Source organism: Emys orbicularis, chromosome 3 (assembly GCF_028017835.1).
Source record: "Emys orbicularis isolate rEmyOrb1 chromosome 3, rEmyOrb1.hap1, whole genome shotgun sequence".
Lineage (NCBI taxonomy): Eukaryota > Metazoa > Chordata > Testudines > Emydidae > Emys > Emys orbicularis.
Window position 1 is genome coordinate 84,393,252 of NC_088685.1, and position 60,948 is coordinate 84,454,199.

At 45.2% G+C, this 60,948-nt stretch overlaps 2 protein-coding genes across 7 annotated transcripts; one reads left to right on the top strand and one right to left on the bottom strand.

Moving 5' to 3' along the window:
• Positions 1-33,906: 33,906 nt before the first annotated feature.
• MTRES1 (mitochondrial transcription rescue factor 1) lies at positions 33,907-42,463 on the top strand. Of its 6 annotated transcripts, none has more exons than XM_065400836.1 (5): positions 33,919-33,978; positions 35,706-35,743; positions 36,451-36,892; positions 37,784-37,856; positions 42,193-42,463. In XM_065400836.1, the coding sequence occupies exons 3-5, from the start codon at positions 36,459-36,461 to the stop codon at positions 42,367-42,369; spliced, it is 684 nt and encodes a 227-aa protein (XP_065256908.1). In that variant the 5' UTR covers positions 33,919-33,978; positions 35,706-35,743; positions 36,451-36,458; the 3' UTR covers positions 42,370-42,463. The 6 variants fall into 6 exon arrangements, with proteins under 6 accessions (XP_065256913.1, XP_065256908.1, XP_065256911.1 ...); XM_065400837.1 differs by lacking the exon at positions 33,919-33,978 and adding an exon at positions 35,305-35,569; XM_065400841.1 differs by lacking the exon at positions 35,706-35,743 and having other exon boundaries at positions 33,907-33,978.
• Positions 42,464-52,140: 9,677 nt separating this feature from the next.
• BEND3 (BEN domain containing 3) lies at positions 52,141-59,580 on the bottom strand. The gene is made up of 3 exons (XM_065402275.1): positions 59,547-59,580; positions 58,850-59,073; positions 52,141-54,393 (listed from the first exon to the last, which is right to left on the bottom strand). The coding sequence occupies exons 1-3, from the start codon at positions 59,578-59,580 to the stop codon at positions 52,141-52,143; spliced, it is 2,511 nt and encodes an 836-aa protein (XP_065258347.1).
• Positions 59,581-60,948: the final 1,368 nt, after the last annotated feature.

A 60,948-nucleotide genomic window follows, 5' to 3' on the forward strand; every position in this document is an offset into this window, starting at 1 on the left:
GCTTTATAGGGGAGCTGCAGCCACCGTGACGCGCCTCCGCCTTCGCCCTCCTCTCTGCGAGGCCAGACCCCGCCTCCTTTCCCTAGGCCTCCCCATCCGCCCCTTCCATTCCCCCTCCTGCCGTCCCCTGTCACCTCCCTCCGCCCTGTCTCTGGCCCCCATTCCTGCCTTCCGCACTGGCCCTGCCTCCCAGTTCTCTGGCTTCAAGTCTCTGGCTTGCCCTAGGTCAGAGATACTCAGAGCTCAGTTGTTCAGGAGCCAAATTAGTGATCACCCAAATGAGCCACAGTAGTAAGAATTAATTGTGTCATTTACTCTAGCACTATCTAGTCATCTTTAAACTGTATGACGGGAATATATATACACACACACAGCAAAATGACTGACCAAGTATTATTCTAGTTACTAACATAGTAAAAGCATCCTGATTGATTAATAATTAAATCACACAAAAATGTTTTAATATCATGTGCTGCAAAGAGCCACAGGAAACACATTAAAGAGCCCCGTGTAGCGTCGGACCCTGAAGTATCACTGGGCTAGAGCTTCACTACTGTACATCTCTCTCTTCCCTCCCTCCCTCCCCCCTTCTGCCTTTGGCTGCCCCCTTCTATCTGCGGTCTCTCCCTGGACCTTCAGCTGGCATGTGGATTTACACTGCTAAAGCAAGGGCAGATGCTACTGGAGGCACAAAGAGGAACAAGCTGAGTGTGTCTGGAGAGGGGGCTGCAGAGTGTGCAGCTGGGGGACTAGGAAACCTTCTGATACTGCAGTGTTCTGCTCTAGCCAGAGGTACTGGGGTGTGTTAGTTAATTTGCATTCTCTGGGATGAGTCCAATCATTATGCCTTGCAAAACAGAAAAGCGATGGTAGGGCAGGAATGCCATTTTCTCTTAGGTAGCTGTTTATGTAGAGTTAAAGAGAAACCGGCATGTTGATATTTGTGTTTTAAAACAAAGGCCCTTGGCCGTGTTATTTAAACCACCTTAGATTCCTTGTTTTTGATTGAATTACTTTTGAGAGCTTGTTTTAATTTTCACCTTTTATGCTGTTTAACTCTCAGGAAGAAAATGAAATCAAGCTAATACATTTTACTTTTTGTCTGTTGTCAATTTCACTGGTTCTAATAAACTACACAATGCTATAAAGGATGGGTTGCAAACACTTTAGAGCAATGTTTAAGTCTATAAAAACAGGGTTTTAAATGAAAATATTTCTATTAATATTACATCTTGTGAACAAGATTTCCTCTCTCCTTCCCCATTATTTTTTTAAAACCTAAATCTGGGCTTATATTACTTGGGGCCGGCTCTTTAAGGAAGGCATTTCTGGACAGGCAATAGGTACTGTTTGAAGACTGGCACTTGCAGTACTAAGCCAACAACCACAAGAAGGGCCTATTGGGTGAGACCAATGATCCATCTCACCCAGTATCCTGTCTTCTGGCAGTGGTTGATGTCAGGTGCTTCAGAGAGAATGAACAGAACAGGGCAATTTGTCCAGTGATTCATCCCCGGTCATCCACGCCCAGCTTCTTGCAGATGAAAACTAGACAAGTCTTCCAGAGTCCTCTGCAAGAATCTCTACAGCTCCTGGCTGTTGTTTCAATGTAGACAAGATATCCAATCAGGCAAAGTTTGGTAAAGTGCTTTAAAATAATGACTGCCTCCAATTTTAGGGAGCGGGAAAGGAAGAGCAAGAAAAGCAGTTAATATTTCAAAGCATTGTCCATTTTGATGAGAACAGCAGCAGCCAAAACCTAGGTTGTTAGACCCCCATATTCTCCTTTTGTCAATTTCATGTGTGGCTGCTGCTGAGAGGTGTAGGTGCTGGCTTTCAACTAGTCTTCAGACTCCATAAGTTTGGAACTCTGAATAACTATACTGTAACCAGAGTATTTGAACTTAACATAATTTTGTATCAAATAGTTACACATGCTTAATTTTTTTCTACTAAGTGTTCTTACATTAGAACTTAAGACATATACAGTATGTTTATAAATACACTAAACACCCATTTAAAACACTGCAGACAGTCTGGGTATAGTGAATACCTTCACTTCTTAGGTGAATGAAGGCAGCTCTTGGCCTAATGCCTCACAATACCCTCAAGTATATAAGATGTCTTTCCAGGTCTTTGATGTGTGCTTATAAAGGAATAAAATGTGGCCAACAAGTCCATAAGGGAGCGACTGCACTGATATATATTATCTAAATGTAAGATTGAAGTTACATTGTACTATACAATATATGTTGTAGACTCTGTAGAGAGTCTTCCAGGAAAATCTTGAATGCCTTGCAGGGATAGTTACTAAGTTTGTTTACAATAATACGCTGTTAACACATTACACTGTATGAAGTACAGAATGATGTACTAAATGATTATTTTGTGACAAACTGACCGGACACTTTCATTTAAAAAGAGACAGAACCTGACATTCTGTATTTTACAGCTCTTGAACAACAATAAATGCAGATCAGTGTGTTCAAGACCAAATATCTGCTATAACCATGGGCGATGGGTGAAACTTCCCCTGGGGGAGGCGAGCTCCTTGTCCTGCTTCTTCCGCCCACAGCCCCACCCACACTCCACCCCTGCTCTGCCCCAGACCCCACCCCCCAGTGACTCACCACTCACCTCTTCCCCGCCCTGAGTTCCCCCTCCACTCACCTCCTCTCCCACCTGCCTGCCGCTTGCCCACCTGCTGCTCGCCTCCTCACCCCCCTCCCCCGCCAGACCCTTTCCCCGTGCAGCTGGCTCACCACTTGCCGCCTCACCCTGCTGCTGCCCCCCCCCACACCCTCTCACCTTAAAGCACTAATAACATTCCCCAAGGGAATTGAACAAGCAACAGGTATAGCTCAATTGCCAGATAGATTCTCTTCTGCCTGGCAGGGATTCAGTGTATGCTGTATAGAGAGAGACGAAAAGCCAGGCTACCTGGCCAACCTGAAGCCTAATCTCTCCTTTTGAAAAAGTGCTTGTCATTGACAGCCTGCATTAAGGCAGTAGTTTAATCACCTTTCTTACACAGAATTCCCTGCCAGACTCGTTTACTTAAACTGGGTTTGAATAAAACGACTCGATCAAGAAATAAACTCACTGGCTATGTCAGGGCCTCCTTGAGCCAGTTACTTCTTCTGAGTACAAAGAATAACCGAAGGATCATCATTTGGAAACTGTTTTTAACCCCAATAACACATTTTCCTACAATATAAAAGCCAGCTGAATGTGGCCAAAGGCTTCCTGGGCATTGGCAAATGCCTGTTAAATGGCTTCATTACCACTTAATGGCTCTTTAACAGTTTCAGTGATCTCTGCTACTCGGTCTCTGGAAGGCTTTTTCAATGTGTAAAGTTACCCAGGGATCCCCTCTACTCGCCTCCTCACTCCCCCCGCCCGCATCTGCTGCTCACATCCTCTCGCTCGCTCGCTCTCTCACACACACACACACCATGCCGGGGGCGGGGGAGTGAGGAGAGACAAGGCCGCAGCTGCGGCGACCTCCAAGGGGGGAAGGGCGTGGGGTGGAGGAGAGGAGGAAGACTCCAGGCAGCAGCAGCAGCAAGCCATGGGAGCCTCGGGGAAGGGTCAGAGCAGGGAGGGGAAGAGGCGGGGGGGCACCATGGCCCAGGTGTCCTGTGGCAGGGACAGCTGTGCTAGGGGATGCAATGTCTTCCCTTGCCTATTATACCCACCGCCCATGGCTATAACACTGGATTTATTAATATTAATATTTCTCCCAGAATGCACTGCAACATGGAGGAGTTCACGTTTGGTGCTAGGCACTATAAGCAGCATTTGCCATCCACACCCGTGGTACTATAGTACAGCTCCTCAGAAGATTTGGAATGCATTGCTACAAACAGAGCTCTGAACCACAGCAGGTGTGGATGCAGTTAGAATAGAATTCTGTAGACACAGTGTGTTAGGTAAAATCATGTTGTTTTAACCCAGTCACATCTAGCATGGTTCAATATGCCAGCACAGACAACTTTAACCTCTGGAGAAAGAGTTAAGACTGTCTTTTTGGAGCTGCACCTAGTCAGATTTCATCCCTGTCCCCATACCAGAATGAAAAAGAGACCTCTTCCGTGAGCCACATCAAGCATGAAGATTAGGTTAACTCAAAATCCCTAAGCAGTGGTGGATTAGTCACTGGGCCAACAGGGCCCTGGCCAATTGGGGCACCCTTATGCTCCAATCTGCTCCACTCGGTGCTCCTGCCAGAGAGCGGGGTTGGGGTATGGGGGCTTGCCCCACTCCATCTGCTGGGTGTTCCTGCCAGGGAGGGCAGAGCGGGGCTATTGCAGGTGGAAGTGGTGGGGAAGGGCCCCCGCTTACTCTGGCCCAGGGCCCCACAAACCCCTAATCCGCCTCTGTCCCTAAATATCATTTATTTCCTGTTTTTCACCCTCTGTTCAGTTGCTTCTCACTCAAAATCCAGCTTCCAGCTATTAGCTGTATAACATTTACATAGAGTATCTATAATACTGGTTCCCAACCTGTGGTCCACAGAGCAGTTGCTAGCAGTCTCTGAAGAGCTGTCTGGTCACATGTTGCTGGCTCTTTTTGTTTCCAGAGACCAAGGGGAGAGCAAAAGGAGACAGTATGATCAACTTTAAGAGGAACAACACACTTACTGCAGCTAAAATATGTAAGTACTATCTCTAATGTTATTTTCCACACATAAACGAAGGTCATAAACAAAGGTTTGCTTTAGTTACCACTGGGACATTATGCAATCACAAAAGAGAGGGAAAATACTTTTAAGATGTGACTCACACTAGGTAAAGATTTGAGAACCCTTGATCTCTAGGTCTATGTTTAGCGAAGCAGAATACTTTACAGGAGTTAAGTTAGGGTTGAGAGTATTAAAGTTCTGAGATCTGATTCCAGCTCCACTACTGATTTGCTGTTTGATCTTTAGCAAGTTACATCAGCTCTCTGTCATAGATTGCAAAGGCATTCTCAACACCAGTTCTGACCCTTTTGAGTCAGTCAAACAATTTAAAGGGGATGCAATCCGGCTGCAGCTGGCCAGCTGCCTCTGTGTAAACTGGGTGGAAAGCCAGCAGAGCTGGCCTGTATGCCAACCTGCCAGCTCCTGTACATGGGAACACAGAGTGTAGGGGGCAGAGGAAGCATGACAGGGAAGGAGCAGAGTTCTATGACAACTCTTAGCTGTCACATGCTCCCATAGGAATCATAGACAAGTGTCCTAAGTTATTTATTTATGTCAGAGCTGAAGCAACTTGAGAATCCAAGAGTCTAATCAGCTGCCGGATGGCCCCCTCTCCCTGTGCCAAAAGTATCTTGCTACAGGAGAGAATCTGGTACCACAGCCATGAAAAATGAGGATGATACAGATGTGTTCACTGGGGTGTCATGAAGTGCTGAAAACGTTGAGAGTTATGGTTGTCACATTCCCAGATGCAATCCAGACCAATGAGGGGTTTTGTTACCACCTGCTCTGCAACCTTGGGTGCCTCACAGTGCTTTGCTGTGGTAGCTTCCAAACTGGACCACTCACAAACAGCCTACCTTCATGCAAGTCAAACCCTGAGTGTCTGTGTACAGCTATAGACGTGGTCCAGCAACTCTGTCCCAGCAACCTGTCAGCAAAACACCAGCCACACCCTGGCTTCCTGCAGCCTTGGTTACTACCTGCCGGGTGATCCCAACACACTCCTAGTCTTGGATTTTCCCCAAAATGTGTGTTCTGCACTCTCCAGGACAGTTCAGCTATTATAGGTCTGTTGCCATTGTAAGGGGGTCAGTATTCAACAGTCTACTACTTTAATCAGAGTTACTAAACAGTTCAGTTTACACAGAGCACTGGATTAGCTTTGATTAAAAATAAGGCAAGTTTATTTAACTACAAAGAGATATACTTGTATTCACTTAAAATCTAAGACATTAAAGTCAGAAATGGTTACATGAGAAATGACGATAAAACACTTTCTAGTAGTTTAATTTAACAAGCTAGACTTGGCTTATAGTAAAATCCTTACCACATGATCCCAGCAACAGGACTGACCAAATTCTCAGGTCAAAACCCCTCCCACATTCTGGTTCCTTTATTTTCTTAGGTGAAAGAAAGAAAGAGAGACACTCTGAGGTGTTCTTGTACCTCATTTTTATAGTCCAGTCACTCTTTGTAATGCATTTTCCTACCTCTAGATAAAGTTCCTTCCCACTGTGAGGAAGGAGGCATGGAGCCCCATGGTGAAAGAGGTTCCATGTTGTTGTTTGCTAAAATGCAGATTGATTTGTTCCTGCCTCCCTTTATTGCCAAAGAATGGCCACTTGACTGGTTGTGGCCCATCAACTTTGAGGACATCTGGCTAGAGGCATCAGTTTGTCCTTTGTCTTTGAGAAACAGGTTGTCTGTTAAACTTGTCCGGTAAACACAGTATAGTCATAATTTCAGCTTATGTTCATAACTTTACATATAATGTTGCTACACATATTTCACCATGTTGTTATTGACCAGTGAGTTGTTGGTTTTCAAATTATACCTCAGAAGGCATATTTTGTACAAAGATTATTACAATAGTTTGTAGGGTGTGAATGCAGGGGTGCATTTGGTCACAATGGGACAAGAGCTAAGCATTATTATATTTTCATAATGTGCTACAGTATTTATTTTAGCTGGCTACAGTTAAAAGAACAGGAGAAAGTTATACATTGGGCAAATCACTTAGCCCCTCTGTGCTTCAATTTCTCATGTATAAAATGAGGATGACAGCTCTTCCCTATCTCACTGGGATGTTGTGATATATTAAACATTGTGAAGTGCTTTGCGATCTACTGATGAAAAGTGCTATCTAAGAACTAGGTATTATCATTCACTCATAACTGTGATCGATTTATATACAGTTTTAACAACACAACAACAACATGCAATAGTTCTGAAATACATTATGGAAGAACAAGTGATTGAAAGTTAGTTAGTTTTATATTTTGTGGGCAAGAGGGAATAATAATAAATGTTAATACAGGAATCTGTTGGCAGCAGGTAAGAGTGCTACAGATAGCATACCAGAAAGATTCAGATCAAGTTTTCCCTTGAAACGTCTGGTCTAGTGCCTAATTTCTCCTATCTATTTCTATGATCAAATCTCCCAATTCAGGAGAGTTGCAATGTTCTGGACCAGGGATCGGCAACCTTTGGCACGCGGCCCGCCAGGGTAAGCACTCTGGCGGGTCGGGCTGGTTTGTTTACCTACCGCGTCTGCAGGTTCGGCCGATCGCGGCTCCCACTGGCTGCGGTTCGCCGCTCCAGGCCAATGGGGGCTGCGGGAAGTGGCATGGGTTGAGGAATGTGCTGGCCGCCGCTTCCTGCCGCCCCCATTGGCCTGGAGCAGCGAACTGCGGCCAGTGGGAGCCACGATCGGCTGAACCTGCGGATGCGGTAGGTAAACAAACCAGCCTGACCCGCCAAAGTGCTTACCCTGGTGGGCCGCGGGCCAAAGGTTGCCTATCCCTGTTCTTGACTGACCCTGAAGAAGAAAACAATCAACTATGCACCTGATTCTAATGTCTTCACTTAGCCCCTATTGAGATAAGACTTACGCTGAAGTCAATAGGAGTTACAGATCCAATCTTCACTGTTCTGTTACTCATCGAGTATATGTGGATTTAGTACACAGACAGATCTTTCAAAAGCAGTATAATTGAGACTGGACCACGCATGGTGAGGTGCTGCCATCAGGTGGTCAAAATGTGTTCCTGTTTTCTCCGTCAAAAGTGTAACACACTCCTTCGAAAGAAGCAAACATTCTTTGTTTTTACAGGAGAAAAGACGTGTATTCACAACATAGATCGGTATGGGGAGTGAAACAGAGCTGCAATTCCCTTAGCCTTTTCATTTTTGTGCCAGAATATTTCCCCCTGTTAAAGATACTAAATTAAAAAGGAGGGGAACTAAAAACATTTCAAAGGCTTTTAAATATATTTAATTGTATGCTTTGTTTCCCTCTTTTAAATAGAGACAACATTGCAGACATAACCCCGATTCTTGAGAGCTGAAGCAAAATTTAGACTGTCTTTACAATGCAGTCACAAAGAGGATTAAGTAGAACATCTAGTAGAAAACTAGCCTTTGATAAATAAAGTGGCTCTCTCTCGGTCATATAGAACAGTGGTTCTCAACCAGGGCTATGCATACCCTTGGGGATACGCAGAGGTCTTCCAGAGGTTATATCAACTCATCTACATATTTGCCTAGTTTTACAATAGGTTACACAAAAAACACTAACAAAGTCAGTACAAACTAAAATTTCATACGACTGCTCTATATACTATACACTAAAATGTAAGTAAATATTTATATTCTAATTGATTTATTTATATGGTAAAAATGAGAAAGTGAGCAATTATTCAGCACTAGTGTGCTGGGACACTTTTGTGTTTTTATGTCTGATTTTGTAATCAAGTAGTTTTTGAGTGAGGTGAAACTTGGAGGTACACAAGACAAATCAGACTCCTGAAAGGGGCACAGTAGTCTGGAAAGGTTGAGAGTCATTGATGTAGAGACAGAGGGGACCATTTGATCATTTATTCTGACCTCCTGTATATCACAGGCCATGTAAGTTCATTCATTTACTCCGGTACTGAGCCCAGTAACTTGTTTGGCTAAAGCATATCTTCCAGAAGGGCATCCTAGTTTTGATTTGAAGACTTCAAGAGACGGAGACTCACCACTTCCCTTGGTAGTTTGTTCTAAAGGTTAATCAGCCTCACTGGTACAAGTGTGAAGTGCCTTATTTCTAGTTTGAATTTGTCTTGCTTTAATTTCCACCCTTTGGTTCTTTGGTTCCACCCTTTAACCTTTCTCTGCTAGGTTAAAGAGCCCATTAGCACCTGGTATTTTCTCTCCATAAAGGTACTCATACACTGTAATCAAGTCACCTCTCAATATTTGTTTTGATAAAGAGCTTAATCAGGGGAGGCCAACCTGCGTCTGAGAAGGAGCCAGAATTTGCCAATGTACATTGCCAAAGAGCCACAGTATTATGTCAGCAGCCCCCCATCAGCTCCCCCATCCCGCCTGCCAGCCGCCCTGATGATCAGCACCTCCCCTCCATCCCTGTGCCTCATGCAACATGCAGGAGGCTCTGGGGGGCAAGGAGAAGAGCGAGGGTGCGGCAGGCTCAGGGAAGGGGGCCGGAAGGGAGAGGGCCTTGGGGGAAGGGATGAAGTGGGGGCAGGGCCTGTGGCAGAGGCAGGGGTTGAACAGTGAGCACTGGAAAGTCAGCAACTGTAGCTCCAGCCCTGGAGTCAGTGCCTATGCAAAGAGCCACATGTTGACTTCTGAAGAGCCGCATGTGGCTCCGGAGCCACAGGTTGGCCACCCCGGCTTAATCTGTTTAGTTTAAGTCTCTCACTGCAAGACATTTTTTCCAGCCGTTGAATCATTTTTGTATTTGTTTTCTGCATCCTTTCCAATTTTTCCAACATTCTTTTTAAACTATATGAAGTATATCTGTCTCCCCAATGTTATATATAGAGGCAAAAACCCTCTCTAGACTCACAACTCTCCTGTTTATACAGTAACTCCTCACTTAAAGTCATCCCAATTAACTTTGTTTTGTTGTTACCTTGCTGATCAATTAGGGAACATGCTCGTTTAAAGTTGTGCAATGCTCCCTTCTAATGTCGTTTGGCAGCCACCTGCTTTGTTCACTGCTTGCAGGAAGAGCAGCCCGTTGCAGCTAGCTGGTGGGGGGCTTGGAACCAGGGTGGACCGGCAGCCCCCCATCAGCTCCCTGCTCCCCTAAGTTCCCTGTGCTGCAGCAGCCCAGCAGGCTATCAATTGCTGGGCAGTTCAGCTGTCCCTCCCCCCACTGCCGTGTGCTGCTCCTGCCCTCTGCCTTGGAGCTGCTCCCAGAGACTCCTGCTTGCTGTGCGGGGGGAGGGGAGGAAGAGGGGGGCTAATGTCAGGATTTCCCCCTCCCCCCTGCTCCTGCACCCTGCTTACCCCATCTTTCATAGAGCGGGGGGGGAGGGGGTGGACACACGACAGGGCTCAGTACGCAGGGAGCTTGCTGGCTAGGGTTACCATATTCAAACATTTAAAAAAGAGGACACTCCACGGGCCCCGGTCCCGCCCCCGGCCTTGCCCCAACTCCGCCCCTTCCCTGCCCCCGCCCCAACCCCACCCCTTCTCCGCCCCCATTCCAACCCCTTCCCCAAAGTCCCTGCCCCAACTCTGCCCCCTCCTCTGAGCACCCCAAATTCCCCCTCCTCCCTCCCGCTCTGATCTTGGTTGGGGGTTGCTAAGTGCTTCCCTGCTCCCCACTCGCCCCCCCGCCCCTGCAGCCTCTGCACCCCCTGCTCCCCACTCGCCCTGCAGCCTCTGCACCCCCTGCCTGCCCTGCTCCCCACTCGCCCTGCAGCCTCTACACCCCCTGCCTGCCCTGCCCCTGCAGCCTCTGTGCCCCCTGCTCCCCACTCGCCCTGCAGCCTCTGCGCCCCCTGCCTGCCCTGCCCCTGCAGCCTCTGCGCCCCCCGCCCCTGCAGCCTCTGTGCCCCCTGCTCCCCACTCGCCCTGCAGCCTCTGCACCCCCTGTCTGCCCTGCCCCTGCAGCCTCTGCACCCCCCCGCCCCTGCAGCCTCTGTGCCCCCTGCTCCCCACTCGCCCTGCAGCCTCTGCACCCCCTGCCTGCCCTGCCCCTGCAGCCTCTGTGCCCCCTGCTCCCCACTCGCCCTGCAGCCTCTGCACCCCCTGCCTGCCCTGCCCCTGCAGCCTCTGCGCCCCCTGCTCCCCACTCGCCCTGCAGCCTCTGCGCCCCCTGCCTGCCCTGCCCCTGCAGCCTCTGCGCCCCCCGCCTGCTCTGTTCCTCCTCGCCCTGCAGCCTCTGTGCCCCCTGCCTGCCCTGCCCCTGCAGCCTCTATGCTCCCCGCCTGCCCTGCCCCTGCAGCCTCTACACACACACACCCCTGCAGCCTCTGCTCACCCGGCCGAGGGAGAGCTGCAGGCTCCACGTGGACTCTAACACTGCCGGCTGCTCTGTGGGGGGGGGGGGGGGGAGGGGGAGGGGGAGGGACTCTGGCTGCTAGAGGCCCTAGTGGCTGGGAGCGGCTTTCAATCAGGCCAGGCGTCCAATCAGCCGTGCTGCACTCCGCAGGAGGGGAAATCCCAGACATTTCTTCTTGATTAGAAATCCCCCCCAGACGGCCATTTAACACTGAAAAACCCGGACATGTCCGGGAAATCCGGACGGATGGTAACCCTATTGCTGGCAGCAGCTGTGGTCTCAGCAAGCTGATCTAATTAACAAGGCAGTGTACTTAAGAATAGGGTCAGCATACTTAAAGGGGAAATGCGCATCTCTCTCTCTCTCTCACACACACACACACACCGGTGTGTGTCTCTGTCTCTGTCTGCAATGCTGTCTCCCCTCCCTCCATTCCTGCTTCCTTGTAGAGTGTGAGAGTTAACCCTTGAGGGCTCAGCCAATTGCTAGTTCATCATTTAGCAGTAAGGCATTCCCTGGGAAATATCCCACCCTCTGACTACTCCACCTCAACCAAGCTACACAATCATCATCACTGTGTACCAGTATCAAATTGTTTGTTTAAAACTTATACTGGGTGTGTGTGTATATATATCTATCGATATAGATATAGTCTTTTGTCTGGTGAAAAAAAATTTCCTGAAACCTAACCCCCTCATTTACATTAATTCTTATGGGAAATTCGATTCTCTTAACATCATTTTGCTTAAAGTCGCATTTTTCAGGAACATAACTACAACTTTAAGTGAGGAGTTACTGTATATCAAAAGATCACTTTAGCCCTTTTTGCCACAGCATCAGACTGGGAGTTCATGTTTAGTTGCTAATCCATGGTGATGCCTAAATCCTTTTCAGAGTCACTGCTCTCCAGGATACAGCCTCCCATTCTGTAGTTATGGCCTGCATTCTTTGTTCCTAGACATGTAACTTTGCATTTGGCTGTTATGGCAGGGCATCTCCTCCATCTTGCTGGGCTTAGCACTTCACTAGAAGCTGATGCTGCATCACTGACCACCAAGTTCAATGAATGAGAACTGCATGGGACAAAAAAAGCTTGAGGGTTTAACTCTCGGACCTGTGTCTACACTCCTCTGTTCTTTCCTCTCATGTTGGCACCATTATCGTAGCCCTGACCTCTCATGTCAGCTATTGCAATTCCCGTATCTTCCAGGTTTTTAAGAAGCACGTTTGTCATGCCAGCTCCTGTAGTATCATCAATGTCAATAAATTCTAGAAAATGCTCTCTGACAGTCACCATTGCCGGGACATTTTCACTAGGTTCTGTTGTTACAAATTGCATGATTAAAGTCATTTGTTCCGTATGGCTGATGTCAGGTGTGCAGTCCAGAATAACAGAGTAATATCTTGCTGACTTCAGATCTGGCACAATCTTCTGTTTGACTTTTGTTGCCAGTAACTGTATGATCTCATTTTGAATTGTTTTTCCAAGGTAGTGGTGTGTGTACATTTCTTGGGTGGTGACTCTTCTTAGATGCTCTTGGAGTACAGCATCAAACTCAGCCATCAGCTCCACAATTGTAAGGAAGTTTCCATTGTTTGGCACATATAGCTGATCTGAAGTGCCATGCAGTGCTAGGTTTTGGGTAGCAAGCATTCTCACAATGGCAATGAGCCTTTTCAGAACATTTTGCCAGTAAAGAGACTCTGATGCAATTTTCTCTTGATGCTGATCATCTATGGTGGCCTTTAACCTTAGTCTCATCTCAAGCTCTTTCCACCTATGGAATGCTCTCTGGTGATTTGCTGCCTTCTCATGGCATGCCAGATTTCTAGCCAGATTTTTCCAGTCCTTTGTTCCTGTAGAACCCAATGTGGCTGGAACATTAGACTGGAAGAGTTTGCAACAAAAACAGTATGCAGCATTCTGGGTTTTTGAGTACATAAGCCATGGCCTCTCCACTTTGTCACCATTGGGGATTTCACGCCAGTAATGTGTTGGATGGAAACTTCTATTTTCATTGTCTTTGGGGAACATGAAGTTTTTCACTTGCTGTGGCCCATGTAGTACAAGGAAGTCCCTCAGGCTACTGCTCAAGTGGGTCCACAGTCTTGGATCATCTAGACTTAAGGAACTAAACTCAGCAGCAGCTGTTTCTTGCGCCTCCACCACACTCTTCTCTGATCTACACTTTTCTTCAGGAATGTGCATGTTTACGTCCATTTGAGATGGAGATATGGATGCTGCAGTAGCTGACAGGCAGGGCCGGCTCTAGCTTTTTTGCCGCCCCAAGCAAAAAAAAAAAAAAAAAAGGGTGGCTGGACTGCCGAAGCAACAACAACAACAAAAAGGCAGCTGCAGGGAGCGCGTGGAGGGCGGTCAAGGCGGCTCGCAGGGGCGTGAAGGGCAGCGCCCGCCTGCTCCCTCCGCCCATGGGCAGCCAGGCGCTGCAGCCCGCTTGCAGCTGGGCGAGAGGGGCTCCCCCCTCCGGCCTTGGGGTGCCTCTCCCGGCTGGGCAGGCAGAGTCCCCGGGGGCTGCAGGAGGTGCTGGCTCAGCTGCTCCTTTAAAGGCGGCTTGGCCGGGCCAGGCTCAGAGTGGCGCGGGAGGCGGAGGCTGGTGCAGGTGGCAGGGAGTGGCGTGTCCCGGGGAGCCCGGTGGCACAGTGAGTGGCAGTGATCGCTAGTTCCTGCCCCCCTGGGACAGGGTCCATGCCCCTGCAGGGCTGGGCTGGGACTGGCGGAGGGGCTCCGGAGCTGTGGACCGGGCTGCCAAAGCAAAAAAAAAAAAAAAAGAACCACGGCAGGGCAGACGGAATGTGCCGCCCCAAGATTGGATGGAATGCCGCCCCTTACAGTGTGCCGCCCCAGGCACGTGCTTTCTCGTCTGGTGCCTGGAGCCGGCCCTGCTGCCAGGTCACCTGCACTCTGACTAACTGGAAGATCAGGCATCTCCTCACCACTCACATCCTCACTGGGACCGGAAGGCTCACCGTGAACATTTGTGTCTATGTATTTCAGGAGAGCTCCGTCCTGATTAGGTAGAAAAGCTTCCTTTGCTTTCTTTCTTTTTCTGAATGCTGCCCCAGAGGGGCATTTTCTTCTTTCACTCATGACTGCTGTTCTGTGCCAGCTATAGTGGCTCTCAACACTCAATGGAAGGGGACAAATAAGCAGGCTGGTAGCAGCGCCTGAGTGAGGGAAGATAGCATCTTAAGGGCCTAACTGGCTCCTACTACTTCAGTTGACTGCCTATTCTCCTCAAGTGGGTTCAGGGAAGCAGCAGAAAACAGGAAGCTCCCTGAGAAGCTGGTGTTAATCAGTCCAGGCTCCTGGGGGTGCTAGAGAGGTACATATGAGGCTCCTCCTCCTCTCTGTCCCTGCAGTTCCTGCTGCTTTCTGTTATTCCCGCTCACCTTTTCTCCTGCCTGCCTGTTGTCTCTTGTGCCCTCCTTCCTCCAGCACAGCACTCCACCATCTCTGTGCATCTAGAGCAGAGAGAATACATATGCACCAGCAGCAGACACAATTTTCTACACTCTGGGTCCTAGTGGCGCCCCCCCACAGTCTGGCACCTGAGGCGACCGCCTCAGTTTGCCTCATGGTAAGGCCAGCCCTGCTCTGGAGAAGCCTTTTTCCCTGCTCTTACTAGCCCTGCAGCAGATTGTTTCTCCTCTTTCACTCCCCCAGGAGATAAGATTTTAAAGGTCCCAGGCAGCACTTAATTGGACACAGGTGTCCCTAGTTGACCCGAGGTAACCTCTTTTCAGTTTCTAGGGAAAAGGGCCTTTATCACTCTAGGGCTAATTTAAGGGGACTGTTGGTCCCTTACTAAAACTTAGTGGGGTTCTTTGATTAGCTAGTTCCCAGTACCAAAAGGAAGGGGAAGGACTGATGGGAAATCAGGACCATGAGGCTGACATGAGGCAGGACCAGATTAACTTTTTGTGGGCCCAGCGCCAAACATATTTGTGGCCCCCCCCGGGGAATGAAGGGGCCAGGGGCAAGAGCACAGTGGGCAGGGTGGATTTGATTTTAATCATGATTTAAATCACTAGTCAGGAAGACTCGATTTAATCAGGGTTTTCTACATAAAAGTGCATTCTTGTTGGTTGTTATAACCTTAATACATATTCTTCACAACTCAGATGTAGGTTTCATTTTTAGAAGGTACACATTATACATTTTTAAACAGTGATTTATTTTGAAAACTTTTCAGATGAGTTTTACAGCTATATCAGAAAATGAATGACTGGTTATTTCATTTACCAAAGATAATTGAAGCAGATATTTATGAAGTCATTGGGAGGTGAACTTCTCCAGTTCAACAGGTTAATCATTAATATTTGGAGGATTTTCTTGCCATGTTGTATTAGGAGGAGAACATCACCAGACAGACATTTAAATTGTTTTATTTAACTAAAACAACAACGTTAAGTATTCTGGATTTTTTTCTTCAGCAGCAAACATAATATTTTAACAAAAAAGCATATGTCCCTCGCTTCTCACAATTATCTCCAGACTTCTTCTCCTTGTCCAGATTTGTTCCGTCCCCAACAATCTTCTATTCATTGAACTTTTTGAAACTTTTCACTTTTAGAGAGAGGTAAGGGATTGACTCTGTGTACACAAATTTGCAGAGGGACAATAGAGTTGAGGTCTGTTATTTCTCACCTTTATATATTATTTATTTATTTGTTTAAAAACATTTTTGCTGTTAACAAGCATGTTACCTCTGGAGACACAAATTCACAGTTTGAGAACTGCAAAATTAAGCATCTCTGATGGTTTCTTCTAGACTGAGCACTGAGTCCCATTGGGTAGATAGAAAGATTAATCTAAATCTATACAGAAGCCTGTGGAAGCCCATAAGATTGGGTCCCTAATCCATGAACTATTAGAACTCATTTACAAAACTTTTCTTAACCATTACATTAATATATTGTCTCATACTATAGAAATAGAATTTATAATCCCTATTCCATGATGAGATATAATGTATCTATCTTTAGATAGTTTTTTTCCTCAAAAAATCCAATTTAAATTTTAAAAAATCCGATTTTTAATTTTTTTAAAAAAAGTAATTGATTTTTATCCACCCTGATAGCGGGGCATGGGGCGGGGGGGAAGGATTGGTCCTCAGCTGGAGCGAGGCAGGGGTCAGGGGCAAGATGAGCACAGTGGGGCATGGAGGATTAGTCCCTGCTGACTGGAGCAAGGGAGGGGCTGGGGGCAAAAGTACAGCGGGGCGGGAGCTAGGGTTGGTCCCCGGAGCAAGGGAGGGGCCGGGGGTAAACTGAAAGCACAGCAGGGCTGGGGAGAGGGTAAACAGGATCACCCCCCCTGCCCACATAGAGCGGGTACCTACCTTCTCCCTGGTTCTAGCCCATTCTTTTTGTCTCTCTCTGCACTGAGCTGATGGTGGGGGTGCACTGAGCACAGGGCTGGGGGTGCAGGGTCTGGGAGGGAGTTAGGGTGCAGGAGCAGGCTGGGGTTTGGGGTGCAGGGTCTGGCCAGGAGCTAGGGTGAGGGAGGGGGCTCAGGGTTGGGGCAGGAGGTTGGGGTGTGGAGCGCTTACCTGGGGCAGCTCCCATTTGGTGCTCAGGGATATGGGGGGATGCAGGAGTCAGGGCATGGGGTGCAGGAGGCCTGGGTATGTGTGGGGGGTGCAGGAGTCAGGGCTGGGGTCGTGGGGGGGTGCAGGAGTCAGGGCAGGGGGCTGGGGATGTGGGCTGGGGTCGTGGGGGTGCTCCCAGCCCCCTGCCCTGAGTGGCTCACAGCAGGGGCTGGAGGGGGTATGCCCTGATTCCACCCCCTTTCCCCAAGGCCCCACCCCTGCCTCTTCTCCGCCTCCTCTCCCAAGTGGCAAGCGTGCTGCAGCTCCGCTGCTCCTCCTCCTCCTCCCCCTCCCTCGCGCAGGCGAACAACTATTCGGCAGCGGGGAAGCGCTGGAAGGGGGAGGGGCAGGAATGCGGCACGCTCAGGGGAAGAGGGGGCAGAGGGGGAGCTTGGCTGCTGGCAGAGCCTGCCCTGCTGCAGCAGGAGCCAGCAGAACCAAGCTTCTGCCTGCTGCCATGGCAGGAGAGAGTGGTGGGTGGTGGGCGGAGAAGAGCGGGCCAGGACGGGGCCCCTTTGGAGTGTGGGTCCAGCACCATAGTAAATCCAGTACTGTCCCCAGGGGAATGGGGAGAGGCCAATGCTCCAGGTCAGCCTGATTGACAGGGCAGGCAGGCTAATGAGGGAGTCAGGAGGCCAGGGGGATCCCATCCTCCCTGTGAGCTGCCTGGGCCACAGTGGGACCGAGTTAAGGAGAGAGCAGGAGCCTGAGCTGAGCTGGGGAGCAGAGCTGCGCCAGCCAGAGCCAGAGCGAACTAGAGAAGAGCCCAGGGAGCAGGTCAGTGCTGGGAGCAGAGCAGCAGCAGCAAGAGCCAGAGAAGCAGCCCAGGGAGCTGGAGGCAGAACAACAGCAGCAGTGCTGGGGCTGAAGCAGTCGGGAGCTGGGTGCGGTGAGCAGCTGGGGAGAGCAAGGGGGACCCTGGCCAGAGGGCGCACCGCAGGGAGATGCCCCCAGCCAAGAGGCTTTGCCTGCCAGACTTGGAGGGGGAATCATGACCCCGACGGGGGGGCTGATGCTGGGAAGAAGGGTCCTGCCACCTAGAGCCTCAGGATGTGTGGCAACCGCAGAGCAAATATCTGACCTGCAGCATTCCTGCAGTAAAGCCAGGGCCTGGGCAGGAGGCCTGGCACATGTGAGGAACAGACTGAACTGTCCTTACATTCCACAGATGGCTGTTTGTGGTTTCCCTGTGCCACAGAGTGGGGTTAAGTGTTTTCCTTTAACCTTTTCCATAAAAATTAGTTGCTGTTTAATAAATTGTATTTATTTTGAATTGTATGCAATGATCAGTGGGTCAGGGAAGTGTCCAGTGGAGAGAGAGCACCCCGGAGTGGGGACACCATAGCCTCTGTCCTAAGTGACAATGACAAGATTGGGGTCAAGCCCCCCAGGAATCCTGGGTCCAGCCTTGTCAGGATTACAAGTTCTCTGCCACCCAGGAGAGTGGAAGAGGAGTCCTCGTGGTCAGGCAGGCCTCTGGGAAGTGGGAGCGAGGACTCAGATTCTTTTCCTAGCCCATTTCACCAGGGTAGTTATAAGCCTGGAAAGTTCCCCACAATAGCGGTACCATCCCCCGCTTACACTACTATACCTGCCTTCCACCACTCTCTTACAAATATCCAGCCTGACTTTGTCACACTGTATTAAAAACACATTAAATTTGAATGGGCCCATCTTACCAAGTGATCCAGATCAATCTGTATGACGGTCTTATCTTCATCATTATTTATCCATCTTTATATTATCCACAAATTTTATCAACTGTGATTTTATATTTACTTCCAGATCACCAGTGAAAATGTTGAACATTGGGCCTAGTACTGATCCCTACAGAACCCCTCTAGAAAAACCCCATTCAATGCTGATTCCCCATTGACAACTACTTTTTGAGATCTGCCAGTTCTTAATCCATTTAATGTGTGCTCTATGATATAGTATAGTGCTAATTTTTTAAATCGGAATGTTGCATGTACCAAGTCAAGTGCTTTACAAAAATCTAAATATATTACATGTATCCAGTTACTTTTAGCAACCAAATTAAATGTCATTAAAAATGAGGTATGTTTGACAAGACCTATTTTACATAAATCCATGTTGAATGGCATTAATTATATTCCCATCATTTAATTCTTTATTGATGGAATCCTGTACCTGATGTTCCATTATTTTGCTTGGACTGACATCAGGCTAACCGGTCCATAGTTACCTGGGTCATTCTGCTTTGAATATTTGCACAACATTAACACACTCCCAGTCTTCTGGAATTTCCCTGCTATTCCAAGATTAAAAATTAAACACCAGCAGGCCAGAGATCTCCTCAGTCAACTCCTTTTAGTAATCTTGGGTGTCAACTATGTAGGCCTACCAATTTAAAAATGTTTATTCCTAGCAGCAAATGCATTCTGTCATCATCCTCAGATGCTAATGGACTGGAAAGTACTTTATCATCTTCATATTACACATGTACATCATTCTCGTTCTTTCCAATTATAGAACATAAATAACTATTGAATACTTCTGCCTTTTCTGCATCGTTAACAATTTTACCATCTCCATTTAGTACTGAGCCTACAGCATTGTTAGGATTTCTTTTATTCCTGCTATACTTACTGATGTTCTTATTGTCCTTAACCCCTGCCAACCATTGATTTTTCTCTTTACATCTTTAGCTTCCCTAATCAGTTTTCTACACTTCAGAACTTCTAATTTATATTTTTTGCTATCCATTTCTCATTTTCCCATTTGTTATATATTATTTCTAATTGCTGCCTTTACTTCACCACTGAACCAGAATGAGCTTGTAGCCAGAGTTAACAGGAAAGATGCTCAAGCAACCTGTGTATAAGACGGAGATACTCTTTGTGAGAGGCCCTCAATTTTGGATTTCATTCCCATCCTTGGGTTGAAATAGCCTGAATTCACCCTGCAAGGCCTCGCTCTTCACCAAGGCTTTTGGGAGTGACATGATAAGGGCTAGTTTTTTGGGGTATTGTCAAAATCCTGACAATGGCAATCAGGACCAAGGGTCACAGAAGGGTCAAACCTGAGGCAGAGAGTAATGGAGGTGTTCATAGTCAAACTACAGGATGGGGTTGATATCAAGGATCAGAGTCTGAGTCAGGTTTCCGTCCGGGTAAGGAGGTGAGGTCCAAATAAAGCTAAGGTCAAAGGGATTAAAGAGCAGGAATGACCATGGTAGCTACAGGAGATCCACTGTTGCCAATCAGGGGCCATGAGGCTGCTTCCTGTCAAGAGCCTTTGATGTGGGACTTTCTGTGGCCTATGTCCGCAATGGGCTGTGGATAGAGGAGTACAAGCTGGTTGCGTTGCAGCATGAAAGTATTTGCTGCCTGGTAGCTCGGCAAGCCTGGTTTCGAGACTCACTAGGTCTTACAGGTACTATTTGGGTTTGAATTAATCTCTGGTTGGTTATTTTCTGGTTTTGAGGTGTGGGAAGCTGTGGGTGACAAGAATGATTAAGGGCATGGAGAGATTGAAAATATTGGGATTGTTTACCTTAGAGAGGAGACAAATAAGAGAGGACATGATAAAATAATGAATAAAACTGAGAAAGTATATTGGGAACGTCTGCTCTTCCTATCTCATAACAAAAAACAAAACAAAACAAAAAGAAAAAGGACAGTCAATGAAATGGAAAGGTGAACTTATAAGAGGAAATACTTTCCTACACAACACATAATTTACTATGGAACTCATTGCCACTAGATATCAAGGCAAAGATCTTAGCAACATTCAAAGAGGGATTGGATACTTTATAGGAGGAGGGATAGCTCAGTGGTTTGAGCATTGGCCTGCTAAACCCAGGGTTGTGAGTTCAATCCTTGAGGAGGCTATTTAGGGAACTGGAGTAAAAATCTGTCTGGGGATTAGTCCTGCTTTGAGCAGGGGGTTGGACTAGATGACCTCCTGAGGTTTCTTCCAACCCTGATATTCTATAAAGCATCTGGGATTGGCCACTGTCAGACAGAATAGTGGACTAGATGGACTCTGGGTCTGATCCAGTATGGCTGTTCTCTTGTTCCAACATTCCTGTTGTACCATTAGTTATGTCAAAAGTGCCTACAACCCAAATTCCAAAGATAGGCATTTCCTCCTCAGTCCTAAATAAAGAGAACTTTGCCATTCAGTCATTAGAGACACTGAAGGTACTCCAAGTAATTTTTTAACCCCCCCCCTACAAAAATTAAAACAGGAAAAGTGAATTTTTTCATTGCACACAGATGGGGGAACAATTTCCCTCATTCCCTAATTGTGTTAGTCTAGCACAGGGGTCAGCAACCTTTCAGAAGTGGTATGCCGAATCTTCATTTATTCACTCTAATTTAAGGGTTCGCGTGCCAGTAATAAATTTTAACATTTTTAGAAGGTCTCTTTCTATAAGTCTATAATATATAATTAAACTATTGTTGTATGTAAAGTAAATAAGGTTTTTAAAATGTTTAAGAAGCTTCATTTAAAATTAAATTAAAATGCAGAGCCCCCCAGACCGGTGGCCAGGACCTGGGCAGTGTGAGTGCCACTGAAAATCAGCTCACGTGCCACCTTTGGCACGCGTGCCATAGGTTGCCTACCCCTGGTCTAGCATATATTTTAAATTAGTTACCATTAATTAGTGAAAAGAACATATTCTAAGTAGTAAAGCAATTAATCTGAAATCAACACAGAACACAAATGTAAACAAATAATTCAAACTAATTAACATTTGCTCATGGAATGTGTAGCTGTCATGGCTAATAAGGAAATTCAAAATAACCTAATGCTTAATTTGATTGCTTTCCCCCTTCCATTGCATCAATCACCTGCTGTTAACTTTAGCTAGATAAACCCTGAGGGAAACAGCCAAAGCCAGAAGGATTGGGCAGGTTTTCTGCAGAATTTATGAATGGTTTAGCATATTTTTTTAAAAGAAATGGGTGATTTTAAGAGACAGTCTTTACAATTTAGATACAGTAATGTCAAGTAAATGAGCAAGGTAAAATCAAGGATGAACAAAACTCACTGCAAGAAGACTGGGCAGCTCAGGGATTAGCATTGGGATATGTGGAACTTTTCATCTATGATTAGGGTGACCAGATGACAAAGGTGAAATATTGGGACGCGGGGGGGGGGAATAAAAGCCGCCGGAGGGCCCCCCCCCCCGCACCAGCTCACCTCGGGACCCCTTGGAAACCTGAGGCATAGTCTGTGGGCCCCCGGGGACCCCAGGTTGAAAACCACTGCCAAGTTCAGCCAGCCCCTCCAACCGCACTGCAGGTGTCAGGGGAGCCCAGCAAGGGACAGGCATGATGGGGACCACAGCCGAGCAGTGCAAAGAGGAGCAGAAACGGGGTCCCAGCCGCAGAGCTGCGCCCATGGAATTCTCCAGCGGTGGCTGCAGCGGGTGGGAGTTGGGCCGGGGGGAGCCGAGCTGGGCCGAGCCGGGGGAGCAGCGGCAGCTCCCTGCAGCCCGGCTAGACCCCCTGCAGCACTAGATGGGGGGCTGGCGCGCCTGCAGGGCAGAGTCTTCTTGTGACGGCCGCTGCCAGGCGGCACAGCCCCGTCTCCACCCGACTCTATGGTGGCCACAACAGCTGAGCGCGCCCCGGCCCGGAACTGCCAAGCCCACGTGCTGCACTAGATCCCCGGGGCAGCCTGGCTCGCTTCCCAGGCGCCCTCCCCGCTCAGGCCAGGCCAGACAGGGCTGCTCCGTGAGCCATGGGCACGGTGCAGGAGGCCCAGGCCTGTCTCGCCTTCTACCGGGGGCTTGGGCGGAGGGAGCCGCTGCGGGATCTCTGCCGGGCCGTGCTCACCTTCCTGGAGAAGCTGGAGCAGTTCGCAGGGTGAGTGCTGGCCGCCACCCCCTCCCTCCAGCGCTTGCGCCGCCATACAGCTGATCAGCACAAGCCTGGGAGGGAGGAGGAATGCGGCGTGCTTGGGGAAGAGGCGGGGCCAGGGTGGGGATTTGGGGAGGGATCCAATGGGCAGTGAGGGGGCGGGGCCAGGGCGGGGATTTGGGGAGGGATCCAATGGGGGAAGGAGGGGGCGGAGTCGGGGCGGGTGGGGCACGAGCCCCTCCGGGCTCCGCCTGTGCGCCAGAGCAGAGGGCAAAATTCCTTGTTTGTCCAGTGTCCCGTCCGAACATCGGTCGGGACGCGGGACAAACAAGCAAATATCAGGACAGTCCTGATAAAATCGGGACGTCTGGTCACCCTATCTATGAGCAGCTAGGGATGAATATGGCTCAGCTTGACAAAGAGTGATTAGCAACTGATTTGCTACGATAGGCTGAAAAGCAGAAATTACATAGCTTCCTTGCCAACAAAGAGCAATTACTATTCATTTGTTTCTGGTAGCACCTACAATGTATGAACAACGGCAGGCTGGCATGTTCCCAAAGACAGGCAGACACACAAAGGGTAGGGGAAAGGGATATAACAAACAAGTAGATATCAAGGTGGTTATTGACCATGTCTTGAGGGTACTTGATATAATTTTAAAAAGAAAAAAAAAACTATCCCCAATGGCCTCTCTACTTCGCCACTATTAGTCTGAATTTTTTGTAGGTGTCATGGTAGAAGTAGGGCTTTCAGAGGGATTTGGGGGAAATGGGGATAGTGACCTTGTGAATCAGTTCAGGAAGGACATTCCCTGTGTAGAGGTATAATTTTTGGACCCAGGGGGTTGGGGGTCAACACAAGAAGAGAAAGGATGGATAGGTAGGGAGGGGTGGAACCAAGCTTAAACTGAAGTGGTAGAGGAGACAGAAGAATTTAAGAGTGTGGGAGGGCGGTAATTGATATGGTCAGAGAGATCTGAAAGGAAGGTGAATTTGGCAGCTGCATTTTGTACAGATTGAAAGAGAGCAATGTGGGTTGCAAAAGCTGAAGAGGAAGGCCTGAATGAGAGCTTCAGCTCCAGTAACTGAGAGAAAAGGTCAGATCTTAAAGATAATATTCAGTAAAGACGATATTCTATACATACTGGTACATGGGATGTACCCCTTTCTCCCCATGTAAGGTTTGATCCCCTCTTCTGACTCATAGTCTGCAGTTATATCTGTGGCTGTGTACGTACAGTAGCCCATTTTCCATTACACACTATTTCTATCTGCATATCATAATGCAGGATTAAACTCTTTAAAGGATATATTTTCAAAGAACTGCCATGGTCTAATCATGCAGCTTCCAGTGAGAATAAAAGAAAGTTGCACAGCTAAATCCTCACTGCACTACTTTGAAAATTTAACACTTTTGGCTAAAATTTCAAATATGAAGACCTAAAGTCCAGATACAAAATGCATGCACAACTACTTTTGTGCATGCAAGTGAGTGTGTAAACAAATCTTGTAGATCTCAGAGATCTTGAGGAAGAAGTGTCAGGATTTAGACACAGACCAGATGCATGAGGCAAGGAAAATAGACGGCCCCAGGCTACAAACTTGATTCACAAATTCTACGGCCAGAAGGGATCATTGTGATCATCTAGTCTGACCTCCTGTAAAACACAGGCTGTAGAACTCCTCCAAAATAATTTCTAGAGCATATCCTTTAAGAAAAGCAACTTATCTCTTGATTTTAAAATTGTCAGTGATGAAGAGTCTACCACTGGTTAATTACTCTCACTGTTAATTTACACCTTTTTTCCAGTCTGAGTTTGTCTAGTTTCAACTGGCAGCCATTGGATCATCTTATACCTTTTTCTCTGTTACCCTGAAGAGACCATTATAGAATATTTGTTCCCCATGCACATAGACTCAAAGAGTTCAATTACTTATAAGGCATGTTTTCAAATCCTTTAATCATACTCATGGCTTTTCTCTAAACCCTCTTCCATTTATCAACAACCTCCTTGAATTAAGGACACCAGAACAGAACACAGTATTCCAATAGTAGACACACCAGTGCCAAATACAGAGGTAAAATAATCTTTCAACTCCTACTTGAGATTCTCCTGTTTATGAATCTCAGGACTGCATTAGTTCTTTAGGCCACAGTATCACAGCCGGAGCTCATGTTACCTGATTATCCACCATGACCCCCAAATCTTTTTCAGAGTAACTGCTTCCCAGGAGAGAGTCCTCCTATTTTGTTCCTAGATGTACACATTTACATTTATCAATATTAAAACTCATATTGTTTGCTTGTGCCCAGTTTGACAAGCAGCCAAGCTCACATTGAATCAGCAACCTGTCCTCTTCATTGTTTACCACGCCCACAATTTTTGTGTCATTTGAAACTTTATCAGTGATGATCAGGGTTACTTCTATACAAATATATTATCTATTAATCAAGTGAAAATCTGCATACACAAAATTAATACCAACAAGAAGTAAAAAAAAGTTATCTGAAGGACAAACTAGATAACGAAAACGAAGAAGAAACTTATTGAGAGATGTCAGCCAGGCACCGACTTTACAATGTGCCGGTGGATGCTCGCCCCCAGCTCTGCCTCAGGCCCTGCCCCAGTCCACCCCTCCCCCAAGGCACCACCCTGCCCTGCCTCTTCCCACCTCCCCTCCTCCCACCCCTGCCCCGCCTCTTCCCACCCCGCTTCACCCCCTCCCCCGAGCAGACCACGTCCTTGCTCCTCCCCTCCCCACCAGCGGTTCTGCAGCATGCAGGAGGCTCATGGAGGGAGAAGGAGGCGCTGATCCACAGGGCCCGCCGGAGCTGATAGAGGGGCTGCTGGTGGGTGCTCCACAGAGTTGGTGCCTACGGTGTCAGGAACAAATCAGTCATTTACAGCATTTTTCTGTGCTTGGAACCCACCAGATTTTAGATATTATTAAGTAAGAGTATTCATAAACCAGTCAAACAAAAAAAGTTTTAAATAGCATTACTTTTGCATTCATAAATTAAAACTATATAATTAGTACAACAGAAATTTGGCACCTAGCCACCCTGGTGATTACATTCATGTGAAACTGCACCAGTTCCTCAAGAATAAGGAATGGGAACCGCAGCAGATAGATACCTACCAGCTGGGAAAGGGAAAGCTATGGTCAGCAACAAAATGGCCAATTTAAGGCCATTGGCTCTGCCAATTTTAAAGGGTCAGCCCCAAAAAGATAGCTGGAAAACAACTCCCATAAGAGGGCAACCCTTAGCTACAGAGGAAGGTGTTCTTAGAACCATGATATAAAAATTTTATTAAAGTTAATGTTTAAAATCAAATTTACACAAGTTAAGAGGGAAGGTACTGTACATCTGGGGTCGGGCTTGGGTTATGGGGGATTGCGAGTATTGGTTACAAGGTTCACGAGGTACATACATATCACATAACCAGCATAGATCCAGATTGGGGAGTGGGAGTTTTTAAAGCGTCAGTGGATAGGTGGGCTCGGGTACGCCACCCATGGAATGTATTTAGAGTCCAAGTCGATATTGGCGTAGAGAATAAGTACATGGGTAGGGTGCGTCCCTCGGTTCATCAGGGAAGGAAGTGGGTTATTTCCCTGGTCGGTGTTCTCGGTTACTCGACCTGGTACTGGCGATGTCCCATGATGTGTTCCGTGTAGATGTCTCTGGACCACCTGATGGTGTCAGACACCATGAGCTGTCTCATGAGCCCGGCGTAGTGTCGACCGACTCCGCACGCTCTCAGTACCGGCTCGTTGTGGGGGTCCCATGCACCCAGGGCTCCCATGACTAGGGCATGTATCTGGACCTCATAGCCTTGGGCTCTCAGGTATCGGCCAGCGGGGTGTACTTCAGCACCTTCCGTGCTCGGGCCTCGTGGAAGGCCGGTGACCTGTTTTCAAATGGCACCGTGACATCTACCATGAGGAACTTCTTCTTTTCCGCATCGGTCACAACGATGTCGGGTCGCAGTCGGCTGTCTGTCCCGGGGATGGTGGAGTCGACGGTGATCTTCCCCAGGGAGGGCGGGATGGCTTTCACCAGTCAGTTCTGGATGGCATTGTGGCGGTGCCGCCAGGCTCCGGAGTGCTGTTTGCATCCACACAGGACGTGGGGCAGGGTCTCGTTGGCGTAGCCACACTTCCTGCAGTGCTTGTCCCGGTTGCCGTGGCGGACTGCTCCGTTGAGGGGAACACAGTTGAGTCGGGCCCGGTGGACGAACCGCCAGTTGGTGAACCTGGTGAAGCTGCCCCCGGGGAGGAAGTGGTTGCTGGCGTCACACTTGCTGGACACCTCGAACACCTTGCCCTGGTCCGGCTTCCACTTGAGGTTCTCGGCGTAGTGGCAGCGGATGGCGTCTTTCAGGGTCCTTTCCAGCATCGTTCTGGCAGTCGGGGTGACAATGGTGTGGTCCGGGGTCTTTATGTGTGGCACCAGTATTCCCAGCTCCCGGCGCTCCTCGCACCACTTCCAGCAGCAGCCGATCCTCTTTCCTAGGCGTCTCGAGGCGTTGCAGGCGCGGGACCAGAGAGAGGACAGGTCTCCCCCATCTCTCCCGAACTCAGCCTCCAGGGAGCTGCTAAGGTAAGTGGCAATGTCCTGCTCGGAGAGGGTCTGGCGATGCGTTTTCTGACCACGTCCCGTATGGCTTCCTCCGTGATGCTCCTCACCATCGGGTCCGGGCACGTCAGGAGGCGGAAGGCGTGGGTCATCACCGCCATGTCGCACATGTCACCCATCTGAGGTACGTTGGCGCCGCCCTGCCTGTGGGAGATGTAGATGATCTCGGTGCTGGCCCATTGGGGAAGGTAGAGCCATTTCTTCACTAGCTGCCTGATGGTGCTATCGGCCTTGTTCAGGGGACCTTGGCTACGGCCGATCCCCTGAGGACAAAGGAGATGCGGGGAATCAGGACGGTATTGAGGGCGTTTATATTTTGCCAGGGGGCGAGCAGGGAGGAGTCAATTTGGCCCGCGTCCCGCAGGATTTCTGCAATGGTGTCTCCAGGAGTCTGTCTGACGCAGACTCCTGTGGGCGTGCCCAGGTGTTGGTATACCTCTCCCTCCTCGAGGGAGGTCATGGGCTCACCCTGGATCAGGAACCGTGTCGCCTGGACCAGAGCCCTGGTGCTACCTTTGACGTGGAGGGAGGCACACTTTTTGGGGTTGAAGCAAAGGCCCATCCACTCGGCCGCTCTGCTGGTGATGTCGAGCATCCGCTGGAGGCTTTCCGAGCTGTCGGCGACCAGGGCCAGATCATCCGCATAGGCCAGGATGCTGATTCTCTTGCCGTGCAGGCCGAAGCCAGTCAGGCCGCTGGAGATGGCTTGGATGAGTGGTTCCATCTTCCAGGTTGAAGATGATGGGGCTGAGGGGGCATCCTTGTTTCACGCCGCAGCGGATGGGGATGGTGTCTGTCTCTCCGTCCGTGGCGCGGATGGTGGTGGTGCAGTCCTTGTAGAGGTCCCGGAGGATCTGGATGAAGGTCTCTGGCATCCCGAATTCTCCCAGGGTGGTGAAAATGTGATGGTGGGGTATGGACCCGAAGGCGTTGGTCAGGTCGAGCCATGCTATGGTGCACTGCCTCCTGGATCTCCTGGCCTCCTGGATGGCCGTCTGAAGAAGGAAGTTGTGCTCGTAGCATCCCTCGCAGGACATAAAGCCCTTCTGTGCTGAGCTGACGGCGCCCCCGCACACTGACCAGTCCGTGATCCTTGCCGCGAGGCAGCTGGCATACAGCTTGTAGATGGTGGAGCAGAGGGAGATAGGCTTCCAGTTGCTGGGGTCGTCTTGTTCGCCTTTTTTGTGGATGAGCACCGTCATTGATGTTTTCCAGGAGCGGGGGACGCGGCAGAACTGCTTGCATTTGTTGAAGATGGTGGCAAGCACCAAGCAGACGGGGTCTCACTTCTTCAGCAGGTAGTAGCAGATGCCATTTTTTCCAGGGGCAGTGTTTTTGGTCCTCATTAGCCTCGCCAGCACCTTCTGCGGGGAGAAATCTTGCTCCAGGTCCTCTACAAGGTTGATCCGGGGTAGCGGGGGAAGGCTCTCTGGGCGTTGCACGTCGGTCTGGGCCTTGCGATCGAACACGTCCTTGAAGTAGGAGTAGAGCCTCTCGGGCTGGATGGCACGTAGGAGGAGGTCCCATCGAGGATCTCCCTCATGGCTTTCGGGCGGTTTGTCCTGTATAGTTTCTCAATGCGGGATGCGGCTGCCAGATCGTAGCGGCGGCCGGCATCCCCTCTCCTGCCTTCTCTGGCGGTGTTCTTACGGCTCGGCGTGGGGAATCTGCGAGTGGTCCGTGTGGTCTCCTGGGGTTCCCTCCTTCCGGCTGTGATTTCTGCAGACAGTTCTGCAGTCAGTCTGTCTATCAGGGTGTCGAAGTTCTTGAAGTTGTCAGCCTTTGCCAGCTCCTCCATCCAGGCAGATTGCCACGGCGTGGCGACCCTCACTTGCGGCCGTTGCTCCTCCTGCTGCGTTGTCTCCGCAGGTGCAGGTGCTGCGGGGACAGTCTGTGGCCTTGTTGTCTCTTGGCCTGGGGAGCGGTGTTCAGGTGGATCTTGAGGTGGGGATGCTGGGGCGGTGGGGGGGGGGGGCAGCTCTCGGTATCTCCGGGGCAGTGCTGGATGTTCCGGGAGGGAGTGGGGTTCTGGAAGCACGGGTGTTGGACCTTGGGGGGACGCGGTCATGTCTGGAAGTGCTGGGGATGGTTCTGGTTCTCCTGTGGGTGGTATCTGGTTGGGGGGTCCTTGGTGAGGCATGGGATTTTTGGTGGTCGGGTTCTCGCTGGGCAACCCTGGAGGAGGTGTTGGGTCTCCCAGGGGCAGGGTCCAGTTGTGGGATCTGGGGGCTGCAGGAGGCTCCTCCATTGGCTGAATCTCGGTGATCTGCCTGGGGGGCGGCGCTAGTTGCTCCTATGGCAGGGCGGCATGAGGTTACCTGTGGGGGAGCACTGCCCCGTCTCATATCCATGTTTTGCCGGATGGTTTGTATGAGGTCGCTGAGGCATCTGGTGAGGTTGCTGACTTGCGAGATGGCAGTGATCCCCCTCATGGCAGGGTCCAGCGTGGGGATTCTGGAGACGGGGCTGGTTCTTTTGGTGGCGTCATCTTGTCGGTCACTCCTCGAGGCGGGGATCGCACTTCCCTCGGTTGGTCCCCCCTTACATGCTGTGGCTCTGGGGACGCTGGCTGAGGTGCTGAAGCTGGAGCGTCGGTGGGGGTCAGGGTTGGAACCCGCAGGGTGTCAGTGGGATTGAACGTCGCTGTTGTGAGGGGTCCCTTGCATATGGTTTGGTGATACTTACATTTCTTTTGAGTCTCGAAGGGTAAGTCGCAGCGGCTACATCGGACGGCAATCCATTTGTTGTGGGCCTTCCGAACATGTTTGCTGAGGGACCCGAGGGTCTGGACTCCACAGAAGGGGAAGCAGAAGGGGCAGAGGAGGAGGCCTGTAGGGATCGGGTACTGGAGGTAGATGCAATCATCTTCCCCTGTCTCACTCTCTGTGGGGCAGACCTCTGTTGTGCCTGCAGACTCGCCAGGTGGTTCCTCTCGGTCTGGCAGGGAAGCTTGAGGAGGTGGAGTCACTCCTGGGCGGGAGCTGGACTCACTGGCCACAATATCTCTTTGCCTGGTAGGACACCGTTTGGCATCGAGACCCTGGGCTGTGGAGTGCGTTCTTCTTGGAGCGGCCTTCCTCTGGGCAGCAGGATGGTAAGTAGCTTCAGGGTCCCGGGTTGAGGAGGTGGTTCCTTCGGGAGCATCCCTCTCTGGAGCAGCGGGGCAGCGATCTGTATCCTGGTCCTGTGTCATCGGGGGGGCTCCCCTGGTAGCAGCCTTCCCAGTAGGGCAGCGATCAGCATCCTGGTCCTGGATCGTCGGGGGGGCTCCTCTGGTAGCAGCCTTCTCAGGAGCAGCAGGGCAGCGCTCAGCATCCTGGTCCTGGGAAGTGGGAGGGGTTCTCTGGGGGTCCTCCTCCTGAAGAGCTGGTGAGATATTATTGCTCCTGGATGTGAGGTCCCGAAGAACTGTCCTTCTGGTGCTAGGTCTCCCTGCAGAGGTATCCACAGGGGCTTTCTTCAACCAGGTGCTGATTTTTTCATCTTTGCTGGTGGTCCGGGTCTTCCGTGAGGCACCAAGAGTGGTATTCGGGATAAGCTTCCTCTGAGTTTTCTGAGAAGTAGAGGATGCAGGAGCAGCAGCAGGTGACGAGAGTGCAGCTGAAGGTATCTCAAAAGCAGAGAGAGAATTTTCTTTCAAAGTAGCAGCAGTGGAGTATATCTTCAAGGCAGCATCAATTTTTTTCAAAAATGGAGGCAGGAGACTCCATCTTCAGGACAGGTATTGTAGATGTCCATCAGAAGGAATTAAACCCAAGGGTCACGGAGTTGCTCCTTCACCTGGTTAACTGCCTCGTAAAACTCTTATTGTCCATACAAGTCCTTTACCCCTGCTGCCCAATTTAAATAACCATAATGATTTGTAACTTCAGATTTCACAATATTGGCACTCAATGGACTGATATGTCACTGTTTCTTTGTGTAACCCTTCTGACAGGTGGTGTCAGCAGTACAAAGGTCAGGCTCGTATCTAAGGGCTCCTGTTAAAATTCCAAAACAAAATTGGCTTGAGCCCCCAAGGAGAAATCTGGAAAAACTAAATACCTCCCCAGTGTACCTCTAGGCAATATTTCTCCACCTGCAAGCACAGAGCCTGTATATAACAACAACAACAAAGTTTCCATTAAGGGGAAAGGGAATACAGCAACAATGATTGAAAAGTATTCAAACGACAGGTAAAACACCTGTCCCACAATATCTTGAGCAGTAGTCATTTGCCTCAATTTCCCACCTTGCAGTATGAAGGGGGAGAGGGATAGCTCAGTGGTTTGAGCATTGACCTGCTATAAACCCAGGGTTGTGAGCCCAATCCTTGAGGGGGCCACTTAGGAACCTGAGGCAAAAATCTGTCTGGGGATTGGTCCTGCTTTGAGCAGGAGGTTGGATGATCTTCTGAGGCCCCTTCCAACCCTGATAGTCTAATTACTTCCCTTTAACATGCCACTCTCCCTTTTCCTCTGCTGCATCCCACTCATGGTATGTTGTCTGAGGTCAGTGAAGTCCCAGAATCCAAGGAGTACACTTCAAATGGGTGAGTGAGACCGCTGTTACTGCTTCTGCTGCTTGTCACTGCCCACTCTGCTGATGCCCTGGTGTGTCCTTGGTCTGGTCCGGTCCTATAGTGCCATAGCCACCTAGCTCAGCTATTAGTAATCAGAGCTCTAGGATTTGCTGGGTGGGAGGCACCTTGATGCTGATGCATCTCTAGGCTTGGAAGAACTTGATTTTTTAAAAATAATGTTGACAAAAATATTGATGTTTAAGAATTTTTTGAAATACTATCAATTTAAATGTCCCCAGCTGTGCAAAATTGTGGATTTTAAACATTATTTTTATGTTTATAGATTATTTTTATGTTTATAGTTTTTCACAGTTGCAGGAAATTATGGGAGGCTTAGACAGTGGGGAGTCAGACAATAATTATATAATAACAGTAGATGATGAGATTCAAAAGGTAAAGCTTTATAACCATTAACACAGAGTGACATCATCATGGCAAACTATATGACATAAATATCCTTAAATCAAACTCTAATAGGGTCCTCAAGCTGCTTTTTTGTTACTTTGCCTATCTGTACATTTTTGATTATCAATAAAAATATTTTCCATCAGTTTGTGAGGGTGTGTGTGAAAATGATGTTTACCAATAAAAATCTAACTCTTCCACGCATATGCTTCACCTACTGTGCTGCCTTTAGCTGCAATGCCGTGTTCTGAGTTTCCACTGCCCATCTTAGGGCTTGTCTTCACCGACAGTGCTGCACCAGAGCAGCTGCACCGCTGTAGTGTTTAGTGAAGATGCCACCTACGCTGACAGGAGAGCTTCTCCCATGGGTGCACCTCGTCCCTAAGGCCAAGTCTACACCATGGCGCTACATTGGTGCAGCTGCGCCACTGTAGCGCATCTGGTGAAGATGCGCTCTCCAGTTGGCATAATTACTCCGCCTCTGCAAGAGGTGGAAGCTTTGTCAGTGGGAGAGTGTCTGATAGTGCGGGTGTAGACAGCACTTAGGTCACTGTAACTTGCATCACTTGGGGGGGGGGGGTCTTTTTCACACCCCTAAGAGATGTAAGTTACATTGACGTAAGAAGTAGTGTAGACCAGCCCTGAGGTGACAGCTCTGTTGACGGGAGAGGCCCTCCCATCACATAGCGCTGTCTACACCAGAGGTTAGGTCAATATAACTATATTGCTCAGGGGTGGGGATTTTCCCCACCCCTGAGTGACATAGTTATACTGACAAAGTTGCAGCATAGACCAGCGCTTAGTGATTACAGTTCTAGTGATTTTGCTGGGTCGAGGGGCAGGCTCACGACCGTTGCCTTTTCTGAGTTGGCTTTCACACCACATCCAAGGCTCAGCCCTTAGACTAGTTTGTGATTTCTGCTCTAGCGAACCCTGAGAAGAGACAAGGCCTCTCCCCTGAGCCTAGTCAGCTCTGTCTTTACACACGGGAGCAGAAGGGACCAAAGGGCATCTAGGAATAATAGCAGCCCCAGCAGCTGGCGGGAATACCCGTCCTCTCCCTCCCCACGGGCTGCCTCAACTTGTGGGTGCCCAGCCTGAGGCTAGGTCTACACTGCAGCGGGGGTCCGACCTAAGATACGCAACTTCAGCTACGTGAATACCGTAGCTGAAGTTGCGTATTTTAGGTCGGCTTACCTAGCGGTGAGGACGCGGGAAAGTCGACCGCTGCCGCGCTGCCGCCGCCTCCGCTGCCGCCTCCTGCCGAGGTGGATTTCCGGAGTCGACGGCAGAGCAATCAGGGATCGATTTTACCGCGTCTTCACTAGACGCGGTAAGCCGATCCCCGATAAACCGATTGCTACCCGCCGGATCGGCGGGTAGTGAAGACAAAGCCTGAGGCACGGGAAAGGGACCTGAGCGACACTCCCCCGCGGAAAGCCCGGCCCCTTTAAGGTGCATCCAGTTGGGCGGTAGGGTGACCAGATGTCCTGATTTTATAGGGACAGTCCCGATATTTGGGGCTTTTTCTTATATAGGCTCCTATTACCCTCCCCCCGATTTTTCACACTTGCTGTCTGGTTGCCCTATTGAGCGGGCAGGCCCCTAGAAACCCATCGTTTGCAAATGCCCGCTTGCCAGCCAGCAGGTCTCTGCTCCCCGGGAGCCGCCGGGCTGGTGCGCGGGCCGAGAGCCGTATAGCGAAGCAGGGCTACAGGGCGCATCCCCCGTCCCCCACTGACTGCTGGGAGCTGAGCCCGGCGGACGCGGCCCGGCCCCGCACACGCTGAAGGAGGTTGGGCCTGGACGGAGCAGCGAGTTCCCCGGCGCCAGCCCCCAGCAGCGGGGTCCCGGCCGGCGACTCCGCCCCGCTCTCCGCGCAGCGCCTCGGCGGCGGGATTGGGAAGGGGCCGGGCCGCAGCGTCCGGCGGACACAGGTAACAGCGGCCCCTCCCGGGCTCCGGCTGGGGCCCGGCTCCGCGGGGACGTGCCCTGCGGCGCAGCTGCCGGGGCCTGCAGGGAGCGCGGCCCGAGCGGAGCTTGGCTCTCCGGCTGCCGCGGGGCGGGCCCGGCTGGGCTCCCTCAGGCCGGCGGCAGAGCGAGCCCGTGGCCCCGCGGTCACAGTCGGTGGGGCCGGGGCCGGGGCCGCGGAGCTCGGCCCTGCCCAGGCAGACACGGGCGTTTCCCTAGCTCCGAAACGGCGCTGCTGCTGGAACCGAGCAAGGCCCGGCCCCCGCGGCCTGGTCCCGCTGCGGGCACGGAGCTAAACGCGGGAAGAGGTGCGGGTGGGTGACAGTCTGGTTTGGGCACCTCCCTTTCCTGGCAGGGAACCGGGTGTCCCAAGGGCTGGGTGCATGGGCGGGATGGTTAGAAGAAAACCTCAGTGGGAACCAAACTGTAGCCAGGGGGATGGTTGCAGAGGGCAAGTGTGTTCCAGAAGGTTAGTCCTGACCAGTTGTTGGTGGGGATTGAAATCAGACCCAGGAGCATGATAGTAGGGTGACTAGATGTCCCGATTTTATAGGGACAGTCCCGATTTTGGGGTCTTTTTCTTATATAGGCTCCTATTACCCCCCACCCTCTGTCCCGATTTTTCACACTTGCTGTCTGGTTACCCTACATGATAGGGAGAGTGAGTCTGTCTGCTTCAAGACAAGAAAGGAATCTCTTCCCCATCTCCAGACATGGCCCCTTAGCAGTTGCAGTCTAGGATCAGAATCAAATAAATACACACACACACTCACTCACTGCATTTAGCACAGTGTGGCCTTGATCCTGACTGGGATTTTGGAATGCTCTCACAACAGTTCTCTTGGTACAAGTTGCATACATTTGGGGGCTTCACCCCTCTGCCCCCCCCCTAATGTGGAAGAGCATATGGCAAGTACATGGTGTGACAACCCAGATGTTTAACAAACTCACAGTTACAAAAATGTGAGGGAGCCTTTGCTTGCCTTGGGAACAACTTTCTACAATGGTTATGAGGTACTGAAAAAAATCCCTAACATGTTTAACAGCCTCTGATATTTTAATAGAACCTAATGAAGCCCTGCCCACTCTGTCACAGGACCACTGCTAGGGCCATGTATGTGAAAGAGGGTCAGTCTCATAAATGTGAGGGTTCACTCTCTTTCATATAAATGGCCCTAGCAGTGGTCCTGTGACAGAGTGGGCAGGGCTTCATTAGGTTCTATTAAAATATCAGAGGCTGTTAAACATGTTAGGGATTTTTTTCAGTACCTCATAACCATTGTAGAAAGTTGTTCCCAAGGCAAGCAAAGGCTTGTGGCACCTCATAGAATGGGGTCTGGGTTCATGAATTAGGGCCCTCAGGTGCTATAGTAAATAATGTTTTCACCCCTCAGCTCACACTATGCCGTAAATTATTAGTCCTAACGAGGACTTGGCTATGGCAAATTTCACACTTCAGCTGTTGCTGTCGTTCTGTGTCTGCATTTACAAAAACAAATTTACAAAGACATTGAAAGTGGGTTTTTTCCCCTTCACTCACGGACAACCCTGAAACAGGTAAAATAATTTTTGTTCAAACTTTCCAAAAATTCATTTTGGGATAGAGAACAAAACATGGAAATTTCAGTCTAAAAGATTAATGCAAACATGTGGAAATGTAGAGTTATAACACTGTTTTTCATCCTTACTTAAGATCATAAATCCATTTTTCCCTATCAAGACTATCAAAAGGTAACTACTATTTTTTCTCCTGTTTGGAAACTATATTCTTGGAATGATTTTCAGGGAATCTTCTGCAAAAGGGATTGTTCTTGCTAGTGACTGCTCTTCTAGTGAAGGATGGATAAATGTCTTGCAGCAGGAAAGAGCATTTCTCTTGAAAATGCTTCAGTGATATTAAGGTCTGGTTAGGAGAAGCAGCATTTTCTCATCACTGGCTCTGCAGTCCGAGCACAAGGTGAATTCAGGAACTCCTGACTTTTATTCCTGGTTTTACTTCTATCTCTGGTATTGGGCAAGTCACTTCTGTCAAGAACTATCCCTAATAAACGTAGCCACTGGCATCTCTCTGCTCTTGGTAAATAGCATGGGCTGGAAGTTAACTATGACCTTAAAAATATTGTATTTGAGTAATGGAAGGAAGAAACCATAAGCAAGTTAGTAGTTTAACAAATTGTAAAAAGAGTTACATATATGAAAAATGCAGATTATGAATAGGCAACTTACCTACCCTGCTATATGAGAAGAAAGAACATTTCACAGAAAGATACAAAAATCCTTATGGTTTCAAAAGGAACTAGATCATTATCACAAAAAGGAAAAAAGGTGCTGATTTTAGTAGTCACTACTATAAATATGCTGTTTGCTGACCAATTTCTTCAATACTGAAAAAAATGCAAAGGGTACCAAACAAATTTGAATCTGTCTCTTTATTTCAGGGTATGCTATGACTGGTTTCAGACTGCCCGTCATCGCCTTTAGAAAACTAAATGTCTGCCTTGGAGTCTGGGAGAAATTCCCCTCTAATAAACTCTGCGTGTCCTGGAGGAGATGTATATACTCTAGCCACCAATCCAGTATAATAAACTACAGAAAACACTTCAGCATTTCTCCTGTGAAACATGATGTATTTTTAAGACCGCCTTCACAATGTATTTCAGTGCCTTGTGTACGACTTAAAAGTGACAAAAGTTCTAGAAAGAAAAAACAAACCCTGCAAGAGGAGGAGGAGGAGGAGGAGGATGAAGAAAAGAGAAGTGATTCAGAAGATGAATTTGAAAATGACCCCAATATAGTGAAAGATTACAAGGATCTTGACAAAGTAGTCCAGTCTTTTCGTTATGATATAATAATAAAATCTGGTCTAGATATTGCAAGAAAGTAAGTATCAAAGATGTATATAGCTTACCGATAAAGAAATTGTCATATAGTAAATAGTTAAATGTTCTTTTGATGTCCTTTTTCTTGCTGCAGTAACTTAGTGAAGAAGAATTTTTTTTAACTTAATCAGAAGTCCATATTTGTCTTTGGAGCTTAGTGTTACTTTATCTCTTGGAATCTGTTCTTTTCCAGAATTCTGCTACTTATCACTATCTTCAATACTAAGACTACTTAAAGAGACAGTGATAAATTTTAATCAATCTCTAGCATTTATGCTTTTAATTGTTGACTTAAAAAGAAAGAGCTTAAGAATAGAAAAGCTTCTGCTAGTCGGTGGAAGGATTTAAAAAAATACCCTAGATTGACTAGAAGGAAGAGTCTAACCCAGTTCTACAGTAAATATAAACCTGCCACACCTACCTCCACACCCATCTCCATCAGATATACATAAACCTTATTAACAAGTCCATCCCAATGTATAACCTATGCAACCTACAGAGTATTTAAGAAGCCTGTTAGTTACAATACATTAGTATGACTTGAAGCTGATATCCGAAGACAACATTCTTAAGTTTAAAAGGACTGGTGGCATACAAAAAGGGGTATCATCTGTTATAAACACTCTTAAACTGCCCTTGTACCTGTGGTACAGAACAGTTATGAATTATTTTTTTATTCAGCATTTATGAAATATATACTTGATTTCCAGCCTAAGTCAATCTTTAAATAATCCTCACAGAAATATATGTATGCTTTTATGCACAAATTCTCTTTCTGGACTACACTTTGCAGGTGAACTGTGTTTTTGCCTGTTAGGAAACAATTGCACTTGTTTACTGTGCACTGTAAATGCAGACCTATAAAGCAAACTTTTTATTTTTTTTATTTTAGCAAAGTGGAAGATGCATTCTATAATGGTGAACTCCGGCTGAATGGAGAAAAATTGTGGAAGAAAAGCAGAACTGTAAGGCTTTAAAAAAAATTAATATACTACAAGATCATAACTAAGGCTGACATTTTCTCTTCCCTCCTACTCTGATCGTACTCATGCAGGCATTGTAAGAGGCCATAAAATAATGAGTTATCCTGCATGTAACATGTGAGCTGCTGTACCTGTGGTTAAAATAGATTATGTAAAAAATGGGGATTTATGAAAGGAGACAAAATATCCAGGTTTCATGAAGTTTCTAAGTATATCTAGTTTAACTGGGGGATGGATGAATCAAAACAAGTTACTGTATGTCTACTCCATCTTGATAGAGGTAGTAGAAGTAGTTCTGTAAGCTGAGGAGTACAGTTGATTCTTTTCCCCTTCCTGAAAGGAACTTTCTGCCTTTAGAGGAATTGCACCCCCAGAAGACTTTGCCAGAGATATGGGGGAGGAGGGCACTTGTAGCTGCATTTACCAGGCTTATTGATTCTTAATTAACCCCCACAAATGTTTACTTTGTGTTTTGTTTTTTAATCCCTGCAGCCTATCCACTATTAAGGTTGCATGGGTTAGTGTAGCTACTTATAGAAAAATATTATTTAAAAAAATATTGTTACAGGAAAGTAAGTAGGAGAAATCCATACATTTATCATTACTTCCTACTCATACTACATCCCTTCTTAAGAGTTTCACTGACACTTTTCCCCAGTATTAAATAACTCCTATCTGCTTTCTTATCAGGAAGCACCAGTCATCAGTTAAAGGAATTGTTCCTGTTCAAATTCTCTTTCAGGATATCATTCTTTATATGCTCCAATCTCTGAATGTTCTTATTTGTGGCAACTGTGCCCTCTCTGTTTTCAAGTCCTTAAAAATCCACTTCTGCCTCACTACCTGTAGTGAATCTTTTTTTTTTTTTTTGGTTGCTCCCTTTCCTTTCCTTAACCTTTGTCTAGTTGTCTTTCTGTCCTTACAGTATGAGCTATTTGGTGCAGGGACTAATGCATTTTGAATACCTGGAAAGTATCCATCACATAATGGTAGCGTTATAAAGATGGCATCTTTATGGCAAACCCTCATATCTCCTATAGCCTGTGTCTTGCTTTTTTGATACTTTTTGTCTCTATAAGTCATCAACAGAAACATCACAACTTTTTTCTCGCTTGCAACACTTCATTTGTAGTTTCTGCGGACTTGATATTATGATCTTGCAGTACAAAGACTATAGTTAAGGTTGTGTCAGAGTTTTCTGTTGTACAGGGTCTGTACTTCGGTGTCTCACCGTTTTTTATAAGCATGCCTGGTTTGCTCTGGGGATGAATTGGGTTTGTGCAGTGAAGGAGTCTTCTGACTGTAGGAGCCCTGTCTCATTTGTTGCAGAAGTTGGAAGGTTGTAGTGAATAAGGCAGGGGACTGCAGGAAGAGAAAGCATGGTCTTGTGGTTAGGGCAGTTGACTACCACCCTTGAGGCTCAGGGTATGTCCACACTATAGTGGCTACAATAGCATAGCTATAGTGATGCAGCTGTAGCATATACTTCCTGTATTGAGGAAGGAGGTTTTCCTTCTGTTGATGTAGGTAATCCACTTCTCTGAGAAGCGGTAGCTAGGTCAATGGAAGAATTCTTTCATGAATTTAGCTGATTCTACAGTGGTGGTTAGTTCAACCTACCTGCCATGCAGATGTAACATTTTTCACAGACTTGAGTGATGTAGTTAGGTTGACGTAAGTTTTAGGTGTAGACTGGCCTTAGTCCCTGCCTCTGTGACCAAGTTCTTATGTGACACTGGGCAAATCATTTACATCAAAGTTTTCACAGGTAGTCACTTCTGCATGTAATTAAATCCTATATTATCATGCATACACACAAGGGAGCCTAATTAAAGTTGCATGGGCAACGTTCATTCTGGCATTTCCTGACTCGAGAGTGCTTGACTTTGCAACCTGTTAATCCCTAACTTTTTATTTCCTTTTTTCATGGTTTAATTTTACTGATGAGAGCAACTTTAATATTAAACTACATTTTTTGTTTGTGACTATTATCAAGAGTTTGGTGTTCTAATCTGAGTACACAGACTCTGCTTGAAATCAGTCATCTTGCAAAGCAAAAATGCCAATATGCAATTCGTATCCAGAGTCCTTCGGCAGAGATTTTTGCATGCAAAAATATTTTTTAAAAAACTGTCTATAGAACAGACATGTATAACTAAGAATGAAGCAGGTATAATATTCATGTACTTCAATGCAAGCCTATGGTGCTTTGCATATATACTTTAGTTACATTAGACAAAATTACCTTTCTGAAGTGCCTGCTGTCTGTTGGACTGCTAGGGTTTTTTCTATTAACATTCAGTTCTTACTGGGGGGAGGGATAGCTCAGTGGTTTGAGCATTGGCCTGCTAAACCCAGGGTTGTGAGTTCAATCCTTGAGGGGGCCACTTAGGGATCTGGGGCAAAATCAGTACTTGGTCCTGCTAGTGAAGGCAGGGGGCTGGACTCAATGACCTTTCAAGGTCCCTTCCAGTTCTAGGAAATAGGATATCTCCATTTACATTTTTAATAAATTAATACTTAATCAGTCATTTTGTAGTTTTCCTCAAATTAAGTTTTTATATTTGGTTATTCAAGTGACAGAATAATAAACTATCTAATCTTTAATATCAGATTAGAAACCACATACCAAGGACCAAACCTTACAGTCTCTTCCTTGGGCAAGCTCTCTATAGAAGTCAATGGGAAGCTTGCCTGAGTGAAGAGTTCCAAATTTGTCCTTGCATGCGTAGCAGCCTATAAGCGGGTAGGGGCTTCTAAAACTGTAAACTTTCTCCCCTCTAGTTCTCACAAGTTTTAGGTCTCTGAAAAATTTAGACTTGCTTTTAGTTGGAAGGGGATGTCTGACTCCAGCTGAACAACCTGGTAACTGTTCCGTTTCCAGTAATACAAGAGTTGAAAAATAAAGATCTATGGTTCCAACACAAAATGTACTACGTTTAGTTAATGTACTTCCCAACAAGTCAAGGTAGTTATCATACACTGTAAAGTGTTGGATGGAAAAAATGCTGGAACCACCAAGTGTAATGTGAAGAAGTCATCTTCCAGTAACACTTGTCTTTGTTAAGGTTTACCGGTTCTTCTGCTTGAAGTCAAATAGGAATTTGGATTAATACTTCATTATTAAGTTACCTAGAATATAAGACCATGTCTGCTAACATTGATTCTGGGGGGGCTTATTACCAGACCCATAAGCTCACAGGTTGAAGTTAAGGTAGTTCTTTATGATTCTGCTTACCTCTCTGGCTCATTTTTCTCCATCTGTAAAATGGAGAAACAATATACCCCTAATAGTGGTATTCTTAGGCTTAACTTAATTTCACATTATCATTTTGTACAAGTTATACAAAGTGTTTGAGTATTAAGACTTTTCTCATACATGTGTAATCCTCCCCAAATTCACTACATTAAAAACAAAATCTAGGCTTTCATTTGCATGATGGGAGTTGTCCCGTAGTGGTAGCCTACTAGAGGCTGGCATATAAAAAAATGCAAAGAACTGTTGGGGCTCTGTTTCTCTTTAATATGGCAATGGTACTGCTTCTTGGTTATTTACTGAACCGTAAGCATACCTATAGTGCTTTACTCAAATAAGACAAATCTTTGCTCCTAGAAGCCTATCATGTTGGTTAGACATGACATAGAGAAGTGGAGAAGCAACAGCAGTCACGGGCTGGTATAAGGAAAGATTATGGTTACATTGTTTGAAGTCATGAGATTATGTTATGCAACATTCACACTAGCTGCTGTATATTTTTTGGGGCGTGGGAGTAGGCACAGAAGATTGGAGGGGGGGGGTTAGCTTTGGAAGGCTAACTGAAAGTAGTGGATTTTGAAGGAGGGAGAGTGGGCTGAGAGAGAAGTTGCATATAAATAGAAGCTTGAGGGTTGATCCAAGTATAGGGTAAGAGTGGAATGAGGACATAAAGAGAGCAAGGAGGCTTACAGAATTGGGGACTACAAAGGCCTACGTGGGAGAAGAGATGGAATTAGGGGCTGAATTTTGAAGGTGGTAATAAGAAGTTGGACTAGCCTTCAGTTGCATTTACAATACATAAAAATTAAAAAACAAAAACAATTAGATGGAAATAACACATCCAGGGTGGAGAGGTTCACAGGGATTCACTCCTCATCACTCACTTGCAGGCCTGCATTAGAGGAACATGGCTGCTATACTGCTTATACAGCCATTCTAACAACTTCCCTAGAAGATAAGAATAATCAGTGTGGAAAGAGGAGGACAATTAAATTACACATAAACTTAAGGGTTATTTTCCTCAAAAGAATGTTAATTATCTCTCTCTGCCTCTATTTTCAGGTGAAAGTTGGTGACACACTGGATCTCATAGTAGGGCAGGATAAAGAAACAGAAACTGCTGTAGTTATGCGAGTTGTCTTAAAAAAAGCATCAGAAAAGACTGAAAGTGAAAAATACAAAGTGGTTTTGCGGCGCTGGAAAAATTTAAAAGTGCCCAAGCAGGATGTATTTAAGTGACAAGGATTTGCATATGGCAGCATGAGACTTCTTGTGGAAAACCATTTCATTTGTTGCTAAATATGAATTTTGATTAAATAAAATTCTTGCACCCTTTTTAAGGGCTTGTGATAGAATGTTATCTCCTTGCCATATGCACCATTCATATCTTGTGATAGTCTGTCAGTTTACTCTGTTCTATTCATTTTTGTTTCATGGTAAATTGGAAAAAGCTTTATTTCCAGACAATTTTCCTAAAGAAGATATATAATGGTTGGGTAAAGGCTAGATAGATCTCAACTGCTTGACAGTTGTCTCTGATTTTGTTAATCAAAATGACTGTTGAAACTAAGGCTGGTCTCATAACAAGTGGAAGAATGTTTCTGGCTGTGGGACTTTACTTAACTCAATTTTCTAACCTTGTACCTCAGCGGTGTCACTCTAGGACAATGAACCTTTCTCAGATCTAAAAACCCAAAGGAGGGAGACAGGATGACTTAATAGCTTTTTCCTTCCTATGGTCACTGATTTTAATCTGATTCAATTGATAGTGACAGAGTTACTACCATCTGATTCTTGTCAGTTGCCTCTGTGAAATGTGGTAGCGGTCATGTCCATATTACTGGGGAATGGCTGAGGAGACACTCACGTCATGACTGAGGCACATTGGAAGATCAGGAAGAGGGAGCTTGCACTACTATCACTTTATATTGTATAGTAACTGTGCAGAACAGGAGTGGAAGATTTCAGCCTCATGCCCTCAATTAATTGAATATTAACTAAAGAGTACTTAATGCTTAAACTGGGAGTTAGTTGTACAGCATTCTTCCAAGACCTGTATAAGGATGATAATAAAAAGGAAAAAACTGCTAAAACTCTCATGTCCATCTTTCTTTCTTAGCACAAACACTTAGTGAGAAATGCTTCATTTAATGACAGTTGTACATAATCACAGACACACTGTCGCTATTCTGAGAATGGTCTTGTATTTAATATCTTAAGTGAAAAAAACAATTAAAAAGGAAGTTTTCTTATCTTAAAGGTTGGGGCAAATCTCTCATTCCTTTGTCAATGGTGTAAAGACTGCAGGATCTGGCCCTCCAGATTCAAATTCTTCGTTAACACAAGAGTGAGAGTGCACTGGATGGCAGTAGCATCGCTGTAACAACATAGTGTACGAACTAGAGTAATTTATCATATCTTTCTCTAAAAGGAAATAATCTGACGTAATATATAATTACACAATAACCTTGTTATTTTCCCCCTTTTCTTTCAATAAACTGTAGAGCCACACTGGCATAGTATTTTCAGCAGTTTCTCTGAGTTTGGTGTTACTTAGTAGAAATGGGAAAGGGGGTAGGATAAATGAGATAATGCAGCACTGTTTAGAAGTGAATAGGAGCCAGATATTTAAGGTATTGTGGTGCTTAAAGATGCACACAGGTGCGTCTGAAAATCCCACTAGAATCCAGGGTGCCTAATCCAATTGAACAATTTTTTTTAAATCCCACCAGGGGCCTCCCTGCATTTTGAGGTGCCTGAACAACTTTACGGATTTGCTCTTAAATGACTGAGAGGCCCAGAAACCTCTCCCACCAGATTCTAAAGACTCCAAGCTGCAGAAATATAAGGAAGCACTTGATGTCTGTATTAAAAGCAGCTGGAGGGACCTGCTCTAAGGCCTTGTCTACACTACAGTTTTGTTGGCAAAAGGCAGCTTTTGTGGGCAAAGCAGTGAAGGTGTACACACTACAATGCTCCTCCCACTGACAAAACTCGCCTGCTTGGCTGACAAAAGAAAACCACCTTGACGAGAGGCGTAGAGCTGCTTGTGGCAAAGTTAGATCGACAAAAGTGTCAGTGTAGATGCTGTTTGTTACATCGCTGTAACTGGCCTTGAGGAGGTATCTCACGTTGCCCACCATGACTGCTCTGCTCGCTATTTTGAACTCTGCTGCCCTGCATCCAGCCACAAAAGCATGCGCCCCTCCCCTGAGCTGAGCAAGCCGGTTCCTGGCAGCAAACGCACTCCTGCTTGGACTACAAGGGAGGAGGTGGATCTCCTTGGTCTGTGGGGAGAGGAGGCTGTGGGAGAACTTGGGAGGGAATCTTGGAATCTTGCTCTCCCCAGCACTAGGTCTGCAGTGGCAGGCAGTGCGGGCTGCTACTAGGGGGAAAGGGGAGACTCATGCTGAGCCAGGGGCTGATGTCATCCAGGGTTTTCCCTGCCCATGTACTGGTCTCTGCTGAGCTGGGGGAACAGGGGTGGACACCAGCTGTTTGTACAACAGCTTCTGCTTCAGGATTGGTTGTTTCTGGCTGCTGTCTGAACTTAGAGACAGCATGCTGATGCACTCTCTCCCCCAACCCCCACACAGTCTCTCACATACATACTCTCCCAAAACACAAGCTGGCGCTCTCTCTCACACACACACACACACTTGTGTGGACTTCTTGTGTTAGTGTTCAGCAAAGTCTGATAATGTTATCGCGAGTGATACTTTTAACACATTGTAAGGCACTTCACTTTTCTGGCACACACAGCAATCATTGCAAGGTTCATAGCATGGCACATACAATGCCAGGCTCAGCACACTACAGCAACACACATTACTGTGGTGCAGTGTTCCTATGCTCCTTCAAGGCATCACCCAGCCATGTAGCCCCACTTGGGCTACTCTTATAGTCTTGTGTTCATAACGCACAGCACAATACGGAAGAGCAGTGCAGGATCCAAGCTTTCTGACAGATGGCTGGATTGCAGGTTACCATGGCAGTTGAAATCTAGTAGGATGCCCATGGAATGGAACTGAGAAACCATCATGTGATGCTGTATCTGCCCTCATGAGGCATTGCAAACCCTTCTCAAAGCACCCTACGGCCAGTTGCACAGTAGGATAGCTACCCACTGTGCACTGCTCTCTGTCGATGCAAGAGCTGCTATTGTGGATGTGCTCCACCAACACAAGGAGAATAATGGGGACACGCAACAGCGGAGTAATTACAGTGGTGGCTGTATGTCAGCATAACTTGCGTCAACAAACTCTGTAGTGTAGACAAGGCCTAAGTGTGCAAACTCCACTCACAAGCAACCAAACATGGAAGGCAGATGTGTGCCTGATACACAAACAGTAATTAATTAAATGTCCAAGATAAAAAACAATAACAAATGAGATGCCTGGATCTTTCAAAGAACTTGTGACATGGAAGAATTTGCTGTCAAAACTACTTCACATAACCTAATGAGCAATGAGTATGACTGACTGACAGATAAGAGACAGGCCAATAATGTATCCCCCCAGTAATATGGGGGGCCTGATTTTTCAGAAAGTGCAGAGCACCCACCCTTTGGAAATCAGGCCTCTATTAAGGTGTCAAATTGGGTAGTAGTTAGAATCAATAGTTTTGAAAATCTTGGCTTAAAAGCTGTTAACGCTGTGACAAAGTTCCTCCTCTATCTTGGTGGGTCCTGCGCTTATTGGCAGATTTTCTTGCCTCAGAGATTCACCATGTGGGTTGGGGAACAGCTGAGAAACCTTCCCCTCTGGAAGAACCCACAGTCCAGGTCAATTGGGAGGTTTGGGGGGAACCCAGGCCTGCCCTCTACTCCGGGTTCCAGCCCAGGGCCCTGTGGACTGCAGCTGTCTATAGTGCCTCCTGTAACAGCTGCATGACAGCTACAACTCCCTGGGCTACTTCCCCATGGCCTCCTCCAAACACCTTCCTTATTCTCACCACAGGACCTTCCTGCTGGTGTCTGATAACACTTGTGCTCCTCAGTCCTCCAGCAGCACACCCTCAGCTCCTTGCACCTCTTGCTCCCAGCTCCTCACACTCACCCCACAAACTGAAGTGAGCTCCTTTTAAAACCCAGGTGTCCTGATTAGCCTGCCTTAATTGATTCTAGCAGCTTCTTCTTAATTGGCTCCAGGTGTCCTAATTAGCCTGCCTGCCTTAACTGGTTCTAGCAGGTTCCTGATTACTCTAGTGCAGCCCCTGCTCTGGTCACTCAGGGAACAGAAAACTACTCATCCAGTGACCAGTATATTTGCCCTCTACCAGACTCCTGTACCCCACTGGTCTGGGTCTGTCACAACACATAATTTAGAACTAAAATGGATGTTTTGGAACGGTGACAAAGTAAAAAGACTTCCCTGAAGGGATAGGAAAGGAAAACTTTTAAAGATATTGAAACTGTGTGAAGAGAGCTTCTGGGAACAGGAGGAAGAAATTCTCTGCATAGATAGTGCACAACAGGTATTGTTTGCTCAGATGGCAATACGGTTTTACCTTAAGGATATACTTGTCCAGCTGCTCTCCTCCATCTGAGCATTAGAAGAGAGAGAGCAGGGATGGCTTCATGTTACATAGCAATCTGCCCCTGGATCCCACTTAGGGAATCAACACTAAAACACACGGCATAATCCTGTTCTGGCCAGCACATATCCACCTCTGACAGATACCTGAAGGGTTTTTCTCTCTCTCTCACTTTTGTGCCAATTAAGTCTCAGTTAATGAACTGAAACTGTCCTTTGGAAGTGCAAGGACAAAAGGGATTTTTGAAGAATTGTCTCTGATCACCTTAAAGAGAAGGAAGCTCAGCAGAATCACCAAAGCACTGTACCAGACCAATAAAAAACACCTGTGCGTAGAAATTTTTCCATTCAAGTTTAACAGAAAATGGCTATTTTTAGGTTTTGGCAGTCAACATGTTTGGATTTTTTTTTTTTTTGGTGGTGGTTTTCAGCAACCAAAGAACAAAATTTTGGGATGTCTTGAAGGTTTTCTTTTTCTTTATTTCTACCAAAACATTTCACCTGACCAATTGCATTTTTTTCAGTTTTGGTTGCTGAAAATTGAAAAGGTTTTTAGATAAAAATTTGAAAATTTCCACAGAAAAAGTTTGACTAAAACAAATGAAAGTTTTATCAAAATTTTTCACAGGAAAAAAAATCAGTCCCCCAGCCATTCTACTTCTTGGGGATCCCTTTTATAAGCTCTGCTTCTCTAATGACAATCAAGGTTTCCCTTTCAGAATGGTTACTAAAGGAGAAAAATTGCTACATGAACCATGGTCACATTGTGCGATAGGGCAGGAACTGGGATAAGTAGAAGTTCTGTCCATGAGCAGCAGGTCAAGTCTCAAAGGACCAGGAAGTCACCTTCGGAAGAGAGCATATAGATCTGAATAAGATGTATGAAAAGATGTGGGAGTCTAGATCCTGGCAACCAGGTGAGGTAAAACTAGAAAAAGCAAGTCCTTGGAGTATGATGGAACTTGGTTTATCTTTATTAGTTACAGATTATTTGCATTTGGGTTGCTGATCTAGACATGGTAATCCAGGGACAGCGCTCTGTAGGGAGAGGGAACTAATTATATGCTTACTGACAGCTACTCAGAATAGGAGTTGTATAATCCTATCCTATCCTAAACAAACATAATTACTAACATTTTACTATTAGAATAATTTGTTTTAATAAGAAATTAAGAAGAATCTCACTGCTAATGATAGGTTTATTTGAATGGGTCTTGTGGGGCGAGAGAAACAAAATGAAGTTTATGAAAGCACTGTAGGGCAGATCTTGAAGATCTCTCCTCAGATTTGCTGTGACTAGGTAATGAAAGCACACGGTACACCTTATGTGCCAACGTGGAGATATGGTAGACAGCTGATCCATAACTGAAATGTGTCTGTAGGACCAGTGTCCATGGACAGGCAGTAGTGCCCAACATGAAGAAGAGATTCCCAGGAATGGATGATAATCATGTGGGAGCATGGAGTTAGGGAAGGGAGCAAAAACAGGGTTCAGATTTGCAGTAAAAGCACCCAAAACATGCTTAAAAAAAATAAGTATCTTTGGAATACTGATGGAAAAAGTTTATACTTGCATTAGCAGCCAACTGAATAGTGGTAACAATGAAAACAACTGACTTGGAAAAAGAAAGTTATAGCATCCAAACAATACATAAGTTGTGTCAATGGCAATCCCAAAATTTCAGTGACTTACTCCTAAAGTCAGAGGTTTGAACTATCCTCCATTTTTTTCTTAGATTTCAAGATCTTCAGTGCAGTGCTGTCTTCATGTGTTTGTACAGTACTGAGCACTAGAGTGCCCTGATCCTGATTGGGGCCTCTGGGCACCGCTGTTACAAAAGTATTACACAACAGTAAAACAAGACTTGGCTGAATTGAAAAGAAATGCATTCAGAAATAAAACTGATATACAAACTATCTTAACTTGAAGATAGAAAAATAGAACTGCTTCTGAAATTTTTTCCTAAGATGATAAAGTACTTTTTTATTCATAATAACACAAAATTATGACAAAATGCTCAGGGCTACATCTTACTCTTAATAGTAATCAAATGTAATCCTGTCAAATAGGAAGTATTTTTCTCTCATGAAAATATGCTATTTGCATTTCCCTGCTAATACAGTTGCCAGATTCCCTGGATAACTGCAAGAACTTCTAAGCAGTAGTTTCATTTTCCCCTTCAAATTTCAGAAAAGAATATATATATATTTTAAACCCTTGCACAGTTCCTTAGTTAAGTGTTTCATTTGTGTGAAATTGGTGAGACACCAAAAAAAAAAAAAAAGGTTCTACATTAATTTCGTAACAGGCTTGCAGTCCTTTTTTCTGTTGGGAAAATTCTGACAGTCACACTAGAAAATATAGAGTCATTGAATACTATGCTGTTTCCTTTAGAATCACTGTAGGAGAGAGTTGTTCAATACTTACCAAAGATGTTATATTAAAGTTAGACTTTTGACATTCATCTCAACAGGATTTACTGAAGTAAAACCATGTATAGTTAATATGAAATCAGTGTGTGTATGATTACATATGTTCTGAATGTTTTCATTTAATATCTGGGAATCTCTCCAGATAGCCTAAGTTTGAAATCAGTAACTGTTTGTCCTTTTAAAATAACATTCTAAAAGGGAGATGACATTAGAGCAGTTGCAGCTAATCAAGATGCCCTCACTTGTGTATTCAGTCTGACTAGTTAATGTTACTCCAGATCTTAGTAACAGACCTTAGAAAAGTTCAATAATAGAAACTTACAGTTTATGAGTCTGTTCATAGCCAATCACGAGCCAGCATTTCTTTTGTAACAACATATACGTTTCATTACTTGACCAACTGGATGAATTCACTTCCAAATGCACCTCAACAAGTTTCCTTTGCAAGCTGTCACTTTTCATGTGTATATTGCCTTTATATCAAACTGCCTTTCAAAAGAATGCTAGGTCATAAAATTGATTGTGGGCAATCCAACAAGACAATCAAATCAGAAGAATATATAATATATAAGCAGACTACAATAATTTGACCAGAAGTTGAGAAAAAAGACCATTTCTGTTGAGCTATTACATGTCCACTTTTGATAATGTAATTTTTTTAAAATAAAACCCCTCATATATTGATCATTGTGTCATATAAATAGATTCATTTGGTTGCCTTATGAAGCCAAATGTACCAAATGAATATCAAAACTCATTGAAAATGTCAATATATCTTAAAATTGTATGTTGTGGTAGAAAATTCCATACATTCATATAATCTCTTTACCAACCATGTACAAGTTTAAGATATGTTGAAGTCCTCAACTGGATCTGACATACTTTATTGTTGAAACAAATGTGACATTAAGATAAATAAACCATAAGGAAAATCTGCATATAACATTCCTTACCTTTTGGGCTGCAGAATACATGCTAGCCATTTTCAACTCTAAATTAAAAGACTTTTACCATTTTCATGACATTTTATATAGCCCATAAAAGCACATGTATAATAGTTCACAAAGAGGTGCTAGGTAGCATATAATTATAAAAAACCTTGCATTTCTGATATATTCAGTTTGCTAAAAATATGTACTAAAATTAAAGGTAGGATGCAGACATTGTGGTATAAGTTCATTATCTTTGGTAAAGTGTTCTCACTTTATTTATAACCATATTTGCACTGATATCCATTTTGCGTATGGTCTGCTATTACTTATTCCAACAGGAAACATTTAAGTGAATTTAAACAGTATTAGATTATTCAGTACAATCATGACTCTCATCATACATTCTTTTAGGCTGTTGCTAGCACATAGGGGAAAATGTGTGAGTTCTACTATCTACTGTGACTTACTACTGCTTTAACACTGTAAAATAACTGCTAATTCTTGCCATTAGAAAAAAAAATATTTTTTTTTTAAAAAGGAAGGGGTCAACATGATTCTGAGAACAGTAAATTCTAAAAAAATGAAGTAAAAATATCAAGTATTTTGTAGTTTAATACAATTGCTAAAATAGAAATTTACACTGGGGCTTAACTGAAATGTGATACTATGACCCATCTAAATAAATAACAAAAGAGGACCACAGAGAACCTCAACAAATCTCAAGATGTTCAAGGGATGGTCAGTGTTAAATAATCACTGCCATGACTAACATCTAACGGAAGGCTCGATTCTCTCACACCGTTGACATCAACGGACATCCTGCTTTAGAGCAATGTAATTGAGAGGAAAATCAGGTTCTGATTTTAATGCAGCACTCTCCAAGGACAGATCAGAAACTGTGAAGTCAGAATGGAGTTAGGATGTTCTTCATTATAACTGATCATAACAATGCAATCTTGATCATCTGAACCTAAGTTAATCATACAAGAATACATTTCCAGATAGCTATTAATTACACTAAATCAATTTGGATAATCAAAGGAAATTTCAATATCCCTATGACATTTGGAGACTCCAGATTGTGCTGTATTCACACAAACACACCATATCACCACAGCTCATAGGTGGGGACCCTGCAGCATTCAATTCTACCACAGAATCAAATCTTTGTATTTACCTTTTGCTTATTAAATATTTGATTTAATACTGGAAACTTTGGAATCATAATTCTGATGAAGAATAAGGACTTAAATGTTTTTTCTACATTCCTTGTTTCAAGTACTTTTTCTAACAGGCAATATCAACACATTCTGCTGGTAAAGGGCTTGATTCTGTTTTGTAACCCTATTCACTGAAGCAGTTCCCAGTAGTCATATTGAAGACAATGAAATAACTTACATGAGTAAGAGTGAAGGATCAGGTCTACGGTCTCAATGTAAAAACACATTGTGTCTAATCAAGTCTTAGTTCTTATAGCAATGGAAATAATACATTGGTAACAGTCAAAAAGGAAATTACATTTGACCCAGTATTGACCTCGTGTTATTTTCATTATCATCAAGAACAAAACAAAGGGATAACTGTAATTACTGTAGTAACCAAGTCTGATGTTTCAATCATTCTCAATGAACGTGGCACTTTCAAAAACAAAATTTGCAAGTTAAAAAATAATTCAGATTCCAAATTATTTAACCTTGATGTTTAAAAGGGTTTAATGCAAAACTGCCCCGAAGAGCACAATGATTTTTTAAAAGGTTTTTTTTATTATTAAAAAAGTGATAAAAATGGAAGATGCAAAAGTGGGGAGAGGACGAATACACTTAATACATGTATTTGCACCAGCGAAAGTCATACTCTTAATGAGTCATTAGTGACTTCATCACTGATCACTTATGGTCTTTATCATGTACAAATGCAGTAAACCACTTCCCACTGTTGCAGTGCCCTTATATGTGCAACACACATATTAAAAAGTAACAATCTTAGCGCCCAATATTCCTAGGGGCTGATCGCCCTTAGATTCCATAGTAAGATCAGGCTCCCAGTCTAGAACAAAATATGCTCTTCCCAAATAATTTAGTGGTCAAAGTCTGAAGAATTTAGAGAGCCTGTCACTTTTTTGCTTTCTTGGCTTTTTTCAGTATATCACACTTTTTCCTGTTGGGACGCCGGCATCTTTCATCAATGCTCGGTATACATTCATAATGCCACACTTCTTCCATTTTCTCCACGGGGTAAACTGCTTCAACATAATGACGGATCAATCTGAGTCTGGTGGGATCAAGTTGCTTCTTGTTACAAGCACCTGAATGGTTATATTGCAGTCTGAGATTCTCTGGAGTAAAGAGCTCTGGAAAGAGTCTTACTAGAAGCCTGGCAGCAAAGTTTCCCACAGAAAGGCTCTGCTGTACTATCTCTCTTACCTCTTTATCAGATAGCATGTACAGAGAAGGCACAGGGAAGTCTGGAGAAGGAACGACAAGTTCGTCAAGTGGTATCTTGCAAAAATCTTTGCTGCTTCTTTCTGGCGGCAGTGGTGGCCCTTCAAACTCTTCTCTGAATCTTTCTGGGTTTATTGCATAGGTAAGAAATTCTCTCCTCTCAGGCCCTGGAACATGAACTTTCCGCTGCTGTTGGTATGTGCGCCTCTGTTCGGTATCCCTGCGTCGACATCTCTCATCAAGCTTCCCAACAAATTCCAATGTCCATACTCTATCGTTCTTTGCTCTTGGGTACAATATTTGCACATAGTGTCGAATTAATTTAATCCTGGTTGGATCAAGTTGTTTCTTGCCTAGTGATCCGCTACAGTTGTATTGCTTCCTTAGATTTTCATGAGTAAACAGTTCAGGGAATAAGTGAACAAGCAATCGAGATGCAAAGTTTCCTATGGACAGACTGCTTTCATATATATTTTTAATTTGTTCCTTGTTCAACAGGTAATCCGGGATAGGAACATCAAAATCGGGAGGGGGAATGTCAAGTTTATCAAAGTCTATGGGCACAAGCCAAATCTTTTTTGACCTTCTTCCTGGCCTTTCATATTCAAAGCTGTCTTCCACTTTTATGATAGATACATCATCAGGCAAACTAGAAGAATCATAGCAGTCGTCTCTCATCTGGTCACACTCACTCCCATCCATATACATACTTTCAAGTTCATCATTTATTCGCTGTGCACACTGCTGCAACCACGCCTCCTCTTCCTGCACATCAGGAAAGTAAATTTCTGTGTATCTTCGAATTATCTGAAGTCGATGAGGATCCAGCTCTTGCTTCCCAGAATCTCCATAGCAGTTATATCTTTCAGCCAGGTTCCTGTGGTCGAAGAGCTCAGGAAACAATCTGTGTAACAAAAACACAGAAAATTCCCCAGGGGATGAAGCTTCATCTAAAAATTCATTGAGATCCTGAGCATCTAGAACATAATCTGAGGTGGTGGCATTATCCCTGTCCAGGGACAAAGCTTCCTCCTGCTCTTTATCCTCAATGAAATGAGAAGACTCTACCTGTTCAGACTCATAAAAACTGGATGACTGCACACTTTGCTGACTATTTTCCATTTCTCTTTGTGCCCAAAACCTACTGAAAAAGTCATTAACTTGGGGCAAACACTCCACCTGCCACACAGCATTATTCTTCACAGAAGGATAACAAACTTCCACATAGTTTCGGATAAGCTGCAGATGAAGCGATTCAAGCTTCTTTTTGTTAAGGAAGCCACATGTGCTGCAGCTCCTGTTGAACTCATCATCGCTGAAGAGCTCTGGGAAAAGCTGAACTAGTAACCGGCAAGCCAAATCTCCACCTGATGTGCTCTGATCCATGATCTGTTTGAGTTCTGCAGCGGTTAGCTGGTACTCTGGGGGAGGCCTGAACTCTGCTACAGACTCTGTTGGGCTGACATGCTTTTTAATTCTGCTGACCTCAAGAGACAACAGGTCAACCTTGCTGTGAAGCTGAGACATATTGGAATTTAGGGTGTTGAGGGTGTAAAACATTTTCTGTATCAAAGAATATATGTTTGGATCAGAATCTGCGGTGGAAGCTGTAACAGCGATGGTAGCAGCAGAATCCCTTTTGCGTTGATCACTCAAATTCCGCAGATGGGAGGGGCTGCTTGGATTGACCTTTTCAAACAGCTCATAAGAAGAAAACTGCTCTGCCCCTGGTGTGCTCTTCTTCTCTGTAATTTTGTGTGAGATGCCATACAGAGGTTTCTTATAGGATGGAGTGGTCACGTCATTGAAGGGTTCTTCTTCACACAGCCATGTTATATTGGGATTCTTGTTCTTGTTAGGCTGCTCTACGTTTACCTGAGTGGGTGACCCAATATCTCGGTTCTTCATGTTTGAAACGAGGCCCTATAAATCAACAAACGTCGTATTAGTAAGACAGTTTGCTTTAAAATAATAGCTACAAATTTGTGTTCCACAGGTAGGCGTCATTAAATAAATATGCACTACCTAATTTTCATCAATGAACCCAACTGTGCTATATAAATCAAGTTCATAAATGTATTGAAGGAAAACAATCACCAAACATGCTTTACAGGGAAAGTATTATTTTACTTCTTTGTTCATGACCTCTGTTATGCAATAACTATACAATTATAATACTTAGCATTTTTACCCAAAGAGCTTTAAATGCTATCATTACCTCCCACTTTGTGTCTGAGGAACTTGGGTGGCAGAGAGGCTGAGTGAAAGTAAGTCAGTGACAGAGCCAAGAACAGAATTCATGTTTTCTGATTCCGAATCCTGTGACCTAGCCACAACCTCACTGCTCCCCCAACTGTATTTTAATGTTTCATTAGTCTCCCTATTACCACCCAAGGAGGACACTGTGGTCCAACAGCCTTGACAGGTGTGTTAATTTTTTCTCCTTTTGCTCTGAAAAATGTATGCAAGTATTTACAACCAGCGGTCCAATTCAGGGACAACTCTATGATACCAACCCAACTTAAAAAACCCAATATAATTAGTGAAAAGGCCTTTTAAAAATGAAAGTAGAATGATCTGTTTCTGAAAGGCAGAGACATTTCTATTCATTGAATTCCTCATGGTTCTAAACCAGTTAGTAGTGAAGTCTTTAAGAATTCATGCTATAAATTATTTTTAAGCACTGCATTTCCTAACCGTTCCTCATTGTTTGAGTTCTGAAGCAAATGTTTTCATTAATTCACTGTAAATATTTAGCTCATCATTTATTTATTTTTGCAAGCACATGGAGATTGTGAATAACTCCTAGAAAATTAAGTAGGTGAACAACAACAAAGAATTACAATACACAGAACTCAAAAACATGTGAAAACACACACACATTTTGAATTTGACCATATTGAATTTTTCCCCAGCTTGCTAGACAGAATATTAATTAGACAAAAAATAAAAAACTGCATTCAAATATTAAAAAGCAATGAAATACAGACTATGGGCCTGAGGTTAAGAAGTGATGAGCAACTGTATGTCCCGTCCTAGGATCAGGCCCTTATACTGTGGATCTTCTCTGAAAAACAACAGTGTAAAAAAAAAATGGCAGCACCTACTTACTCAGCTAATCTGCTTCCTATGTGTATTCACACTCATATCTGCTTACCCTAGTGACAAAAATAAGTTTACACTACTTTTTAGTCCTATAAGCAATGCAGAGCCCAAACACATAGGGGAGATCAAGCTGGGTTCTATTCTAGCTCATGCATCATCACCAGAATAAGCTAAATTCCAATTGCAGTGCCATATCTTGCCCATTTACACAAGTGTAACACCACTGAAGACCATGAGGTTGCACAGATGATAAGTGAGGGTGTTAATGGGTTCAATTTAGAGTGCAGAATCCTATCAGCAATGATAAGGGTGAGAAGCTTGATTTTCAGATCCAAGTTGATTCTGCAGGGATAGCTATTAGAAACTTTCCTCTCCAGTTTTACTTGTAAACAAAGCACATTTGAGATGGACTAAATGAGACATGATAAACATGGAGCAACACCAAAACATCATTTTTCAGAGAAGTGCCCTTGTTAAGTGGGAAGATGTGGCCTAACTAAAGCACCTGTTATAAGATTCAGTAATACCAAGGCACAACAGACAGAATTAAGAACAGGGATCTCTGGCTTTTCAGATTAAAAAAAAAATAATCAACATTATAAAGAGATTTGAACATATGGTGAAACTTGCTCTTATCTGGTAACCTCATGTCTTCAGAGACTGCCCCAAATTATCCTCATATATAAAGAGTACAATTTGGCTCCATCTTTGTTAGAAGGCTTGTTATGATAAGCAAATCATTTGTTAGTCCTTTCCACCATAGGTTTTTTTTTGTGTTCAATGAAGCAATAAAACATGACAATCTGAGGGTAGTCCTGATTAATGCTCAGCTCAAGTGAAGAGGCAGGAACAAGGTAGTACCTGGGAAGTGTATTAATCAGCATGGAGTCATCATCTAAAGTGCCTTATTTCCCTTCTAAAATGAATACATAAAAGTTAACATTCTTGGGGTTGGATGGGGCCCTTTGGAAGAAAAGAAGTGCTTACGCTGAGAATTATGGCAGATCTCTGTATGTTGTAAGGGCAGCAGAACTTCTGCCCTTTCACTAATGCAGCTCACGATGTTTGGATCTGGTTGTGGGAGGAATTTGTAGATCTGCATTTCAGAAACACACGGTCAATGTTCAGCTAATAGCTAGTGCCACATCTGGGACTAGATTTAAGCATTTTCTGTTAATCTGGGATACCTTGTTCTGCCTTCAGAACATTCTCCTTGCCTCCAGTAATAATCTTGACACTATACAGATATTATTGCCAGCTGGGTATAGCATTATCTGAAGCACACAGAGTATTTTTGGTGAAACTTCAGAATAATCTATTGTGGAACATTCTTTTGTATTATCCATAAGGACCCTGGACTTTAAGCACAGATGTGTGTATGTATTTCAGATAACGCTATACACAGTTAAAAAGATTATCAGTTTACTGTACTACCAAAAAAATTACAAGGCAGATTGTTCCATATGAGCTACAGGCACATAATACCATGCTACCTACACTGTCATAGGAAGCTACTGTGTTAAATACTGTTGCTGAGCTTTTATGAAATGTACGTATTTTGCTATTGTGGAATAACCTTTCATATTATATTTTAGAACCACGGGCCCAGATTTTAAGAAGTATTTAGGCTTTGTTCCATTCAGCATTGCAAGTCTTAAGGTTCATTTTCAAAAGTGGCTCAGGCACTTATGAGCCCAAGTCCCACTGACTTACTCAAAGTATTTAACAACTTGACTTTTGGTCACCACCAGAACTGGAAAGTAGAGAGAAACGCACAAATAAAAACATTAGTATTAAAAAAAGTTAGCCTCTCAAAGGTTCTGTTAGAACTTCAGACTAAGATTGTGGTTGGTTATTTATTCTAAACATGCTGATTCATCACTAGAGTCAGTCATGAATAAATTTTCACTCTAGTTATTGGGTTAGGTTCTGGCCCCATTGTAAATCTAAGGCAACTACAGTAACTCCTCACTTAATGTTGTAGTTATGTTCCTGAAAAATGCGACTTTAAGTGAAATGATGTTAAGCGAATCCAATTTCCCCATAAGAATTAATGTAAAGAGGGGGGGTTAGGTTCCAGGGCAGCTTCCCTACTCTGCAAGCACCAGGGGTGGGGGGCTCAACCCTCAGCCCGCCCACTCCACCCCTTGCCCCAAGCCCCCTCCCTTGACCCGCCTCCCCTCCTCCATGTCCTTCCCCTTTACTTCGCACTGTGTCCTGGCTCCCCCCACCCCACCCTTCTAAACGCTGCAAGCCAGCTGATTGCTGGGTTCCAGAGGCAGGGGAGGGAGAGGGGAGGGGTGCTGAGTCCTCACTCCTCCCCCCTCCCTCCTGCCTCCAAAACGCTGCAAGCCAGCTGATTGCCACCGGCAGGAGGGAGGGGAGAGGCATGCCGAGTCCTCGCTGCTCCCCCCTCCCTCCTGCCCGGGGCAATCAGCTGGCTTGCGGCGTTCGGGAGGCAGGGGGAGCCAGCGCGCTGAGTCCTCGGTCCTCCCCCCTCCCTCCAAAACACTGCAAGCCAGCTGATTGCCATGGGCAGGAAGTGGGGGAAGGCACTGATCCGCAAGGTCTGCCGGTGGGCGGGAGGCACTGGGGGGCGGGGCGTACGAAGGCTGCCAGCTGTGGAGAAAGCAGGCAGCCAAACAACGTAAGAGTGGAGCATTGCCCAACTTTAAATGAGTATGTTCCCTAATTGATCAGCAACGTAACAACGAAACAACATTAAGCAGGACGACTTTAAGTGAGGAGTTATTGTATCAACTTCAAATAACTTCTAATTTAGAGTGGTTTCACTGAGATCAGAATCTGTCCCACTGTACATAATCTGGAAAAATTACAACCCTGGTCTGGCAATTGGGTTAACCCATGGGGATCTGATTGCAGGACTGAGGCTTAATTTTCTAATGAAAATACTAACAAAATCTTTACTGTAGGGACATGAGAGGGGGTCTATGATCAGTCAGACCCAGTTAATCCAAACCAGTATGAGAATTCCATGTTTATAAGCATTATTAGAAACAAATAATTGCTTCAGATAAAAACAATTAATGGTAAAATTTATGCTGTAAAATGGGATACTGCTCACATCATTAAAAAATATCCAGATAAGTAGTATGGGTAAACTAGGCAAAGATTATAGTCATGTCTGACTATAAACAAATTAATTGCTGGTGTGTATTAATTTAAAAGAGTTGTGCTCTGCTTACACCAGCAGTAAATTTGGCCCATAAAATCTGAACAGTACATCATGCATAGCTACATGTAGAGAAATCACCTCTTGAGTAAAGCGTCTTTTCTTCACACTGGGTAAAACCTCTTGCTGGCTCCCTGAACCATCACAACCAAGTGAGGTCTGTTTCCGTTTGTTAGAATCCTGTAGGCAAGTAACTGAGCCATCCAGTGAGTGTTTCTCAGGAGATCTGGATGTCACGGAGCAGTCTAGTGCTTCATCTTCATTTTCTGTTTCTACTTTCACAAGATTATTTTTTATAATTTTAACTAGAAAAAGAGAAGGTGTAGAACAATCAAGCACTTCCTTCAGAAATTCATGATACCCTTACAACAATGTGCTTTCTGTTTGTTCTTCTGAAACTGCCTTTTGAATAGTGTCATTATTATTTATCATTATATAATGGCAACACCTTGAAGCCTCAAGTCCCCAAGTTGGGGCACCATTGTGGTAGGAACTGTACAAACATATAATAAATGACAGTTCCTGCCCCAAAGAGCTTACAGCCTAAAAAACAGTACATAGCAGGTGAGTAGGCAGGTAGTACAGTAGGCACAAGTTTGGGGGAGGGAGAAGGATGATGGGTAACAAAAATAATAATAGGATGTTTTAGCAGCTAACTTTTCAGTCATTGTTATAATCGTTGCTTTATCACAATGCATTCTTCATCTAAATCTACAAAGTCTTCATACAACTAGTATTTTTTATCTGACTAGAAAATAAACAAGATATAGCATTTTACCTTCATCATCATCATTGAATTCAGCTGAGTTCATCTTCTAGCCCACTAAAAAAAAAAAAAAAAGACATCAGTAGTTTTCTAGAAACAGGGCATGGGTTGTATTTTCAGCATTTTGTTGAAAGATGTCAGAAACCTGCTATCTACAACTATTTGCTATCCCTGGACAATATTAACAGTTCTTGGGAAATTTCCTATCTGCTCCATTTTTACTCACATTATAACAGGCAGCCACTTTTCTTATGTGTTTCCTGGACACCTGCAGATCTGCCCAGCAGTGTAAATTGAACAGAAAACAACCTGAGATGGACAGAAAAGTAAGATGATTTAACACTGAAGATTTTTTCTACTGTGAAGAACATTAGTTCAGTTGTTTTAACTTTCTATATAAGTAGAAGTGTCTTGGCAGTGCATAAATAGAAGTTATCTGAATGGTTTTTTTTGGCCACATTGTATGAAGTGGCCACCTGTTATAAGAGCCAAAAAACTTTGGAGTCCCAAGGGTGTCCAACAAGTTTCACTGTAGGTCAATTTCCAGTGTTCACCACAGCTGAAAAATGCAACACAAACTATTTTATAATTAAGAGTTAAACTAGATGACCCTTGCCGTCCCTTCCCTATGATTCTATAATATGCCCAGGCTGTCTGAATAAATTTCCATTAAAAAAACGGCTATTTTGATGTGGATTGTGATATTGAAAAACCAGCAACCTATAGATTTACAGTAACAAATGTTTTTATAATTATTAACTGGTGGCCTCCAAAGAACATCAGAATACTTTTTTAAAGGAAAAACAAAACATTTTCTACATTTCCCTAAACCTAAGATCACATGTCATTAGTTATAAACTCCAAATTCTGGGCATGTCTCAAAAAAGAAGGCTTCAAACTCCAATGAGGACAGACGGAGCAAGCATCCTCACCCGGCTCTCACTAGCCATTTAGTGGCTCCCACTAGCCACCAACAGTGGCAACCAAAATTGGATACCTTTTAAATCAGCCATACATAGTTCAGATTATCCAGATACATGTCTAGCCTCATAGGCTCGCCTGGCCAAAAAAAAAAAAAACTTATTTGAAATACACAAAAACTTCCATAATACATGGCTTTTCAAAATAGACTTCTTTCACCAAATCATACCCTTCCTCTGGTCAAGCTCTGAATGGGTCAATACTGCCCAAGTCACCCATAACCAGAGATTTTCTGGTTAAACACACACCCACGCACAAGCACACACACACATATTTATGTCCCATGAATATGCCTTATAAAACAAAAGAAATTTTGAAAGACTATAAACAATGAATTGCAATTGTAGTCTTATTATCTAATAGCTGTGTTCAAAATGATTTTAAAAGAATCTCAAGTACTGTTAAAATGCTTTATGTTAAATACAAACATTTG

Coding starts and splice junctions, on each gene's coding strand:
- BEND3 (XM_065402275.1), bottom strand. CDS start 59,580: ATGAACTCAGCTGAATTCAATGATGATGATGAAG. Junction 59,074..59,546: donor ATTCAATGATGATGATGAAG/GTAAAATGCTAT, acceptor CTCTTTTTCTAG/TTAAAATTATAAAAAATAAT. Junction 54,394..58,849: donor AAAGACGCTTTACTCAAGAG/GTGATTTCTCTA, acceptor GTTGATTTATAG/GGCCTCGTTTCAAACATGAA.
- MTRES1 (XM_065400841.1), top strand. CDS start 36,459: ATGACTGGTTTCAGACTGCCCGTCATCGCCTTTAGAAAACTAAATGTC. Junction 36,893..37,783: donor GGTCTAGATATTGCAAGAAA/GTAAGTATCAAA, acceptor TTTTTATTTTAG/CAAAGTGGAAGATGCATTCT. Junction 37,857..42,192: donor TGTGGAAGAAAAGCAGAACT/GTAAGGCTTTAA, acceptor CTCTATTTTCAG/GTGAAAGTTGGTGACACACT.